The 72,089-nt window shown below is 38.1% G+C and overlaps 4 protein-coding genes and 1 long non-coding RNA gene across 6 annotated transcripts; 4 read left to right on the top strand and 1 right to left on the bottom strand.

The window, feature by feature from the left end:
- Positions 1-10,981: 10,981 nt before the first annotated feature.
- On the top strand, positions 10,982-15,645 carry LOC114312501 (bifunctional TH2 protein, mitochondrial). The gene is made up of 6 exons (XM_028258742.2): positions 10,982-11,522; positions 11,607-11,715; positions 12,999-13,289; positions 13,430-13,844; positions 13,976-14,242; positions 14,587-15,645. The coding sequence occupies exons 1-6, from the start codon at positions 11,329-11,331 to the stop codon at positions 14,994-14,996; spliced, it is 1,686 nt and encodes a 561-aa protein (XP_028114543.2). The 5' UTR covers positions 10,982-11,328; the 3' UTR covers positions 14,997-15,645.
- Positions 15,646-19,333: 3,688 nt separating this feature from the next.
- LOC114312499 (uncharacterized) lies at positions 19,334-22,941 on the top strand. The gene is made up of 2 exons (XM_028258741.2): positions 19,334-22,241; positions 22,382-22,941. Exons 1-2 carry the CDS (start codon positions 19,598-19,600, stop codon positions 22,789-22,791), a joined length of 3,054 nt encoding a protein of 1,017 aa, XP_028114542.2. The 5' UTR covers positions 19,334-19,597; the 3' UTR covers positions 22,792-22,941.
- A 16,369-nt stretch (positions 22,942-39,310) lies between these two features.
- LOC114312498 (uncharacterized) lies at positions 39,311-42,497 on the top strand. Its single transcript, XM_028258739.2, has 4 exons — positions 39,311-39,771; positions 40,456-41,392; positions 41,876-42,048; positions 42,165-42,497. Exons 2-4 carry the CDS (start codon positions 40,520-40,522, stop codon positions 42,295-42,297), a joined length of 1,179 nt encoding a protein of 392 aa, XP_028114540.2. The 5' UTR covers positions 39,311-39,771; positions 40,456-40,519; the 3' UTR covers positions 42,298-42,497.
- An 82-nt stretch (positions 42,498-42,579) lies between these two features.
- Positions 42,580-51,022, bottom strand: LOC114312497 (nuclear transport factor 2). Of its 2 annotated transcripts, none has more exons than XM_028258737.2 (9): positions 50,526-51,022; positions 50,292-50,426; positions 48,872-49,181; positions 47,413-47,726; positions 46,507-46,678; positions 45,555-45,676; positions 45,414-45,479; positions 44,403-44,487; positions 42,580-42,995 (listed from the first exon to the last, which is right to left on the bottom strand). In XM_028258737.2, exons 1-9 carry the CDS (start codon positions 50,562-50,564, stop codon positions 42,856-42,858), a joined length of 1,383 nt encoding a protein of 460 aa, XP_028114538.2. In that variant the 5' UTR covers positions 50,565-51,022; the 3' UTR covers positions 42,580-42,855. The 2 variants fall into 2 exon arrangements, with proteins under 2 accessions (XP_028114538.2, XP_028114539.2); XM_028258738.2 differs by having other exon boundaries at positions 47,413-47,723.
- On the top strand, positions 42,993-45,157 carry LOC145807768 (uncharacterized). Its single transcript, XR_014351135.1, has 2 exons — positions 42,993-43,367; positions 44,289-45,157. It is a non-coding gene; the product is annotated as an uncharacterized LOC145807768 (long non-coding RNA).
- Positions 51,023-72,089: the final 21,067 nt, after the last annotated feature.

Raw genomic sequence — 72,089 nt, 5'->3', positions numbered from 1 at the left:
CCCGTGGATCGGACGTTTCTAGTATATGACATATAGACATTGATCTAAAAGCAAACAGAGAGGATCATTGGAGGGAGGCCCACGATAGGGCCCAGAGCCGAAAGAAAATGAGATGATTGGGCCCAATATTACGAAACTTAGATATGGCTTCGATGTTCTATATAAATGTATTTTTTAATTTTTTATAAAAAAATATATAAAAAAATAAAAAGAAAATATTGATTAATATGATTTAAAAAAAATAAAAAAGATAAAAAAATAAACTAAAATAGTGTACGCCACAATAACACAGCTAGAATCCTCCTTCGGAAGTGACTGTCAAGTTATGAGCCGGCTTTGAAAAAGATATCATAAAACTTTTGACTTTACCACTACATGAGTTGGGAATTTTAAAGATTAATATTGTAACGATAAATAAATATATAAATGAGAGTCAAGATGGTGTGTATTTTTAGAAAGAGGTGTACGTATATTTTTTGGGAATAGGTCTTCGGTTCATTAATTAGATTGGACAGTGACATTTGAGTTTACGAAATTTAGGTTAAATTTGGAAAGTTTAAAATAATTTATCTTTTTATCTTTTTATTTTTTTTTCATTACACCATTTATTTATTTTTTTAAACATCTTTTCATAAAAGGAACAAAAAATACACTTATTTAAGTTATCCCAAACAATTCCTTATTATGAGTCTCGTTTCAAACTATCTAATATTTATAGTTATATAATTATTACGTTTATTTTTAAAAAAATTATACGTTAGATTTTTGAAATCATTCTTATTATTTATATTTTCAGAAAAAATATGATAAAATTATATAGTTAGGATCGATTTAATTTTTTTTTTAATTTATGACTTACACCAAGTGATTTAAAAAATTAACAAATGATTTTTATTAATAAATCCCATTTAGAAGTGTTTTAACTCAAGAAGTCTATGAAAGAATTTTTTAACCTATTTAATCTCATGTATGTATAGTTTTATTTCATAAAATCCTTTTCTTAATTTACACTATTTTCTTGGACACTTATACCTTTATATTTAATTTTGATACCCTTATAAATATTTTTTGAACGGTTAGAAATTTTATGATGTGAACATTTATATTTTAAAATTTATATTGGTAGGAATATAAAATTGGCCCGTGGGCGGCCCGAAACCCGCTTGCGGGCCCGGGCGGGCCCCGCCCATTGACAATGTGAATATTCACATTGATATGTTAACATTCACATTAATAGGAGTGTAAAATTGGCCCGTGTCCTGTGGCGGCGCGAAACCCGCCCGCGGCCCATGAACGGCCCGAGGCGGGCTCGGTCCGACCCGTTGACAATGTGAATTTTCACATTGACATGTTAACATTCACATTGATAAGAATACAAAATTGTCCCGTGGCCTATTGGCGGTCAAAAGCCCGCCCGCGGCCTAGGGCGGGCCCGGCCCGGCCTGTTGACAATATGAATATTCACATTGACATGTTAACATTCTCATTGATAGGAGTATAAAATTAGCCCGCGCCTCGTGGTTGCCCGAAACCCGCCCACGGCCCGGAGCAGGCCCGGTCCGGCCTGTTGACAATGTAAATATTCACATTGATATGTTAACATTCACATTGATAAAAGTATAAAATTGGCCAGCGGCCCAGGGCCGGCCCGACCCGGCCTGTTGACAATATGAATATTTACATTAACATGTTAACATTCATATTGATAAGAGTGTAAAATTGACCCGCAACCCATGGGCGGCCCGAAGCCCGACCGCAACCCGATGCAGGCTTGGCCCGACCCGTGACAATGTGAATATTCACATTGACATGTTAACAGTAACATTGATAGGAGTGTAAAATTTACCCGCTGCCCGAAGCTTGCCCGCGACCCGGGGTAGGCTCGGCCCGGCCCGTTGACAATGTGAATATTCACATTGACATGTTAACATGCACATTGATAGGAATGTAGAATTGGCCCACGACCCATGGGCTGCCTGAAGCCCGTCCACGGCCCGGGGTAGGCTCGTTTCGATCCGGACCCGAGCATGTCCGAAACCATAGGTTAGGACCTAGGTCATCACTTTGAAGCGCGGCCCGGCCCATCGGCCCGCTTAAGGCCCATTCAAGGCTCGGTCCGAGGCCCAGCCCGCCCGAGGCGCAATGTCTTTATTTGTGGAAAATAATAAAATTTTGGTAGAAAAAATTAAAAAGAATAAAAAAAAAAATGGCCAGGCCCGCCTAATGTAACAACCCTCATCACTGATCACTGATCGATTACTGATTACTGCTAAACTGAGACTGATTATGACTGGTAATTGACCTGATTGAAATACTAAACTGACTAACTGAAATCTGAAACTGAATCGATTGACTGTATCTGCTTAATTGAATGTTTATCTGTTTGACTGTTTAATTATTCGTTCAGTTTTTATGTTTAAACTGTTAATTGAAGGCCTTATCGGCGGCCGAACCGGAGATCGATTAGTGTTTCATGATCATCATAATTTATGTGATTTTATGGTGTATTTATCTGAAAATTGAATTGGTATGATTAAATTAGATTAAAATAGGTTAAATTGCATTGTTGACTTAATTACTATTTTGCCATTGTGAGCGGCCACTATCTAAGACCACCTTTGAGCCTCATTACACCTAGATCAAACATTTGCTCAGCTCATTTCCCTTGTTCTCGCCGACCAAGAGAGTTAGAGTGAGAGGAAGTGAGTTCCTCCTTGATAATTGCTTGTAGACTTGGAGATTTTAGAAGATAATTGTGAATTTGAGCTCCTACACCTTATAATTCAGACTTAGGTAAGGATTTCACATTTTCATTGATGTATTTAAGATTGTTCTTGCATGGTTCTTGAGCCTCTAGAGAGCTAAGTCATGTCTTAGTCTAATAATGTTGAATTGGAGCTCATTCCATGCATGCATGTTGGTATTGTTGGGTTTTAAGTTGATTTCATAGATAATTGTTGCATGCATGTACAAGTTCTAGCTAAGGTTCATGAAACCATCATGTTTTTGAAAGATTTGGCTCATTAGAGCATCTATTGAAGCTTTGAATTGATTTAAAACTCATGCATGTTCATTTGAATTATTGTCATGAAAATTGATTTGAAATTGGGTTTGTTTGAACACCTTTGGGCTTTGATTTTACAAATTGAGCTTTGAATCCTGTTAAACTATGAGTTTTGAAGTGTTTTTCAGAAAGTGAGCCCAAGAGGACCGAATTTGGTGTTTGAAACTTCATTTTGAGCTTGAGGTTCGAATCTGGGAATTCCAGATTTTGAACTCACGCTCGAGCAGGGTGACTGGCGCTCGAGCGTGGAAATTATGCTCCCGGCATTTTGTTCTGTTTTTAAGTCAGCTTGAGCGGGGTAATTTACGCTTGAGCGGGACCTTGTGTCTTATGCTCGAGCGAATGTCGAGCGCCCAATTGAGCGTGATTTCACTTATCTAGCACTTTTGACTATTTTGCAGTACGCTCGAGCGGTTGAGTCTGCGCTCGAGCGGAAACCTTTGTCTGCATGTCTGCTCGAGCAGATTAACCTACGCTCGAACGGGACCCCTATTTTCTGAAAATTTTGAAAATACTTTTAAAGTGCATATTTGCATCCTCATTTCATCTTAGGCATTCTTAGGCTGTAACAACCCTCATACTGTTTACTGATTAAGGACTGATTGATTACCGATAATCACCGATTACTGCTAAACGAAACTAATAATGACTGATAACTGACTGATAATCGAACTGAATGAAATACTGAACTGACTGACTGAAATTAAAACTGAATTGACTGAGTATATGTTAGTAATTGCATTCTATCTGTTTGATTGTCTGATTATCTGTTCATGTTTATATGTTTAAACTGCTAATTGAAGGCCTTATCGGCGGCCGAATTAGAAACCGATTGATGTTCTGTGACCCTCATAATTAATGTGATTTTATGGTATATTTATCTGAAAACTGATTAGGTATGATTAAATTAGATTAAAATAAGCCAATTAAAGAGTTTGCCATATTTACTATTTTGCCACTATCTCATATACACACACTTGAGCCTTATACTTGAATCAAAACACATTTTCTCAGCCATTTTCTTGTGCTTAACCAACCAAGAGAGGGAGAGGGAGAGAAATTGAATTCTACCTTGTGAATTGCTTGGAAATTGAAGGAATTGGAACATAGGTTGCAAATTTAACTTCCTCGCCTTGTAACTAAAGCTCTAGGTAAGGAATTCAACCCCTCTTTGTTGTGTTTGAGCTCATTCATGTTAGATTCTTGAGCCTCTAGTGATTCAAGTCTAGAATTGGTTCATTGTGTTGATTTGGAACTTATTTCATGCATGCATGTTTGTAATGTAGATATTTGAGTTGTTTTCATGGCAAAAGGTTACATGCATGTCCATCTTTTGGTCATACCCTATGAATTCATCATGTTCTTGAAGAAATGAGTCCATTTGAACAAGCTTTGGAGATTTAATTTGGTTTAAGAACTCATGCATGACATGTTTGAATGTTGTTCTTGAAAATGAGTTTGAATGTGGTTTTAATTGACTCACCTTTGGGGCTTGAATTCATAAATTGAGCTTTGAAACTTGTTATACATTGAATTTAATGATGTTTTCCAGAATTTGGGCCCAAGAGGTCGAGTTTGGAGTGGTAGAATGCTTGGTTTGAGCTTGGGAGGCAGATCTGGAAATTCCAGATTTGGCTTCCTCGCTCGAGCGAAGGATTCCCCGCTCGAGCGAGAACCTTTGTCCAGGGCTCCGCTCGAGCGACCATCGAGCGACCATCGCGCGTAAAATTTCAGCATCCAGTACTTTTACTGTTTTGCAGACCGCTCGAGCGAAGGATTCCTCGCTCGAGCGAAGCCTTTGATTTTGGACTTACGCTCGAGCGTAGAAAGTCTCGCTCGAGCGAAGCCCCTATTTTCAGCAAAGTTTGCAAAATGTTTTCTAAGTGTATTTTTGCATCCTCATCCCATCCTAGGCATTCTTAGGCCTAGTTTAAGACATTAGATGAGGATATCGTTGTAGAACACACCAAGGCAAATTAGGGATTAAGTTATGATATTCCCCAACTGTGTAGCTTAGTGTGTGTTCAATCTGTTAACTGTGTAGGGTTGGCGACTGGGGGACACGCTCTAGCATACTGTAGCCCAGAACTCTGTGAGTAACGATTGTGTAAAGATATGTTCACAAATGATTATTTCCTGAACAACTGAACTGAACTGTTTACTGAACTGGTATTACTGAATGAATGTATGTCCTTTATTTCTGAACTGTACTGTGGCATCCTTAGTACCTACGGTTTACTGTTACTGTTACTGTTACAGAGATCTCTGTCGGTTCCCTCGTAGAGCCACTACTGTTTACTGACTGATGGCCATCATTACTGTTCGGTCTTTTAAGACCTACTGTTACTGTTATACTAATGGATGTACCACATATGACTGTTTACTGTACTGAACAACTGAAATACTGATTGAATTGAACTGTTTTCATTACTGTAAGGACATTCATTCTAAACCCCTTTACGCTTTATGTTATTCACTGGGCTTTAGCTCACTGCTCATATATATATGTAGGTGTACAGGCACCAGACCGGAGCTAGGAGCGCGGGTTAGACTCCAGTTTTGTCAAGCCAGCCTATGTGCCTCACTGCGAGGTTCCGAGCCTACCTGTTAAGGCTTAGGGGTCTTTTACAATTCCCCATTCTGTACTGTTTCACTGTTTTGTATAGACCGTACTGTTTGTACAGACGGAATGTTTTCTGTACGGTTATGTAGGGTTGAGTCCCCAGTTTAAATGGATGTCAATATTGTACATACTGTTCCGTACTGTTTGTATATGTATGAATGCATGAAAAATCTTTTTGGCATACAGACTGTCACAGCTCATTGGGCATTGTTTAATTACTGTATTGGCTTCCGCCAGGCCCTGTACTCTGTTTTACTGCATTACTGTTAAGCAGGCCTTCGGTAATCTCGGATTACTGGCCGGTTACGGTGCTAAACCCATAGGGCCGGGTTTGGGTCGTGACATAGGCCTAATTTAAGGCATCTTAATAAGGATATAGATGTAGAACCACGCCGAGGCAAATTAGGGATTAAGTTTTTATCTTTCCCAACTATGTAGCTTAGTGTATGTTCAATCTGTAAACTGTGTAGGGTTGGTAAATGGAGACGCGCTCTAGCTTTACTGTAGCCCAGAATTCTGTGAGTAACAACTGTGTAAAGATATGTTCAAAAATGATTATCTTCTGAACAATTGAACTGTACTGTTTCTGAATTGATACTGTTAATAGAATGAATGCATGTCCTCTATTCTGAACTGTATTGTGGCATCCTTAGTAACTACTGTTACTGACTGTTACTGTTACAGAGATCTCTGTCGGTTCCCTTGTTAGAACTGTTAGGTTTTTTTTCTTGGCAATCCCGTTTGACAAAACTCCTTTGAGTTGTAATTTTATTCGCTCTTTTTTATTTCAGTGAGGCTATGAGTTTATTAGATGCGAATCCAATCCGCCCATGTTCGCTCGAGCCAAGGAATTCTCGCTCGAGCTAAGGAGTTCTCACTCGAGCCAAGGATTGCGTCCATACAAAAACCTGAAAGAGTGTATTCCTCGCTCGAGCCAAGGATCCGTCGCTCGAGCCAAGGCACTAGTAGAAATCATGAAAAATACACTCCTCGCTCGAGCCAGCAAATCTTCGCTCGAGCGAGCCTCAGACTCCGGATTTCTCAAGGAGTTTGTTTTCTTCCCAATCTAGGATTACTTTTGGTTCTCTATAAATACTTGGTTTTCTCCCAAAACTAAGGGACATTGATTGAAGTCCTCCAGATCTTCTTTTTGGTTCTTAAGGTTTATATCTGGGGATATTTTGTTTGTTTTTTTTTATGTTTTTTTTGAGTCTTCAACTCATGATTTAAAAAGAGTACATCAAAGATTTGTTTGTTATACACAAAAGAGAGAGTTATTCTTCAGTTGTGGATTCTGAAGAATTCGAGCCTGAAGCTTTGGTGGAATCCGGAGTGGCTCATCAGAAAGACAATTCCGTGGTGAAGATGGGGTTGGAAGAGGCACATAGAGGTTGGTTCAATTAGGCGTTGTGGATTCGCTAGGTAATTGAGAGTATACCTGTGTAATTCCTTTAAATCTTCTTAGTGGATTGTTTTGTGGCTGTTGCCCGTGGTTTTTTTATCACAGTTGGAGGTGTCCAATTGTGGTTTTTTCCACGTTAAATCGTTGTGTCTCTTTGTCTTGATTGTTTGATTGGGATTGTTATATTCTGCTTAAAATTGATACATAATCACAAATCAACATCTAGGGGATTTCTAGATTTTTTCAAGAACCACTACTGTTTACTGATTGATGGCCATCATTGACTGTTCGGTCTTTCAAGACCTACTATTTACTGTACTGTTATGCTAATGGATGTACCACATATGACTGTATTGACTGAACGACTGAAATACTGATTTAATGAACTGTTTTCATTACTGTAAGGACATTCATTCTTAACCTCTTTACACATTATGTTATTCATTGGGCTTTAGCTCACTGCTCATATATATATGTAGGTGTACAGGCACTAGACCGCGGTTAGAAGCGTCGGGGTTAACTCCAGTTTTGTCAAGCCAACCTATGTGCCTCACTGCGAGGTTCCGAGCCTGTCCAGCTAAGGCTATGTGGTGTTTTAATTTTCCCTCGTCTGTCTGTAACTGTTTTGTAGACTGTATAGACTGTTACCGTACTGTTTAGTAGGGATTAGGTCCCTGAACTGAATGATTGTATATATGTACATACTGTTTTGTCACTGACTGCATATATGTATGAAAAAGTCTTTTGCATACAGACTGTCACAGCTCATTAGATATTGTTTATTTACTGTTTTGGCTTCCGCCATATCCCTGTACTCTGTTTTACTGTATTACTGTTAAGCAGGCCTTCGGTAATCTCGAATTACTGGCCGGTTACGGTGCTAAACCCATAGGGACGGGTTTGGGTCGTGACACCCAAGCCTGACCTAAGCTCGAGACTAGGCCCACAGGCCCGACCCGAGACTCGATTTATCGACCAGTCTAAAGTCCAAATACCCTTATGCCAGGGCTAGGGCCTAGGCTTAATTTTTTGGCCCGTGGGCCGGCCCGGGAAAAACTCGTTTGGGCCCAGGCTTGAGCCTAGTCTGAGACCCTAGGCTAGGACACTTCTATCAATGTGAATGTTAACATGTCAATGTGAATATTCATATTGTCAACGGGCCCGTCCCGGGTCGCGGGCAGGTGTTTGGCCGCCCATGGGCCGCGGGCCAATTTTATACTTTTATCAATGTGAATGTTAACATGTCAATGTGAATATTCATATTGTCAACGGGCCGGGCCGGGCCTGCCTCGGCCCGTCCATGGGCCGCGGGCGGGTTTCGCGCCTCCACGGGACACGGGCCAATTTTACACTTCTATTGATGTGAATGTTAGCATGTCAATGCGAATATTCACATTGTCAATGGGCCGGGCCCGTCCCGGTCCGACTCGAATTTTTTCGGGCACCCACGAGGATCAACATGGGCCGGGCTCTTACACATTGACGATATGAACATTCACATTGATAGTGTGAACATTCACATTAGGGGTATTTTGGTAATTATGTCACCCATAGAACTTATTGAAACATAAGAAAATAATATGAACTAAATGGAACATAAATAGATGAAAATGGTATTTTGGTCTTCTTATCTCAAATAGGACTTAATAGAATAGTCAAAAAGAATATGAATTGAATATAATAAAACTCTTAAAAAATGAATTTATCAAAAAAAGCTCCCAATTAATAACTTAAATGATCAAAATTAGATAAGGGGTGTGTCTAAGGTGCTCAAACAATTTCGTACAGTTCAATTAATAAAGTAGAGACGACACATTATCATATTTTATAACTATTTCTGGACAGCGATTTTTAGAGAGAAAATTAGAAGATTTTGTAACTAAATTGTACTTTTTATTTCATTTACAATTGGTCATTTTTATTTATTTATTTATTTATTTTTTTGTTACAGGGAAATCCTCCCATCCTCCCGCAGGTCCAAGGCAGCGCCCCATGAAGAGATCACTAGGGTGTCCTGTTGTCCGTTCCGAGTAAGAGACTATAATCTGGAAGCTTGTCCCGACCTCCCAAGGTAAGCTTCGATTAAGTCAGGACTCGCACAGCGGGGGAGTATTAAACCCACACCAAGTAGCTGATTAGGCATCCTTGAGGTCCAACCTCCTAACCAACAGTGTTTCGCCCAGGAGATTGGCCCAAAGGAAAAATTGAACTTGTGACCTTGGGGCTTAAACCCCAAGGCCTTACCACAATGCCATTGATTCTTTTTCTTTTAAAATTTATAATCAAGTCTAAAATAAAACTTAAACATTAATATTCTTAATAAGGTAAAAAAAAAAAAAAAAAAAAAATTGAAAACAAAGGATTTGGCATGGGGTATAGCAACCGCTGTTGTACAGATAAATGCAGTAGCGGAGGGAGCATGTGACCAGGGGGTCACGTGCCCTGGATTTTGAAATTTTTTTTTTTTTTTGTAAACATAAAAAAATATTTTAAATAAAAAATTATAAAAATATTATTAGAGTTAAATGTTAATAATATTTTAAAAATTATAAAAATAATAATAATTATTTTGATTGAAAATGAAGAGACTATTATAAATAAATCATATTAGTTATGAAATTTTTTAAATGTAACGGTGATGTCATTATTAGTGATATGCAAGTATAAGTAATCTCACTATAAGGATATGATATTTATTAGATTGTTAGTTACATTTGACAAGTGAGGTTCACTGTTTATGCGTTTATTTATTATTATTAGGTGATATCACATACCAATGATGCTGTGGTATTATCATTATACTGAATTTTTAATCAATTTTTTTTCAAAAAATAATCCATCATTATATAATTTATTTTAAGGCTTATATCATATTTTTTTTTATTGCCCATGATATAGTAGTTACAAATAATATTCAACTTGTTTGTTTCTAGTTTTCAGAAAACAGTTTCAGAAAATTTACTTTTTTAGTTTTCGTATTTTAATGTTTTGAATGAATTTTTAAAATATTTTTAAGCAATTTTTTTTTTAATTTTTAGACACACCTAACATAAATACAATTAAAAAGTATAATATTTATGAAAAAAATATTTAAAAAATACATTAAACACCAAAAAATACCAAAAAAAAAAAATTCAGTATATTTTTTTGTATTTTTGTGTACTTATTAATTTTTTTACAAATATTTTACTATTTAGATACATCTAAGTAATGTGTATCTAAAAAAGTAAAAAAATTACTTAAAATTCAAAAAATATTCACTAAAAATAAAAAAGTATGAAAAATAAAAAACTCAATTTTCAAAAAACTGAAACCAAACACCAATTTTTTTTTTTGATGTTTCTTGAAATCAATCGTAAAAATTTGCGTGAAATATTTTTGTAAAAATTATTGTAATTAATAAGTGCCCATTCTAATTTAATTTTTTGGCTCCGCCACTGGATAAATAGATATATTTTGAAATTTATTTCAATAATCTAATCCGTTCACATTTTAGAATATATCGAATAGAATATATTTGTAAAAAATTAAATTAATTAAATATCATTAATTCTTTTATCTACTCACATTTATATTCAAATGACAACTATAATTTAAAATATTAAAATAAATACAAATATAACTAGATGAAAAGATTAATCGTATTTAATTAATTTAATTTTTTATACATATATTTTATTTAATATATTTACAAATATAAATAATTCAAATCATTAAAATTGGTTGAGAAATTTGTTCATTTGACTGTGACGTGCCACCCCAAATCGAAATGCCATTTTGTTGGTTACATTTTTGTGTTAAGAAAGGAAGGAAAGTACAAAAATATTCGATATAGTTTCCTATACGGTAGTATAATAATAATAATAATAATAAATAAATAATGGAGTAGGGTGGGGGGAATTGTTGACCAAACGCGGACTACATGTGTGCCCTCCCACCAACCAACCGTTGTCTCTTTCCTCACCAATTCAACCGGCGTCTCAAAAACTCACTTTCACGACTCTTCCATCTCAGTTTTGTTGACTGCCTCTGCCTCTGCCTCTGCCTCTGCCGTCTCGCGAAATTGGACTATCTATAATTCAAACACTAACAAACAATCCAATCCAATCACCAACTCTTCTCTCGATCGATCGATCGATCGATCGAATTTATTTATTTCTTTGGTTCTGTTTTGTGCGAATTTTGGTGAAATCGAAGTGAGATTGTTGTTGTTATCGGAGGGAGGGAGGGAGGGAGAAGATGGGACTGCCGGAGATTGGAGAGGAAGAAGGAGGGGGAATAGCGAGGAGGTTGTGGGTCAAATTTAGGGACGATTCTATTTTCGCCCTTTACACTCCTTTTGTCGTCTGTTTGGCCTCTGGTGTTTTGGATCCTCAATCTTTTCTCCATTGTATCTCTCAAGATGTTTACTTCTACAGAGCTTTTGTCCAAGCGTAACTTAACCTCTCTCTCTCTCTCTCTACAAATTTTATGTATAGGGCGTTGTTTTATTGATGTTAATAATTTGGATTTTTCAGGTATGATTTGGCAGAAGACTGCGCAGATGATGACGAACACAAGGCAATAATCCGCAAGTTGAGGAAACGTGTATTGAAAAAGCTCAATACCCATGATGATCTCGTCCGGGTAACCTCCCAATTCCTTGCTTTTTCTTCCTCAGATGTTTTTGGTATCTGGGTTTTGATTTCTCTATTTCATATTTATGCCATGACTTATTATGACTAGTTTTTTTTTTTTTTTTTTTTTTTTTTTTTTTTTTTTTTTTTTTTTCACTACTGCGACTGACAATTGCTTCAGATTGGGGAAAAAAAAAAAAATTCATCTGACCTGTCAAAAAATCAAACTCAGAACATCGCTCTTAACCTTGCGTTTATCTATGGATTGGGAAAAGACTTCCTCTTTGCTTGTCAAATTGATAAATTAGATTTGGTCACATTGATGAATTAGATTCAAAATAGTGAATAAAACAAAGAGATCGGCGGAGATTTAGTGTCACGTGGTATTTTATTTCATTTTTTTTTATAAACTATCCTACCTTTTGGGCAAGAAGTGAGGACCATAATTAATCATCATGATCATAGTTGTTAATATTCCTCATCATCATTATCATTGTTTTATTCCTTTTCTTTTTCTATAAACATAGTAAATTACAATGCTTCGTTGGGTGCTAGCTTCGGACAGAGTAAGGATGGATGATAACAGTGATTATTTAATGTGGAGATGCTGATACGAACATTCCTAGGAGGGAATTCAATAATTTATTTCATAGTCTCAACATGTTTGGATTCTGTGAAACACACAGTTGATGTAAATGGAGAAAGAATACATAATTGGAAACTTAAGTCATCCCAATTTGCAAATTTTGCAGTTAAGTTTTTAGATTTGAAATTTCCTTGTCTTTTAGTTGATCTCAGGGTGAGTGCACTAAAAATCGATGTCTAAGTATTTATGCAAGGTTGTTTGTGCCTGATATCTGATGTCTCTAACATAATTTTTTTTAGTTTTTTTTCTTCTGCCCCTCACCTGAAGTTTTTAATGTTGTTTTGAATCAAGTCCTATGTTGATGTATATCCTGTATACTGCTATAATTACTGGATGTTAACCAGTGAATCCCTTTACTGAAACTGCGGGCCTGTATCAGTGATGTAGGTTTTAGAGCATTTGTGTGTATACAAATGCATGCCTATGTTTGTGTGATGAGTAATTTTTTTTTTTGGCGCCCCTTCCTACCTTCTCTCTCTCGCTTAACCTGTTAACTGTGGTTCATGTAGTGGCTTATTTATCAGCGTGCCAACAACTATTACAATAAGATAAAAATTGAATTTCATTTGAATATAGCTATTTACAGTCCTCTCTCATTTTAAGTTCTTCGTGAATCGTGATCAATTTGAATACACATTCTAATACAGGAATGGGGCTTTGAACTTCCAAGTGAGAGCATTTCCGATAATGCAACAATCAAATATACAGATTTCTTGTTGGCGACAGCTTCGGGTAAAGTTGAAGGAGAAAAGTTTCAAAGTAAAATTGCTACTCCTTTTGAGAAGACAAAACTAGCTGCTTATACACTTGCTGCTATGGGACCTTGCATGAGACTTTATGCTTTTATAAGTAAGGAGATCCTGGATCTTCAAGAACTTGATCAAAGCAATCAAATCTACAAGAAGTGGATTGACACCCTTTCCTCCCAAAATTTTGAGGTTCGTCAGATTATTTTCCCTGGTCTCCTGTTTGAAGTCTTTGCTGATCAAACAAGGATACTTAATACAGTTGCTGAGAAAAAGAATCTTTGATTTGTATATTTCTGTTCAGTACTCACTTATTGTGGTTCTGAATTCAGGAAACGGCACTGCAGATTGAAGACTTACTTGATAAGTTAAGCGTTTCTTTGACTGGCGAAGAGCTCATAGTCATAGAAAAGCTCTATCATCAAGCTATGAAACTTGAAGTGAAGTTCTTCTCTGCTCAACCAATTCTCCAGCAAACTGTAGTTCCTTTTTCTCAGCCTCTTGACCCAGCAGAATGCAATCTTAGCATTTTTTGTGATTTTGACATGACTTGCACTACTATTGATTCCTCTGCCCTTCTGGCAGAGATTGCAATCAGAACAGCATCAAAGGCTGATCTGAATAGATGTGAGACCCAATTCGCTCAAATGTCATCAGATGATCTGAGGACCACATGGGGAGTTATTTCCAGCCAGTATGCTGAAGAGTATGAACAATGTGTAGGAAGCATCATGGCCGGTAACAAAGGTATAATGAGTAGATTTTCTTGATTGATGTATCCCTCTGTAGATGGTATGTTAAGAACTATAAATGTCATGGAGATGAGAATTCTCATATATGTATATATATCTGTGACTCCAACGGTATGTGTTTTGCAGTGGAGGAGTTCAATTATGAAGGTCTGTGTAGAGCACTTGAGCAACTATCTGATTTTGAAAAAAGGGCTAATTCAAGAGTGATCAAGTCTGGTGTACTGAAGGGTTTAAATCTACAGGACATAAAATGGGCTGGTGAACACCTCACTCTACAAGATGGTTGCGAAGGGTTCGTCCAAGAGATTGTAAAATGTGAAAATCTGAAGATAGATGTTCATGTGCTCTCGTACTCTTGGTGTGGTGATCTCATTCGGTCTGCTTTTTCATCAAGTATGGTTTCTGGAGCATATGTGTGTTATCATGCATTTTTCTAGTATGATACATGTTTGCTGTCCTTGTACTTGTGAGATATTGCTCTCATAATTTTTAGACAGTTGGAATGCTTAATTGATTTAATTTTCCATGGTGATAATTTATCTTCACCCACTAATCAAACATGACAATAGAGGTCCACTTTTTGGTAGCTAAATTCCTGATTATCCAAAAATACGAGTGGCAAAGAAGAACATATCTTTTCAGTGCCTTGTATCTTTTGTTACATTATAAACTGTCATGGTTTTGATTGTTCTTTTTGGAGGGATGATAAGAGTTTCCCTTCTTGTTCTGTTGAGCAGGGGATCTAAATGTTCGGAATGTACATTCAAATGAGTTGGCTTATGAAGAATTCATTACCACCGGTGAAATCATTAAGAAGGTCGAGTCTCCAAAAGAAAAGCTTCAAGCCTTCAATGACATCATAAAGGGCCACAAGATTGGAGAGCACTTGACGATTTACATTGGAGGTTCAGTGGGTGACTTACTTTGCCTGCTCAAAGCAGATGTTGGCATTGTGATTGGTTCAAGTTCCAATCTACGGAGGCTGGGAGATCAGTTTGGTATATCTTTTGTCCCATTGTTTTCTGGTTTGGTGAAGAAGCAAAGAGAACTGATTAAGGACTGCTCTTCAAATTGGAAGGGACCATCTGGCATTCTTTACACTGTATCTAGCTGGGCTGAGATACATGCGTTCATTTTGGGGTCATAGAAAAACCTCTCTCTCACACACACGAGTGCCTGCACAAGGCAAGTAGGCATACACAGTCTCCCCACACCCACAGCCTCAAAAGAATAAATAAATTATTAAATATACACCAAAGTTAACATATCATTAGGATAATTTAATATGGTAGGACATATATAGTTATAAGATGGTGGCTAATTTTAGTAATAACCACTGGTCAGCTCCTGTCATTGATTTTTTGTTCAAGGAGTGGCCTTCAGAGATGAACAATCCTATAATCGGGATCAGATCAGGTGTGCTATACTAGTTAGGTTAAGTAGGCAATAATGTGGTGCAATACGCTTGAAATTGTTAATATTTTGATCATAATTTGTTATTTGGAGTGAAAAAGAGGATAGATGTATTAATTCATTTTTCGAGAGAGATTTTCGACCTGAGTTGATGCATTCCTTTTTTCTTGTTTCGAAGGGCTTCTTTTATAGGGGTAGCCAGGATCTTATTAGCAAAAGCAAAGGGATATCTGGATTATGAACCTTTTATATTCCATTCAAACAGACCTCTATTTTTTTTCTTTTCATTTTTATAATAATAACAGACTGTATTGTGTAAATAATGAAAATGGGGAATTTGGCCCCATTTTGTGTGATTGAAAGTGAACAGAGGTTTTCTGTCATGATATCCAGTGTCTATTTTCTTTCTTGCTTTTATTGTTCTGTTTTGGTACATTTGGTTCTACGATCTGAATGAATATCTGCATATTGGGCTTTCCAATGAACAGGTAAAAATAGGATAACATGTTGGCTTTGCTTTTCATATTGGATACTGTTTTGTGGGTATTGTGATAAATCCACATTACTGTAATCTCTTGTTCTTAATTAAATATGGTGTCTTCTCTCTTATTTTGGAGTGAATCACAGTTATAAGAGGGGTTTTTCCTCTTCTTCTTTAAATATATATATATATATATATATATTTTGAGTTCTGAAAAGAAATGATAAAAGAGCTTATGGTACAATTTCAGGAAAAAGGCTGCATTTTGTTTTTCAGCCTGCAGGTACTAGTAGGTTCTCTCTGTGAAAATGTAGTGGTTGAAATGGGCACATGGAGATGGCTTTTATGTCCTCTTTTCTTCTCTTTTTAGTTTCCCTTTTCAGCTTATCAAAATAATAAACAAACAAAAAATGCAGGAATCATAGAAAACAGTTAATTTCCAGTAGATGGTGAGCTGCCAGACTTTGCTTTGCTTTTTTTTTTTTATTATTATTTATTAATTTATTTGTTAGATGGTATATGCCAAATGGAGGATTAATTTTTATTCCATGTGTAGGTGTGTGAGAGACTAATAGTTAGGTTGTTTTTAGATTTTAAATTTGATTATAATAAATAAACTTATTAAAAGAAAGGAAAATAAAAGAGGAAAGTGACAAATTTATTTGATTAGGGATTTATAATAGAAATTAGACATTCTTTTCATTTTCTTCCATATTCTTGCACAAATTTAAAATTCAAAAAGTCTTACCATTACTAAAGTCAACATACAAAAAAATGAATTTTGATTCCCGTCACATTTTACCTATCCGTCCAATTAAATTTAATAAATATATTTATATATAATATATAATTTTATTTTAATCAACATATTAAATTAAAATACTAAAATATTATATATATTTCTCATTTTATATCTTTTAATTCATTAATTATTAATTATTGTTTGTAATGTAGTTAGGGATGTAATCGGTTCGGTACGGTCGATATTTAAGTAAAAAATTATACCAAATTGATAATGTCGGTTTTATTATTTTGAATATCGATACAAACTGCTTCTCCCATCAAACCCCACTGAACTGAACCAATTGAAGCGGTTTGGTTTGGTGCAGTTTAATCGGTTTAGGATTTTTCAAACTCGAGCTACTTTTAAATATAATCATTAATCTATATAAAAATATTAAATTAGTTATTTGTCTACCATTTCAAACATTTCCAATCCATCCATTTAATACGTACTTTTCAATTCTTAAATTAACAAAAATAAAAACAAAAAAAAATTAAAAATACTAAGATTTCAAAAATAATGAGTTCAGAGTTGAAATTATATATAATAAGAGTTTACAAACTTAGCTTATAAAGATGATAAGGTTAATTAATTAAGGTTGATAATTTATTATACTTATTAATATCATTATATTATTAGATTGAAGCGGTTGGTTTCGGTTTAGATCGGTGCACAAGCTACCTAAACTGATACCGAACCGAAAATAGAAAAAAAATCAAATTTAAAAACCGCACAGACCGATTCTTGTTAAAAAACAGACAAAATATAACTAGTGTGATTCGGTTCAATCGATTTGATCAATTTTTTTTGTTTTTCTTACATCCCTAAATGTAGTATATGCTAGTCTTTCACCAAACCATGTACGGAGGTTAGTCGTGGGTTTGAGCCCAATAAATCGGTTATAACGATGTTAGGCGAGTTGATCCAGTCCAGTATGAATTAGCTCCAACGGGTCAATTCGAGTCCAATAATCTCGAAAGTTGGGGCCCAAATTCAGCCCACGAAGGACAAGCACATTCAGGTGGATCCCAGCAAAAATGTATTGCATGTGCCACATGTGCAATCACCACCATGGCTCTGAATTGTTATTTGATTCTCTCTCTCTCTCTCCAATCATGCAAATTGTAATGCTGGGTTGTGGGCATAAAGCCATGTGGTGACAAGCAAGCCCCCATGCCCATCCCTTAAATGGGCTTCAAAGATTACCATATGATGTGATCTTGATCCCATATTATATATATATATATATATATATTTATCTCTCCTCTCTCTAATAATAATAGGGAGGATGAAGGTCCATTCCTATGAAACTAGGGTTTCACATGGTCTCCCTCATCCACTTTTAGATTAGTGACACACAACATTTACTATTTATTTATTTTTAATATATTTTTTTCAACCAAACCCACATGGGTACATGTGAAACTAGGCAGTTTATTCTGTTAAATAATGGGTCATGTATTGTATATATTTTCTAAGGGGGAATGGCGGTTGGTAGGGTCAGAGCATGATTGATAATGTCCATCACTTTTCCCCCATTTCCTCTTCCCTGCTTTCTCTTTCTATTAATTTCTACCTCTTGTCAAGTTCTTTGTTGCTTCAATTTGGGCACAACAATTTTATCTTTATAATTGCATTAAAACTAAGGCTGCAAAGTTAAAAACTTGAGTATTGAGTTATTTAAATTTATTTTAAAATATCAATACAAGTTTTAAAAAATATTTAACTTTGGTTCGATTATTCCTTAAGTTAATCTCAACTGAATTTCAATTCAACTGATTGATAAAAGCCTATAATTTTTTTAGAATTAAGAGGTTGGGAAAACATTTAAAAAAAAAACTACCCAAATGAACTAGCAATATTCATGATCATTTGGGGGTTGGGATTGATAAGTAAATGTACATGGGTGTTCAATGGGGGCATTAGAAATTCATGAATAATCATGATTTTTTTTTTTTCTTTTCTTGATTTTTTTTAAGGTGGGTCCTTTCTTTAAACCTGAGCAAGCAATTGTAGAGTAGAAGTTTTGCTTGACTCATAATTCATGAATCTTTGTCATACTTGGAAGTCACCCTTTAATTTAAGTACTAGAGGAAAGGAAACTACCACTAGGAAGGTCTTTTTATCAAATCTACATCATTTGAGGATGCAACTTTTGGAATTCACACCCACGTACACTGCAGAAAGAAGCTTTAACTAGGCAAGTGTAATGAAAAACTTGAGGCAATTATGAGATTTAAATACAATCAACTATATGATAAAATTTTTGAGATTCAATATTAAAAAACAAAAAAATTGAATACAGAGTATCCCCGTCTTTTTATTTTATTTTTGGTTGACATTTTTTAAGTAATACTCACAACAAATAAGAAATCACAACATGCATTAACTAAAATTTTCATTACGTGATTAGTTTAAAATACTACGTAAATAATACCACATAATACTCTAAGACTGCTAAATAATTACTCCTTTTAACAAGGCTTGGTGAATTACTCAAAGAGTATCCAACCAATATAAAAACTACAATAATGCATCCAAAGTGCATATTTATGTTTATTATGAATTATGGGACACTAGATATTCACTCTTTTAATGTTTCAAATTTAAGCTTATTAGCTGTTATATCATAAATTAATAATTATATTGTTTGAAATAAAAAAAAAAAAAAAATGAAGAACAAGAATTTGATCATTATCACCCACTTGAAGTTGACTATCAAAAAAAACAGAAGAAGAAGGAAAAGAAGAAACATTGTATTGAGTGTAAGAAAGAACACATTCTCTCCCATGTTTAATGTCGGACTCACTTCCAATAAACTCCAAATTTTCCACTCATCCCTTGCATGTTACCAGCCTGTTTCAGAACCCAAGACCTCACGAGCTCTCTCTCTTTATTTTAATCAAAAGCCAATCAATCAATCTTCTCTTCATTACCTCTCATATAACTTCCACTCACTATCTCTCCTCCTACCCCACCAGAGACCCATCATTTTCTCTCACTTTTTCCAGGAAAGAAAATGATGGGAAACTGAGAAATCAACCAAAGATCAATCAAGAACAACACTAGCATGAAACTCCAAACACATTTAGTTTTGTTGTTCTTATTCTACTTTTTTTCAGCTGTCTTGGCTGATGATCATAATGAAACATCAATTTTACTATCCATAAAAGCAAGCCTGATTGATCCATTGAATCAGCTTCAAAATTGGAAAGTTCCCAGCAATGGGTTGTTGGGAAACACTTCACTCCACTGTAATTGGACTGGTGTGTGGTGCAACTCTAATGGAGCTGTTGAGAAGCTTGAACTCTCTCACATGAATCTCAGTGGCACTGTATCCAATGAAATCCAACAATTACAGAGTCTCACTTCTCTCAACCTCTGCTGCAATGGGTTCTCATCCCCATTGCCAAAATCTCTTTCCAATCTCACTTTAATTCAAACCATTGATCTCAGCCAAAACTGCTTTGTTGATTCCTTTCCAATCGGCATTGGCAGAGCTGCAAGATTGACAGCACTCAATGCTTCCAGCAACAACTTCTCTGGTGACATTCCTGAGGATCTTGGAAACGCGACGTTGCTCGAGAGCCTGGATCTCAGAGGGAATTTCTTCCAGGGTTCAATCCCAATTTCTTTCAAGAACTTGGAGAAACTAAAGTTTCTTGGGCTTTCCGGGAATAATTTAACCGGCCAATTGCCACCGGAGCTAGGCCAGCTGTCATCATTGGAGACGGTTGTTCTTGGGTACAATGAATTTGAAGGTGAAATTCCAGCAGAGTTTGGAAATCTCACCAATCTAAGGTACCTTGATTTGGCAGTTGGCAATCTTGGTGGTTCCATTCCTGCTGATCTGGGGAAGCTACAGTCTCTAAACACAGTTTTCTTGTACAAGAACAATTTCGGAGGGAAAATCCCAACTGAAATTGGCAACATTACTTCGTTACAGGTGTTGGATCTCTCTGATAACATGTTATTTGGTGAAATCCCAGTAGAGATTTCCCAGCTGAAGAATCTTCAGCTCCTGAATCTAATGTGTAATCAACTGTCAGGCTCAGTTCCATCTGGGCTTGGACAGTTGACTCAACTACATACTCTTGAGCTATGGAACAATTCACTTTCAGGCCCCTTGCCAAGTGATCTTGGCCTAAATTCACCACTTCAGTGGTTGGACATATCGTCCAACGCCTTCTCCGGTCAAATTCCAGCCAATTTGTGCTCCGGAGGTAACCTCACTAAACTCATTCTGTTCAACAATGCATTCTTGGGTCCAATTCCTACTGGTTTATCGACATGTCCTTCGCTAGTTCGCGTTAGAATGCAAAACAATCGTCTTTCTGGTATGATCCCAATTGGGTTTGGCAAACTTGGGAGGCTTCAGAGGTTTGATTTGGCAAACAACAGTCTAACTGGCCAAATTCCAATTGACATTGCTGCTTCTACTTCACTTTCTTTCATTGATTTCTCTCAAAATCGCCTTGTTTCTTCTCTTCCTTCCTCTATCCTTTCCATTCCCAATCTGCAAAACTTCATGGCCTCAGATAATAACTTAGTGGGTGAAATCCCAGATCAGTTTCAAGACTGTCCTTCACTTTCAGTCCTCGATCTCTCATCTAACCACTTCACAGGAAGCATTCCTGCGAGTATAGCTTCGTGCGAGAGATTGGTGACTTTGAATCTTCACAACAATCAATTAACCGGGTCAATCCCAAAAACAATTGCTATGATGCCCACTTTAGCGGTTCTTGATCTATCCAACAATTTTCTTATTGGTGGAATACCAGAAAATTTTGGGAACTCCCCGGCTTTGGAAATGCTCAATGTTTCTTACAACAAGCTAGAAGGTCCTGTGCCCGCCAATGGCATGCTCAGGGCAATAAACCCCGATGATCTTGCAGGCAATGCCGGTCTCTGTGGTGGTTTGTTACCACCATGTTCTCAAAATTCTGCCTATTCATTGCGACAAAAGAGCTTACACGAAAAACATGTTGTTGCCGGATGGATCATTGCAATTTCATCACTCTTGGCTGTTGTGATCGCAGCTTTTGGTGCTCGATCTCTATACAAGAGGCGGTACTCAAATGGGAGTTGCTTCGAGGAAAGGTTTGAGATGGGTAAAGGAGAGTGGCCTTGGAGATTGATGGCTTTCCAGAGGCTCAGTTTCACGAGCAATGACATTCTGTCTTGCATCAAGGAATCGAATGTGATTGGGATGGGCGCAACTGGGATTGTGTATAAGGCAGAGATGCAGCGTCTGAACATGATTGTGGCGGTTAAAAAGTTGTGGAGAACTGGGACTGACGTGGAAATGGGAAACAGTGATGACCTGGTTGGTGAGGTGAATGTTTTGGGGAGGTTAAGGCATAGGAATATAGTAAGGTTGCTGGGATTTCTTCACAATGACACAAATGCTATGATAGTTTATGAGTATATGCAAAATGGTAGTCTTGGAGAAACTTTACATGGAAAACAAGGAGGCAGTTTGCTCGTAGATTGGGTTTCACGATACAACATTGCAGTCGGAGTTGCTCAGGGGCTTGCCTATCTCCACCATGACTGCCACCCTCCTGTCATCCACCGGGATGTCAAGTCAAACAACATATTGCTTGATGCAAATCTAGAGGCGAGGATTGCTGATTTCGGGTTGGCAAGGATGATGCTTAAGAAGAATGAAACAGTTTCTATGGTTGCAGGATCATATGGATACATAGCCCCTGGTGAGTTGCTAGTTTTGATCTGTATGTATTGTCTTCATAAAAAAAATGCCACAGATTGGTTTATTTCTGAGAAATTTCACTGATACTCAAAATTAACTATTCATATCTAACAATCATGTATTGGAATGATTCCTTCGCAGAGTATGGATACACATTGAAGGTAGACGAGAAGAGCGATATATACAGCTATGGAGTTGTTCTAATGGAGCTTCTGACTGGAAAACGCCCATTAGAACCTGAATTTGGAGAATCTGTCGACATAAATGAATGGATTCGAAAGAAGATTCGCGACAACAGATCTTTAGAAGAAGCACTAGACCCCAATGTAGGGAATTGCAAACATGTTCAAGAGGAGATGATGTTAGTCCTTCGGATAGCGCTTCTTTGTACAGCCAAGATGCCCAAGGACAGGCCATCCATGAGGGATGTCATAACGATGCTTGGAGAGGCAAAGCCTCGGAGGAAAAGCAGTAGTGTTGGTGGTGGTGGAAATGTTGTGGACAGAGAAAAGCCAATCTTCAGCACATCACCAGTAAATGGCCTACCTTAAGTTCCTTCAAGGCCATCATTTGGTTTGATTCTTATTTTGTATGTAAAAGTTTCTTTGTTAAATTTGTAATACTTGCTCATCTTGGTTGTGTGTAAGTTTAATGGGTATATGGATTCTTCTTGCAAATAATATTTTTTCTCCTTTATGTGTAAAAGCAAAGATTTTAATCTAAGAAAACACACAACCTTATTGTACTTCTTGTAAAACAACAGGTTTCGAATTTTCCGGTGGCAAAGATAAATGCCAACAGTTCTCCAGTTTTTTTACTGGATTTTAGATTTGTTTTCACTTTTCAAAATACATTTTTCAGAAAATTCTATTTTCTTATTTTCCGTGTTTTTTTTTTTTATTTTTACTGAATTTTTTTAATATTTTAAGTAATTTTTTTACTTTTTATACGCACCTAACATAAATACACCTAAAAAATAAAAAAATTATAAAAAAAATCTTTTAAAAATTCACTAAATACCAAAAATATAAAAAAAATACAAGAATTCAGTACATTTTTTTTGTATTTTTATGTATTTATTAATTTTTTAAAATATTTTTTCACAATTTTTTTACTTTTTAGATACATCTAAGTAAGGTGCATCTAAAAAAGTAAAAAAAATATTTAAAATTTAAAAAATATTCACTAAAAACAAAAAAATACGAAAATCAAAAAAATCAATTTTTAAAAAACTTAATTCAGAAAACTCAAACCAAACACACTGTGATTTTGTCTTCTTGGTTCCTAAATTTTTACAAACTGATGCTACTTGGTCCAAATGATAGATGGTGTTTAAACAACAATGATTTAGAGTTCTAAATAAGGAGCTCTAAATCCACAACTAGTGAGGTGGAAATTGAAAAAAAAAAAAAACCAACAACAGAAACAAAGCACAACATATATTGTGGTAATGGATGGGATCCACTGCCACATCATTAGTGGTGGCTCTAATTAAAGCTCCCAAGTATTTTGTCGGACAATCTTCACCGTATTTAAAAGGTTTTAATTCTGTTGTGTACAAAACAGCAACAAGAATAAAAGAAATAGAGAAAAGGAGAGAATATGTTTGATTACAAAAATCAAACTCGAAATAAAAATAAATAAATAAATAACAGATTTTATTTTGTTACAAAAACAAAATTAAAATCCGAATAAATAAACAAATAAAAACAACACTGAAAGTAATTAAATAACTTACTTGATTTAATTTCTTTGAATTATTTTCCCTGATCAAGTCCAGTGTTTAACACTGTGTCCTTAAGACAGATTCGTCCTCTCCACGGTGCTTTCAGAATTCGGACGTCTATCTCCCAGGATGAAATGATCTTCCACAAACAATAGCAGCACTACTAATTGTTTGCCTTACGAACACACTTAGTGTTTACACTCTTTCTTTTGAAAATAAAATGCAGCAAGATGAAGAATAGAAAACAGAAGTGAAATACGAAATTTCTGAATGCAAAATATCAAATGAGGGTGGTCCTATTTATAGATGTGAAGGTGGCTCTTCAATTTGAATTAAACAGGTATGTAACTCTTGGTTTTGAATTGAACAGGTATCATACCTGTTGGGTTTTGAATTCAAACAGATTTGAATCAATTCAAACAGATAGTAAAACGGGAAGGGCCCTGTTTGGGTGTGCATTAATTCCAAAACAGTTTATTTCTGTTTGAAACCGGGAAGGGCCCTGTTTGGATGAACAAATAATCCAAACCAATTTAATTTGAATTATGGATTTTATTTTAATAAAAAATAAAATTAAATTCAAATGTTTTTGGCCCAAAAAGATTAGAAGCCCAACCCAACCACACACCCGCGCCCAAGCCCAGGCCCAGCCCAGCCCGCCCGACCGACCGGACGGACGGCGGCGGCGGCGCGCGCGCGCGTGTGGTGATTTTTGGGTCCAATGGGTCTAGCCCATTTTGCCCATAACCTCTCCCTCTAAAACACTTGGGTACCCCTTGGGGCACACCCCAAGTATCTCACCCTAAGCCTTATAAACCCTTTCAAAACCTCCCACCAAATCAATGTGGGACAAGCCAATTTACAACCTTAAGGGATTTCCACCAAAACTCCATTTTCATGGAGCACACTTTGGCTTCAATTTCCCATTCACTCGGTAATGGTTTTGAGCAACCAAATATACCACGTGAATCACAACGCGGCATAGAACGCGTTACCACTTTGACCCGAGTTAATCGACACTCGGGGCCCACCTAAAAAATAGACCTAACTTAGGAAAAAATTAACCATTTCCAACAATCCCCCACATGAATGGAATTTGATGACAACGGAAATGCAATCAATATGCAGACTTAACGAAAGAGTATAAGTCGAAAATATCTTGCATCAGGATAGGTAGTTTTCGGCTTTGAACCTTCCCTAGTGATAACCTATCGGACTTACTGGCTAACCAATGGACGCGATGCCTTGAATTGTTCAGCCGTTTGTGTAAGCCAAGACAATAGATTTCACACAAAATATCTTCTAACACATCGTGGTTCTCACTGTTGTGTTCATTTTGGCCTTGAACGCACCTGGTTTTCATAAGTGTTTCTAGAGAATTTAGCCTCTTCATTCTCATAGAACCGGCCCCAGTTCAACACTCATATAGGTGATTCTTATTGTGAGTATCTCTTTATACTCGTCTTGATTTTATGCCTTAATCAAGATATAAGTAATCATTAAAAGCAAAGCTTATCCTTATACCCCTGCAGACAACATATGTTGCAGATATCACTCTCACCATAGGAATGGGTAGGAATTTTAATCCCTTGGTGATTTCTGGCGAGCCATACATAACTTAGTTGTCCCTTTGAACTTAGTTCTTGGGATCTCCAGTCATATAAGTAGGGTTACCATTATGACGACTCTTATGTAATAGGCTTTAATCCCATCCCCTTTGATGAACTATACACTAGCTCTTTTGTCAAACCTTTTGTTAACGGATCCGCAATATTCTCTTTAGATTTTATATAATCTATTGAGATTATTCCGTTTGACAACAATTGCCTTACGGTATTATGTCGACGACGTATATGTCGTGACTTACCGTTATACATGTGATTCTGTGCCCTGCCTATTGCAGATTGACTATCACAATGAATGCAAATAGCTGGCACAGGTTTTGGCCACATTGGAATGTCTTCTAAGAAGTGACGAAGCCATTCTGCTTCTTCACCTGCTTTGTCTAAAGCAATGAACTCAGATTCCATTGTGGATCGTGCGATGCAAGTTTGTTTCGTGGACTTCCAAGAAACAGCAGCGCCTCCAAGAGTAAAGACATATCCACTAGTGGATTTTGAATCTTTCGTATCCGATATCCAATTGGCATCACAATAACCTTCGAGTACTGCTGGATATCGAGTAAAGTTCAAACCATGATCACGAGTAAATCTTAGATATCTAAGAACTCGAATGATCGCTTTCCAATGGTCTTCTCCAGGGTTACTAGTGTACCTACTCAATTTACTTATAGCATAAGCTATATCAGGACGAGTACAATTCATTAGGTACATTAGGCTTCCAATGATTTGGGAGTATTTTAACTGAGACACTGCATCACCTTTATTTTTCGATAAATAAAGACTGATGTCTACAGGTGTTCTAGCTAAATTCAAATCATCCTTGATAAATTTATCAAGAATTTTCTCAATATAATGAGATTGAGATAATGCATATCCGTCAGATGTTTTAGTAATTTTCATTCCTAATATAACATCTGCAACCCCCATATCTTTCATATCAAATCTTTTGTTAAGCATCTGCTTAGTTGATTTGATCATGTTTTGACTGCTTCCAATGATAAGCATGTCATCTACATAAAGACAAACTATGACATATCCTTGGTCAGTGTTTTTAACATAGACGCATTTGTCACATTCGTTTATCTTAAACCCATTAGTAAGCATTGCATGATCAAATTTTTCATGCCATTGCTTAGGTGCTTGTTTTAATCCATAAAGGGATTTTACAAGTCGACAAACTTTCTTTTCTTGCCCTGATACTACAAACCCTTCGGGTTGTTCCATATAGATCTCTACATCTAGATCACCGTTTAAGAAAGCTGTCTTAACATCCATTTGATGTATTTCTAAATTAAACAACGCTGCTATAGCAATAAGCATGCGAATGGATGTTATTCTTGTCACAGGGGAATATGTGTCAAAATAATCCAGACCTTCCTTTTGTCTGTAACCTTTAACAACAAGTCTTGCTTTATACTTGTCAATTGAACCATCTGCTTTCATTTTTCTCTTGAATATCCATTTATATCCAAGAGGTTTAGAACCTGGTGGAAGATCCACCAATTCCCAAGTATGATTTTGCATAATGGATTCAATTTCATTATTAACAGCCTCTTTCCACAAAGGTGCTTCAGGACCTGTCATTGCTGCCTTAAAGCTTTGAGGTTCATTTTCTAACAAGTATGTCAGAAAATCTGGACCAAAGGATTTTGATGTTCTTGCTCTCTTACTTCGTCTAGGTTCATCATTAGTTAAATCCTGTTGGTCAAGACTATTACTAGTCTCTTGTGTTTGATTGTCATTAGTATCTTGACTTTGTGTACAATCATAAGTTCTTTTCTGTGAACTTAATTCCTGTCCTTTCTTGTAAGGAAAGACATGTTCAAAAAACACAGCATTCCTTGACTCTATAATAGTGTTCACATTTATATCAGGTATATCTGATTTATAAGTCAGAAACCGATATGCACTACTATTCTGAGCATAACCAATAAACACACAATCTACTGTTTTTGGTCCAATTTTAGTCTTTTTAGGAACAGGTACTTCAACTTTTGCCAAACACCCCCACACTTTTAAGTATTTGTAGGAAGGTGGTCGACCTTTCCACAATTCATAAGGAATGCTTTTGGTTTTCTTGTGGGGTATTCTATTAAGAACATAATTAGCAGACAATATTGCTTCCCCCCACAAGTTCTGTGGTAAGCTTGAACTTAGTAACATGGCATTCATCATTTCTTTTAGAGTTCTATTCTTCCTTTCAGCAATTCCATTTTGCTGTGGAGAATAAGGGGCTGTAGTTTGGTGGATAATGCCATGTTGTGCACAAAATTCATTTAATGGTGCATCATATTCACCACCCCTATCACTTCTAACCATTTTAATGGTTTTACCAAGTTGATTTTCAACTTCTGTTTTGTAGAGTTTAAACATTTCTAAAGCTTCATCTTTACTTCTAAGTAAATAAACATAACAATATCTTGTGCAATCATCGATAAATGTTATGAAATACTTTTTGCCACCTCTAGTTTGAATAAACTTTAAATCACATACATCAGTGTGAATTAATTCTAGAGGTTCGGTTTTTCTTTCAACCGATTTAAATGGAGCCTTAGTTAGTTTCGCTTCTACACAAATTTCACATTTATGATTAGGATTAATTTCAAACTTTGGTATATAATCTAAACCAATTAATCTACGCAAAGCATCAAAATTCACATGTCCTAATCTACCATGCCATAAATTTGACTCAAGAATATAAACAAAAGATGTGTTATTCTTATTCATAGCAACTTTCGGTACAACTGTCATTACATTTAACTTAAAGAGACCATCACTCATGTATCCCTTACCAACATACATACCACTCTTTGTTAATACAAACTTATCAGACTCAAATACAAGCCTAAAACCATTTTTACTTAACAAAGACCCAGAAACTAAATTCTTCCGGATGTCAGGTACATGTAGTACGTTGTTGAGGGTCAGTTCTTTCCCTGATGTCATCTTCAAGATTACTTTCCCTTGTCCAGCCACAGCAGAAGTAGAAGAATTTCCCATGAAAAGTTGTTCACCATTTGCAGCCTCATTGTAGGTAGTGAACATCTTCTTGTCCGCACATATGTGACGAGTTGCTCCAGTGTCAACCCACCACTCTTTGGGATTTCCAACCAAGTTAGCCTCAGACACCACAGCAGAAAGGTTGATGTCATTCACTCCGTCAGAGATGTAATCCAATTCTGTTACATTGGCCTGATTGGTGGTCTTCTTACTTGTACTTCCATGATTCTTTTTAGGGCGGCGGCAATCAGAAGCTCGATGTCCGGTTTTGCCACAGTTATAGCATTTTCCTTTGAACTTCTTGCTACTATCGCCTTGTTTAGGACCATCTCCAGTAAACTTTCTCTTTTTGTTATGTGGTTTATGAACTTGTTCAACCACATTTGCCTTGGACTCAATGGGATTTTTCCCATTCCTCTTTTCAGCCTTTCGGTTATCTTCTTCAATTCTTAACCTTACAATCAATTCATCCATAGTCATCTCTTTGCGTTTATGTTTTAAATAATTTTTGAAATCTTTCCAAGCCGGTGGTAACTTTTCCACTAAAGCTGCGACTTGGAATGACTCGCTAAGAGACATACCTTCTGAATGAATATCATGCAAAATTATTTGAAAACTTTGAACTTGAGATATTACCGTTTGGGAGTCTACCATAACAAAGTCCAGAAATTTACCGACGACAAATTTCTTCGTGCCGGCATCTTCTGTCTTGTATTTCTTCTCCAAAGAATCCCACAATTCTTTTGCTGTTTTCAGAGGACTGTATACATTATACAGCATATTGTCAAGGCCATTTAGGATGTAGTTTCTGCACAGAAAATCTGAATGTTTCCAAGCATCTACAGCGGCAACAACTTGCCGATCACTTTCACCCTCTTTAAGTGCTGGAGCCTCTTCATGGAGAAACCGGGCCAAATTAAGAGTTGTAAGATAGAACAGCATCTTCTGCTGCCATCTCTTAAACTCGGTACCATTAAATTTTTCCGGTTTTTCTCCATGATTGATTGGTACATGAACATGGTTCTGGATAGGGACCGATGTAGGTGTAACAATAGGAGTATCACTGCCAGATGCAGTTTCAGTTGCAGTAGCCATAATCTCTGATTACAAAAATCAGAAAATATTAAAACACAAATTAATTTTCTAGTTACTAAAACCAGAAAATAATTATAACAACAAAATAATTTTATTTTCCTTGTTACTAAAACTAGAAAAATAAAATATCACAAGAATTTTCTGTAATACCAAATAATATTCTGAATTGTTAATGACACCAGTATCGTACTACTAGTAGTTGTCAAAGAAAAGAGACAGTATATTACTACTATCTGTCAAATAGCATAAATCACTATTTGTTTTTCCAACCAGAATATTAATTTGAAAACACAGAAAATTAAATACAATGAAGATACCCAAAAAGGATTCTGTCTTAAGATTGTCGGACAATCTTCACCGTATTTAAAAGGTTTTAATTCTGTTGTGTACAAAACAGCAACAAGAATAAAAGAAATAGAGAAAAGGAGAGAATATGTTTGATTACAAAAATCAAACTCGAAATAAAAATAAATAAATAAATAACAGATTTTATTTTGTTACAAAAACAAAATTAAAATCCGAATAAATAAACAAATAAAAACAACACTGAAAGTAATTAAATAACTTACTTGATTTAATTTCTTTGAATTATTTTCCCTGATCAAGTCCAGTGTTTAACACTGTGTCCTTAAGACAGATTCGTCCTCTCCACGGTGCTTTCAGAATTCGGACGTCTATCTCCCAGGATGAAATGATCTTCCACAAACAATAGCAGCACTACTAATTGTTTGCCTTACGAACACACTTAGTGTTTACACTCTTTCTTTTGAAAATAAAATGCAGCAAGATGAAGAATAGAAAACAGAAGTGAAATACGAAATTTCTGAATGCAAAATATCAAATGAGGGTGGTCCTATTTATAGATGTGAAGGTGGCTCTTCAATTTGAATTAAACAGGTATGTAACTCTTGGTTTTGAATTGAACAGGTATCATACCTGTTGGGTTTTGAATTCAAACAGATTTGAATCAATTCAAACAGATAGTAAAACGGGAAGGGCCCTGTTTGGGTGTGCATTAATTCCAAAACAGTTTATTTCTGTTTGAAACCGGGAAGGGCCCTGTTTGGATGAACAAATAATCCAAACCAATTTAATTTGAATTATGGATTTTATTTTAATAAAAAATAAAATTAAATTCAAATGTTTTTGGCCCAAAAAGATTAGAAGCCCAACCCAACCACACACCCGCGCCCAAGCCCAGGCCCAGCCCAGCCCGCCCGACCGACCGGACGGACGGCGGCGGCGGCGCGCGCGCGCGTGTGGTGATTTTTGGGTCCAAGGTGGCTCTTCAATTTGAATTAAACAGGTATGTAACTCTTGGTTTTGAATTGAACAGGTATCATACCTGTTGGGTTTTGAATTCAAACAGATTTGAATCAATTCAAACAGATAGTAAAACGGGAAGGGCCCTGTTTGGGTGTGCATTAATTCCAAAACAGTTTATTTCTGTTTGAAACCGGGAAGGGCCCTGTTTGGATGAACAAATAATCCAAACCAATTTAATTTGAATTATGGATTTTATTTTAATAAAAAATAAAATTAAATTCAAATGTTTTTGGCCCAAAAAGATTAGAAGCCCAACCCAACCACACACCCGCGCCCAAGCCCAGGCCCAGCCCAGCCCGCCCGACCGACCGGACGGACGGCGGCGGCGGCGCGCGCGCGCGTGTGGTGATTTTTGGGTCCAAGGTGGCTCTTCAATTTGAATTAAACAGGTATGTAACTCTTGGTTTTGAATTGAACAGGTATCATACCTGTTGGGTTTTGAATTCAAACAGATTTGAATCAATTCAAACAGATAGTAAAACGGGAAGGGCCCTGTTTGGGTGTGCATTAATTCCAAAACAGTTTATTTCTGTTTGAAACCGGGAAGGGCCCTGTTTGGATGAACAAATAATCCAAACCAATTTAATTTGAATTATGGATTTTATTTTAATAAAAAATAAAATTAAATTCAAATGTTTTTGGCCCAAAAAGATTAGAAGCCCAACCCAACCACACACCCGCGCCCAAGCCCAGGCTCAGCCCAGCCCGCCCGACCGACCGGACGGACGGCGGCGGCGGCGCGCGCGCGCGTGTGGTGATTTTTGGGTCCAAGGTGGCTCTTCAATTTGAATTAAACAGGTATGTAACTCTTGGTTTTGAATTGAACAGGTATCATACCTGTTGGGTTTTGAATTCAAACAGATTTGAATCAATTCAAACAGATAGTAAAACGGGAAGGGCCCTGTTTGGGTGTGCATTAATTCCAAAACAGTTTATTTCTGTTTGAAACCGGGAAGGGCCCTGTTTGGATGAACAAATAATCCAAACCAATTTAATTTGAATTATGGATTTTATTTTAATAAAAAATAAAATTAAATTCAAATGTTTTTGGCCCAAAAAGATTAGAAGCCCAACCCAACCACACACCCGCGCCCAAGCCCAGGCCCAGCCCAGCCCGCCCGACCGACCGGACGGACGGCGGCGGCGGCGCGCGCGCGCGTGTGGTGATTTTTGGGTCCAAGGTGGCTCTTCAATTTGAATTAAACAGGTATGTAACTCTTGGTTTTGAATTGAACAGGTATCATACCTGTTGGGTTTTGAATTCAAACAGATTTGAATCAATTCAAACAGATAGTAAAACGGGAAGGGCCCTGTTTGGGTGTGCATTAATTCCAAAACAGTTTATTTCTGTTTGAAACCGGGAAGGGCCCTGTTTGGATGAACAAATAATCCAAACCAATTTAATTTGAATTATGGATTTTATTTTAATAAAAAATAAAATTAAATTCAAATGTTTTTGGCCCAAAAAGATTAGAAGCCCAACCCAACCACACACCCGCGCCCAAGCCCAGGCCCAGCCCAGCCCGCCCGACCGACCGGACGGACGGGGGCGGCGGCGCGCGCGCGCGTGTGGTGATTTTTGGGTCCAAGGTGGCTCTTCAATTTGAATTAAACAGGTATGTAACTCTTGGTTTTGAATTGAACAGGTATCATACCTGTTGGGTTTTGAATTCAAACAGATTTGAATCAATTCAAACAGATAGTAAAACGGGAAGGGCCCTGTTTGGGTGTGCATTAATTCCAAAACAGTTTATTTCTGTTTGAAACCGGGAAGGGCCCTGTTTGGATGAACAAATAATCCAAACCAATTTAATTTGAATTATGGATTTTATTTTAATAAAAAATAAAATTAAATTCAAATGTTTTTGGCCCAAAAAGATTAGAAGCCCAACCCAACCACACACCCGCGCCCAAGCCCAGGCCCAGCCCAGCCCGCCCGACCGACCGGACGGACGGCGGCGGCGGCGCGCGCGCGCGTGTGGTGATTTTTGGGTCCAAGGTGGCTCTTCAATTTGAATTAAACAGGTATGTAACTCTTGGTTTTGAATTGAACAGGTATCATACCTGTTGGGTTTTGAATTCAAACAGATTTGAATCAATTCAAACAGATAGTAAAACGGGAAGGGCCCTGTTTGGGTGTGCATTAATTCCAAAACAGTTTATTTCTGTTTGAAACCGGGAAGGGCCCTGTTTGGATGAACAAATAATCCAAACCAATTTAATTTGAATTATGGATTTTATTTTAATAAAAAATAAAATTAAATTCAAATGTTTTTGGCCCAAAAAGATTAGAAGCCCAACCCAACCACACACCCGCGCCCAAGCCCAGGCCCAGCCCAGCCCGCCCGACCGACCGGACGGACGGCGGCGGCGGCGCGCGCGCGCGTGTGGTGATTTTTGGGTCCAAGGTGGCTCTTCAATTTGAATTAAACAGGTATGTAACTCTTGGTTTTGAATTGAACAGGTATCATACCTGTTGGGTTTTGAATTCAAACAGATTTGAATCAATTCAAACAGATAGTAAAACGGGAAGGGCCCTGTTTGGGTGTGCATTAATTCCAAAACAGTTTATTTCTGTTTGAAACCGGGAAGGGCCCTGTTTGGATGAACAAATAATCCAAACCAATTTAATTTGAATTATGGATTTTATTTTAATAAAAAATAAAATTAAATTCAAATGTTTTTGGCCCAAAAAGATTAGAAGCCCAACCCAACCACACACCCGCGCCCAAGCCCAGGCCCAGCCCAGCCCGCCCGACCGACCGGACGGACGGGGGCGGCGGCGCGCGCGCGCGTGTGGTGATTTTTGGGTCCAAGGTGGCTCTTCAATTTGAATTAAACAGGTATGTAACTCTTGGTTTTGAATTGAACAGGTATCATACCTGTTGGGTTTTGAATTCAAACAGATTTGAATCAATTCAAACAGATAGTAAAACGGGAAGGGCCCTGTTTGGGTGTGCATTAATTCCAAAACAGTTTATTTCTGTTTGAAACCGGGAAGGGCCCTGTTTGGATGAACAAATAATCCAAACCAATTTAATTTGAATTATGGATTTTATTTTAATAAAAAATAAAATTAAATTCAAATGTTTTTGGCCCAAAAAGATTAGAAGCCCAACCCAACCACACACCCGCGCCCAAGCCCAGGCCCAGCCCAGCCCGCCCGACCGACCGGACGGACGGGGGCGGCGGCGCGCGCGCGCGTGTGGTGATTTTTGGGTCCAAGGTGGCTCTTCAATTTGAATTAAACAGGTATGTAACTCTTGGTTTTGAATTGAACAGGTATCATACCTGTTGGGTTTTGAATTCAAACAGATTTGAATCAATTCAAACAGATAGTAAAACGGGAAGGGCCCTGTTTGGGTGTGCATTAATTCCAAAACAGTTTATTTCTGTTTGAAACCGGGAAGGGCCCTGTTTGGATGAACAAATAATCCAAACCAATTTAATTTGAATTATGGATTTTATTTTAATAAAAAATAAAATTAAATTCAAATGTTTTTGGCCCAAAAAGATTAGAAGCCCAACCCAACCACACACCCGCGCCCAAGCCCAGGCCCAGCCCAGCCCGCCCGACCGACCGGACGGACGGCGGCGGCGGCGCGCGCGCGCGTGTGGTGATTTTTGGGTCCAAGGTGGCTCTTCAATTTGAATTAAACAGGTATGTAACTCTTGGTTTTGAATTGAACAGGTATCATACCTGTTGGGTTTTGAATTCAAACAGATTTGAATCAATTCAAACAGATAGTAAAACGGGAAGGGCCCTGTTTGGGTGTGCATTAATTCCAAAACAGTTTATTTCTGTTTGAAACCGGGAAGGGCCCTGTTTGGATGAACAAATAATCCAAACCAATTTAATTTGAATTATGGATTTTATTTTAATAAAAAATAAAATTAAATTCAAATGTTTTTGGCCCAAAAAGATTAGAAGCCCAACCCAACCACACACCCGCGCCCAAGCCCAGGCCCAGCCCAGCCCGCCCGACCGACCGGACGGACGGCGGCGGCGGCGCGCGCGCGCGTGTGGTGATTTTTGGGTCCAAGGTGGCTCTTCAATTTGAATTAAACAGGTATGTAACTCTTGGTTTTGAATTGAACAGGTATCATACCTGTTGGGTTTTGAATTCAAACAGATTTGAATCAATTCAAACAGATAGTAAAACGGGAAGGGCCCTGTTTGGGTGTGCATTAATTTCAAAACAGTTTATTTCTGTTTGAAACCGGGAAGGGCCCTGTTTGGATGAACAAATAATCCAAACCAATTTAATTTGAATTATGGATTTTATTTTAATAAAAAATAAAATTAAATTCAAATGTTTTTGGCCCAAAAAGATTAGAAGCCCAACCCAACCACACACCCGCGCCCAAGCCCAGGCCCAGCCCAGCCCGCCCGACCGACCGGACGGACGGCGGCGGCGGCGCGCGCGCGCGTGTGGTGATTTTTGGGTCCAAGGTGGCTCTTCAATTTGAATTAAACAGGTATGTAACTCTTGGTTTTGAATTGAACAGGTATCATACCTGTTGGGTTTTGAATTCAAACAGATTTGAATCAATTCAAACAGATAGTAAAACGGGAAGGGCCCTGTTTGGGTGTGCATTAATTCCAAAACAGTTTATTTCTGTTTGAAACCGGGAAGGGCCCTGTTTGGATGAACAAATAATCCAAACCAATTTAATTTGAATTATGGATTTTATTTTAATAAAAAATAAAATTAAATTCAAATGTTTTTGGCCCAAAAAGATTAGAAGCCCAACCCAACCACACACCCGCGCCCAAGCCCAGGCCCAGCCCAGCCCGCCCGACCGACCGGACGGACGGGGGCGGCGGCGCGCGCGCGCGTGTGGTGATTTTTGGGTCCAAGGTGGCTCTTCAATTTGAATTAAACAGGTATGTAACTCTTGGTTTTGAATTGAACAGGTATCATACCTGTTGGGTTTTGAATTCAAACAGATTTGAATCAATTCAAACAGATAGTAAAACGGGAAGGGCCCTGTTTGGGTGTGCATTAATTCCAAAACAGTTTATTTCTGTTTGAAACCGGGAAGGGCCCTGTTTGGATGAACAAATAATCCAAACCAATTTAATTTGAATTATGGATTTTATTTTAATAAAAAATAAAATTAAATTCAAATGTTTTTGGCCCAAAAAGATTAGAAGCCCAACCCAACCACACACCCGCGCCCAAGCCCAGGCCCAGCCCAGCCCGCCCGACCGACCGGACGGACGGCGGCGGCGGCGCGCGCGCGCGTGTGGTGATTTTTGGGTCCAAGGTGGCTCTTCAATTTGAATTAAACAGGTATGTAACTCTTGGTTTTGAATTGAACAGGTATCATACCTGTTGGGTTTTGAATTCAAACAGATTTGAATCAATTCAAACAGATAGTAAAACGGGAAGGGCCCTGTTTGGGTGTGCATTAATTCCAAAACAGTTTATTTCTGTTTGAAACCGGGAAGGGCCCTGTTTGGATGAACAAATAATCCAAACCAATTTAATTTGAATTATGGATTTTATTTTAATAAAAAATAAAATTAAATTCAAATGTTTTTGGCCCAAAAAGATTAGAAGCCCAACCCAACCACACACCCGCGCCCAAGCCCAGGCCCAGCCCAGCCCGCCCGACCGACCGGACGGACGGCGGCGGCGGCGCGCGCGCGCGTGTGGTGATTTTTGGGTCCAAGGTGGCTCTTCAATTTGAATTAAACAGGTATGTAACTCTTGGTTTTGAATTGAACAGGTATCATACCTGTTGGGTTTTGAATTCAAACAGATTTGAATCAATTCAAACAGATAGTAAAACGGGAAGGGCCCTGTTTGGGTGTGCATTAATTCCAAAACAGTTTATTTCTGTTTGAAACCGGGAAGGGCCCTGTTTGGATGAACAAATAATCCAAACCAATTTAATTTGAATTATGGATTTTATTTTAATAAAAAATAAAATTAAATTCAAATGTTTTTGGCCCAAAAAGATTAGAAGCCCAACCCAACCACACACCCGCGCCCAAGCCCAGGCCCAGCCCAGCCCGCCCGACCGACCGGACGGACGGCGGCGGCGGCGCGCGCGCGCGTGTGGTGATTTTTGGGTCCAAGGTGGCTCTTCAATTTGAATTAAAAAATAGACCTAACTTAGGAAAAAATTAACCATTTCCAACATTTTTGGATGTTTAAATAGTTAACAGAAAAGGCACTCATGTGCACTGCACGTGATTTTCAAGGGTATTTGTTAGTGTGTTGTTAGGTATGTTTTGTTAGGTGTTATGTTAGTGTGTTTAGTGTGTTAGGTGTTGGTGTGTTTAGTGAGTTAGGTATATGACCTCTCCTATATATATGATTTAGCAATAAACATATAATACATACATAATTCTCGCTTTCTCTCAACCATTGCTATTGTTCTAACATCGCATCAGAATTATAAGTTTTTATCAAATCTCAAAAAACATATCAGTTATCATTCATTAAAAAACACCATAAACTTAAATTACACTAATACCCTCTGAGGTTTTTATTTAATATAGATTTCCTCTCACATTTAAAAAATTACATTTTTCTTCTTGAGATTTATAATTTTATTACAAATTACTCCCTGAAATGCTGATGTCATGTCCTAAAATTTTCTAAATAACCATTTTGTCATTTTTCCTACTATTTCTTCTTTCATCATTATGATTACATTCTATAATTTTCCATCATTAAACTCTACCTAACATATTCTTATTAAGCGATGATATACAAACATAAATTTTATATAAAATTTGCAAACACAATGATATAGCTTAATGGTGACCTTTCATTTAAAAATAAAACACTCATAAATATGATTTATATTTACAACAATATCACAATCACAACATTTTTATGATATTTTTTATATATGAATAGAATTTTTCATTTTTATTTCCACCATCTTTTTTCTTTCTTATCTATTCACCCACATTTATTACAGTATTACCAAACATCATCATTCATATTTATTACAGTATTACTGAATTTTTGTATTTTGTGAATTTAAAAAAATAAAAAATATTAAAAAAATGAAAATTTTTTAAAAAATTTAATTTTTTGTGTGAGTTAAACTAAAGAAGATGATTATTATTTTTCTTGAAATGACATGAACAAAATATCAGTATTATTTTATTATTTTATATGTATAAAAGTTAAGAGACAAATATGTTATTTTAATCTGACAGTGGGGTAAGTATTTTTCGAAAAAGGACAAGATCGTTATTCAAAAAAATTTAAGACATGATATCAGTAATCCAATGAGCAATTTGTAATGAGATTACAAACTTTAGAGAGAAAAATATAATTTTTTAAATATGAGGGAGAAAAGTTGTATTAAACAAAAATCTCAGAAAGTATCAGTGTAATTTACCCATTTTCTAAATTTGTAACATTACTATTTATTATTTTTTTTTTACCAATTATGCACATAGATGTGGTCTCACAAGACACCCAAGCGTGTAGCTAATAAAAAAAAATAACAATTTAGTTGGAGTACATGGTAAAGTTGTTATTTGTGTCGACTCACCAAAATATGATGAATTTGATTTTCGGTAATAATTGAGAGCTCTAAGTATAGAGTTTTAAAATGAGCTCTATATATGTGATAAGGTAAAAAAAACACAAAACAAAAAGCAAACAAGAAAGCAAGCTTAAACATTACATCACAGTGAAACTTACGCAATTAGAGCTCTCCTAGAGCTAAAGAATTAAAACTCCAAATCAATTTTCTTTAATTTTATGCACATTTGACAAGATGTTATATGATCCTACATCAATTAATAATGGGCTTAATCATGCAAATGTAAATCTCTTAAACACTATATCACTTTGCAAATTGATTTTTAAGTGTTAAAATCTACCTAAAGACATCCAATAATTGGTTAAAACCAATCGCATAGTGCTTTGTTCAAGATGATATTGAGCTTGTTTGATGTAATTTTTTTCAAAAGTTTAATAATTAGAAAATAAAAATGATAAGTAGCATCCTTCAACCTTCAGATAATTAATTTTTTTAATTTATTTAAATTATTTCTATCTCATTCATAAGTTATAAACAAATACTATATCAAACACCTACACATAAATTTTTTTTTTTAAAAAAAAGAAGGTTATATATAGCTCAATAAGTCGAGCCAAAAAGAACCATTCTCACATAATTGTCCAAATGCCAACCCTTTTGCCACATGTACGGTGCAAAGGCCGTCTACGTGTCTATGAAAATAAACATTGGCTGTAGGGCACAAGTACCTTCCAAGAAAAAAGGAAAGGCAAAAAAGTCTCTTTTTTCCAGAAGTTTTTTATTTTTTATTTCATTAGCATCCAACGGACCATATGCCTCACATGTGAAGAAGAAGAAAAAGAAAGAAACATGTGAGGTATGACTCTTCTTCCACACCTTCAAAAAAGACCAAAGTTGATTTTTTTTTTTCTCTTATAAACAACTGGATGGATTGGTGATCTCTTCTCCACCATACAAACACTAATATTCCCCATCCTGATGTGTATATCTACAATGTATGGTAAAAGGGAAATGAAGGTTGAGGAGAGAGAATCCAAATCAAACATGCATGGAAGTTTCTGCAACTCAATTCAATGATTAACTAGCTTACCTTCCCCAGTTATCTAGCTTACCTTCCCCAGTTATATATATATTTTCACCATCTTGCATTTTGTTTACATTGTTTGGTGAGGTTTCTTCTTCTACTGTCATAGCAATTGATTTGAGGATTATTAGGAGGACCCTTTTGCATCTCAAAACAGGTATCTCTCTCTCTCTCTCTCTCTCTCTCTCTCTCTCTCATATGCCATGTTTTTCCAAGAAGGGCATCGATACTAAGGGGTTGGCATCGATAAGGTCATGTTTGGTTTGGGTCGATGTTCTAGTACATAATCACAGATATATACATGTATCATCTTAAGCTCCGTCTAGGCCAACATCAAATCTAATACAAACATTCCAAACTCGACTCTTAACTCCCAAAACTTACTAACTTTAGTCCGATATATAAGGGGTCAAAATATTTATAGAGATAGATGGGAAGGCTACTTAATGAAATTGAATCTTCTAATAATTATTTGAGTTTGGTTCATTAATAAAATCTAATTGTAAATGATTTTGAGCCTTTTAACAAATGTTTGAATCTAAAACCCATTTTTCTTATATTTTATTTTGAAGTTTATTAAGTAATATAACATTTCTCATCCTAAACTAAACCTAAAAAATAAACTGACTCCAAATCTTAACTCAAGCTTATTTTTTGAACAAAATAATTATTTTTAATTCTAAAAATATAATGCTAAGTTTTTTTTTTTGGGGGGTGGTGATTTGATATATCATGCTAAGTGGTCCAAATTCTAAAAATATCAAATTAAAGTTAGGTAGGTTGCTAATATCACTTCTTCTTTTTTTCCTTCTAATTTTTAACCTTTTTATCTTCTTCACAGAACTCCATATCCAACCTAACAAAATAGAGCCATTAAAGCTAGGGAAAATATCAAAGAAGAGAAGATGTTGCTAAGGAGCTCTTCAACACCAGTTCTTGGATCCCTCCTCTCTTCCTTCTCAGAAAGTCCCAGCCACCACAACTCTGAACCACCACCCCACACCACCACCATCAAACACCCACCAACCACAATTCACCAAAACCACAAGAAGCTCTCATTTCACCACCAAGCTGGGCCCCTAAACCACTACACATTTTCATGCAACTCGTCTCCCATCTCTCCGGCAATCGCTGAATCCTCTGTTGGTACCCAACGCTCTGAGAATGGCTTTCAAAGGGCTCAGTCTGAAGGAAACCTGGAAGGATTAGACAATCCCTCGTGCAACCCCGATGAATTCTCTATTTCAAACCTACCCAAGAAGTTTCCGCATAAAACGCATAGCTCTATGTTGGAAACAATCCCATCTTTCTCGTTTCACCATGAAAGAAATTGGTATGAAGAAGACAGTGATGAGGAAGATGATGACAAAGAAGAAGAAGAGAGAGAACAATCGGAGGAATACGATGGGTTTTTTGAGAACTCCATAGCCGCGAGAGGCAGTGGATTGAATTTTGAGAAGCAGAACATGGGTTTGAATAATGAAATGAGATTTTTGAATGCACATGGGGCGTTAAGCTCGGAAACGAAAACAGAGCATAATTCAGGGATGTATCTTACAAGAGGGATTGGAGTTGACAGTGCTAATATTGGTTTTGGTGGTGGAGGTGACTATAATGGAGGTGGAGGTGGAGGTGGTGGAGATTTTATACCTGTAGCCTTTGGGAGGGATGATGGCGATGGCAATGGCCCCGGTGTAGAACAGCATTACAAGAAGCTGGTGGAGGATAATCCCGGCAACCCTCTGTTCTTGAGGAATTATGCTCAGTTTCTATATGAAGTGAGTCCTTTCTCCCTTGCTCTGTCTTTTCATTGTTCCTTACTTGATATTCTTGAATAATTCTCGACTAATTCTATGACATATCAATTTTAAATGTAAAAAACTAGGAGTGTAAGATACAACCCATCGAAACTAACCAACTGCCTGAGACAATTTTTTCATAAAGTACAGAGGGTTTATTAGAAAATAATTATATGATTTGCAATGATAAGTACTGGGAGGGAGGCATTTATAACCCTCACCCTCATTTGGGAATTCTACAGGTTTCTATAGAACTCTTAAAACCTCCTGTAAATCACTGATTCACACTAAATAAATAAATCAATCAATCAATCAATAAAACCAAACCATAATATACAGTCAGTTTCAGTTTCTTAACTAGCAAAACAGGGGTTTGGCTCACTAGTAAATTTTGCCTCAACCCCGACCACACCAAACCGATTACACCCCTATCTAAAACCATGCACATATTTCTTTGGGCAGTCGAAAGGAGACTTACCAAGGGCAGAGGAATACTACTCTAGAGCTATCCTATCAGATTCTAAAGATGGTGAAGTACTATCACAATATGCTAAATTGGTATGGGAGCTCCATCATGACCACGGCAGAGCTTTAAGCTACTTTGAAAGAGCAGTTCAAGCTGCCCCTGAGGATAGGTTTGTTTTCCAATCCTTCACCATCTTTAATACACACACTCATTTTTTAGCTCTGTTATCTGGATGCACTTTCAACAGAAGTCGAGCCGAGTCCTGATTTATTTTTTTCTTTTCAGCCACGTTCAAGCAGCATATGCTAACTTCCTCTGGGAAACAGAGGAAGACGAGGATGAAGATGATGCACCGAATGATCTTAGTGCTCTGCCCTCGCATTTCTATAACAGAACCGTGGCTTCTACAACTGCTTAGATACCTCAAGCCTAGCAAAGCAGGGATTGTGATTGTATGACAAATTCTTGAATTGTCGATGACACAGCATAAGTTGATTATTTCTATGTTCTTGTATTTTTTTAGAAACAGGCAAAAAAAATAGTACTTGGTTTAATTCATGAAGGGTGCCATCTGTACTACAAGAGCTCTCCTTATAATAAATGAATATTTTCACTGGATTCTACTGATCCATTATTGCAAATGCTGAAACACGCTAATGACAAACAAAACAAGATCTAATTAAAAAAATACCATCACCCATAAAACCAGAATTTCATGACTTTTCTTATAATATCTCACTCAAAAGTCTGACAAGTATTCCCTCTTGAATGAAAAGATATAAATCAATGGGGAAAAAAGCATACCTGAAACCACAGAACAAAATAGAATAAACATGTCTCTCACAAGCATCCGTGCAAAACAGGACACAAACCAAGAAAACATGTTTCCATGAAAACATGGATGAAACTGCAGGCAGTGGAACACTATCAGCCCAAAATTCTATGTTGTGATGTGACTCTACTTCCAATGACCCTTTCATTGTAAACCACCGAAACCATTGCCTCCAAATTTGTTGAAGTCACCCCCATCTTGATTGCCACCCCTGCCAAAACTCCGACCACCAAAACGACCTCTGGGAGCCTCAGATTGGTAACTTGCTCTGCCTCTTCCCCTTCCTGGTCAAGACAATTTCACAGGCAAAAGGATTGTCAACAAAACTCTTAACGATATTTTTAACCCTATTTTGTTAGACGAATATCAAAAATAGAAGCAATCTGTAATCCCATGAAACAGTGCTTGCATCTTGGTAGACTCAATTAGTCCCTAAATTAGACATCAACAGATCAATTCAATTGCAGTGCCAATCATTGATTTAAATTGACAAAGAGAAGCATAAGCCTCGAGTAGGAAATTTGCAAGCAATATGCAATGTCAAGTCAAAACAAATATTGTAAATTTGAGAGAGAATGAAAAGTCAACGGGTAAGAGAAGAAAATGAATTACAAACAGAAGATGTCATAAAGTTTTAGAGCTTCTCCAATGGGTTAGTTACAGCCTATGTTACACGGACTCGGGTACGGGTATCGGGTGCGGGTGCGTATCTAGGGGTCGAACACTTTAAAATTAAAAATTAAGGATACGTGGATATATATCCAAATTTGGATACAGGTACGGGGATACGTTAAATAATTTTAAAAAAATATATATATTTATTATATGAAGATGAGTTATATTATATAAATAACAAATAAAAATCTATGAAGATGAGTTATATTATATATATATTTTTTGTAATATTTTTATTTTAATATAAATAAATTATTTAATTTATTTATTATATTCTTTAAACAATGTGTTCTAATTAAATTTTTTTATTTTATTTTACATACATGCATTTATTTATTTTTTATTAATATATATAAGTATATATTATCTTATAAATATATTATATGTTATATAATAATTATTATATAATATATAATATATAATAATAATAGTTATTATTATAATTATTAACTGTTATTATTATTATTATATATTATTATAGTTATTATAATAATAGATAGATATACGAATAGATAGACAGATATGGTAGGTCGAGAGGAGATCGAGAGCAGTACGGGAGAGAAGAGGAGATCGAGAGCAGTACGGGAGAGAAGAGGAGATCGAGAGACGACAGACCAGGAGAGATCGAGAGACGAAAGAACATGAGACGAGATCAAGAGTGAAGGATCGATTGGGGTGAGATCGAAGCTTGCGACTAGAGAGAAGTCGGCGACCAGGTTCTTGCTCTCACCTCTTTCCTCTCTTCTGTATTTAGGGCTATTTCGTTGCTTCTGTATGTAGGGAAAAACATAGCCGTATCCATTTGTGATGAGCCGTATCCCGGCCGTATCCCGCACCCGTACCCGTGTCGTGTCGTGTCGACACGGGTACCTCCGAAATTTCAAAGAGTCCGTGTAACATAGGTTACAACTCTTGCTATTGCTAAAAAATAACAAGAAGTCCCAAAATTACCTCTTCAATAGAGACTTCAAAAGATAATATCAGACAGATTAAAAGGAAAACAGTTTGAGACTTACTGCCACCACCTCGGGAAGCACCACTGCTGTTTGCTCTCCTCTCCTCTATATAGACTTGCTTTCCAGCCAACTGTAATGGAGATGCCTACAAAAAGTAAACAAGAACACAAGATTATACCCACAAAAATGGGAGGAAGAAGAAAAAAAAAGCAAAGATAGCAAAATTGACTCTTTCAAAATTCATTAGGATTCACAGAAGACAAAATCCAGGATAAAAAGAAAGAAAAACTCATAATATTAAAAACATTGATAGCAGGTTCTTTAAGAATCCAATATAAAGAACGTGTGGCATCAAGTTAATAACTTGAGAGCAATCAAGGAGGAGGAAACAGATTTCAATAACTCCATCCCCATACAACTGCAACAAATTTCACAGGTGAACTTGAGATGCACAACAGGCAGCAAAACTAATGGCATCCAAAACAAAACAATCTAAGAAGCACAGCAAGGGCACAAGATGCAGCAATTTTCACAAATAAAATAAAATAAATTTGAATACAAACACGGCCATGATACAACAAAAAATAGCTTTTATATGAACATAAATTTAGGACAAAAAAGAGATGAGAGGCATCGTTGTGTATATTGGTGTATTTTTTTTTGTTTTTTTCCCTCCAATTTCTCCCCTCTATTTTACTCTGATCCCAAATCAACTTGCAAAAATTATAAAATTACGAAATTAAAAAATAAAAAATAAAAAGGGTGTCACGAGGCTTGTGCAGACACAATACACGTGTCCCATAAAAAAATAATAAGTAAAATTTGACATGCTGCACAGCATGTCCAACACGTGGACAGCCCGTGCGTGCCGTGTCCATGTTCAACACCCGTTGGACACAGGCACAACACCCATTTTGGAATGTCTATGCTTCCAAGATTACAGCTCAACTATGGGGTCAGCACATGCTGATCTAGAACGACTGCCATCAAACATAAAGACATCCACTTCAACATCAATTTTTTTAAAACAAGACTAATACTAATTGCAATCATGAAAAAAAAAATCCAAACCTTGATTGCATTTTGAACAGCCTGGAGATCTTCAAACTCGACAAAGGCATAGCACACACCAATGTCCTACAACATCAAAATCTATTTCAGATTCCTTTCAGGTAAGGCACATGAATCAAGGGCATAGATTAAAAAGCTGACCTTTCTGTTCCTGATGAACACGCCATCAGGCATGATTCTCCCAAAGGTCTTAAACTCTTGTTCAATATCAGCAGCAGAAATGCTAGAGGGCAAGTTCCTCACATAGACAGATTTCAATTCACCTGAAAATATAAATTCAATAATCAATGTGGCTCACTGAAATTATTATGAATTAAAATTTTAAAATGCAAAATAAGTTATCTAATGAAAAGGTAACATGATGCAAGTGATATGAATTTGAAGCCAATCCCAACACTGTCTCAAGTCACCAACATATATCAAGTCATAAAAATTTGTAGAAATCATTATCAAAATGTAGATGAGTAGTATTAGGTAGCGTTTGGAATAATTTTCAAATCATAATTTGGATGAAACATGTTAATCAAACATATTTTTAAAATACAGCTCAAAATTACTTTCAAAACTCCTCACTTCTCTTTATTTATTTATTATTATTAATCAATCAATCAATCACTTTTTCTCTCTCATCTCTCCTCTCTCCTCTCACATTCTCTCACATTCTATACATCAATCAATAAAAATAATAAAAAAAATTACAAATCATTCCAAAACTATTTTCAAAACTCATAACCAAACAAATTTTCTTTTTTCAAATCATGATTCAAAAACTCAAAATACAACTCCACACTCAAATCATTATTCTAAAACTAAACCAAACAGGCCTTAGATTTGGCTTTCCTAACAAACCTTGTTTGTAGCAAGGTTGCAGTATAATTAATCACTTTGGGGAGTCAAAAAAGGTAAATAGTTCTGACAATAGATTTTAAATTGATTCCAAGTAACGAACCAAAACATGCCATTATTGTTCTCTTATAAAAAATAATTTGATAAAACTTGGCAGAGTTGGACAACGAGATGTTACCATACAACTATGTCAGAAGTCAAACAATAAACAATATTATTTATAATTAAAAAAAAGGGGCAAAATCACCTTCTTCTAATGATGGATTTTCCTCTACTGCCTCGAAACTAGACTCAGGCACGCTCTTTGACTGCTGAGCAGCAGGCTGTACATGATGCCACTCTGAAGGAGGTGGGATGCTCTTAGTAAAAGATGGACGAGGAACCACTGGTGGAACAGATTGCCCTTTAGGAGCTCGCAGCTTTCAAGTTTCAAGTTTCAAGTTTCCAATATTAGAAACAAATAGTAGAAAAGCAAGACATATAAGACATCAAGGTAAACAATTGTTAACACTAGTAAGTGAAAAAGGTGTGTAAGGTATCTTTTTTATTATTATTTTTGTTTTCTATACTACATACAAAATAGAAAGTAACTTTTTTGGCGAACTATTCCCAAAAACTATTTTCTGAGAAGTTTTCTAAAAACACCCTCTTTTTAGGAAAGTATAAACACATTCGAATTGTTTACTGGATTTTTGAAAACTGTTCTCACACAAAAATGAAAATGAAAACGAAAACAAAAATCTTGAAAACGACACCAAACAATGCCACATGCATACACAGTTGTATAGATTGTTAATGCACCATCAATGTACATCGACTCAGCCCGGCATGTCCAGGTGCTGGTATGTACCTAGACATCAGATTTGATACCTAGACATTCTTGAATTGCTTTTCAATTTTTCTCCTCCTACACCTTGAAGAAAATGAAAATAAAAATAAAAAAATTCCGTGGGTCTAAAAGAAACCACATAATTGTTGAACATAGTGTCCAGAAACTGACACTGCATGGGCAGTTTTAAAAAAAGCTCCCACGTATTTCCAGTTATCCAACAATAAAATTTAGTTAGCAAAATAGTTGAAACTAACTTAGATTTTAGGTGTTTGAAGATATGAAGGGCAGACAAAATATATGGAAAGTGGAAAGGGTGCATACTATAGATGCATAAGTAAATTTTGGAGGCTCTCCGACAGGTTCCTCAACAGAATGTGAAGAGTCTGGCACAACTTCCACCACATTTTGAAGAAAATCAGCTGAATCCTCCGCAGGAGTTTCCTCCAACACTGTGTCAGTTTCTGGACTTTCCTGTTGCTGCTGTTGTTGCCGTTGCTGTTGCTGTTGATGTTGATGTTGATGTTGCTGTTGCAGCTGCTCTTCGTAACTGTATTCATCAACTGGATCATCCTCGTCTATATGAACTGAGTTCACAAACTCACTGGCCTCTGCCTCTAAGCCATAGTCGGAAACTGCTAAACCCATTATCTTAGTCAGCATAAAAATAAATACAAAAAAAAAAAAATCTATGAAAAAAAAAAACCATCACTTTATCTCAAAACTATTGAGAACTGATAGGCAATGTAAACAAAGAGACTATGTCCGACAGTCACAGAACTGGATTCTAATTTTAATCCATTTAATAAATTCAATAACCCAAAAATTGGGAAACACACATGCATGCAGCACAAGCACGCATAATCCTTAAATGGAAAGTTTTCACTCTCTGCAGACTGCAGAACTTATGGACTTAAATGTAGATACTCCTGCATTTAAATAGGTTAAAGTAAAAAATAATTTGTTGATTTAAAGCCGACCAAACAAATACATAGAAGCATACACAATCTTGTGAATCCCCTTTCCATAACTTTTAAAATTTCCACAGCTATGAAGCACCAACATTTCAAAGTAAGTGCCGTATCCGTGTCGGACACACGGACACTTCGGAAACACTTCAAGGACACATATGAGATACACCACATGGCGTGTTATTTAATTAATTTATTTTTAGGAATACGCCAGGGACACTTCGAAGACACTCTAGGGACATACCAAGTTGTCTTTTTCCCCATTTTATTTAGTTCTTTTGATGAATGTTTAATGTTTATTTTTTTTTTTTTTAGATTTAAATACTTAACAGATCACCCATAAAAAAATATATAAACTGTAAGTGTTAATTTAAAAATATTTTAAAAAAAATATATATAGAATTAGAGCTTAATTTTTGTTACTATTGATTATTTGTGGATGTAATATTAATCTAGATAGCAAATAAAAATATATGAAAACATATTTTATTGTCGTGTCCCCGCTGTGTCCGTGTTTCTATTTTTTTGAAATCGCCATGTCCAGTGTTTGCATCTGTGTCCGTGTCCGTGTCCGAATCTGAATCCGTATCCATGTCTGTGTCCGTGTCCGTTCTTAGTTCCACAGCCTATTATCGAAACCATATAGGACTGGATAAGACTTCTTGGGTAGGTCAAAAGCACGTCAGAAGTCACCTTGACATAGCAGTTTTTGACAATTACACAAGTCCAATTTCAAAAATTACATTACGAGACACAGATTATATTTAACAAATGTTCAACTTTTACAATCCATCAATATCAAGTGATAATACCTGGCGGCTCTGGAATAGGAATTGAGGTCGGTAGCTGCGGGTCAATTTTGCTTTCTGAAAATATGGGCACTGTATGTTGGTGTACTACATCCTCGTTAATTAAGTGAAAGATGTCGTTCAGAACAAAGTAACCCTTCTCCTGAGGTGCAAGCAAAAAAGTCTGCACAAACTTCCTCCTGCCACCAAAATCCTTGGCTTTAACAGAACCCGAAACCACCACAAGAACACCTCCAGTCCAAGATTCAAGAGAATTTATTGTTTTGATCTCAATTCCGGTAAAATTTAAAGACATGATAAGCGAATGAATTTGCTGCAGAAAATGAGAGAATAATTATATTTTATGGATCACATACAAGGAGCCACACGATGTGATCAAATTTAAGCAGAATTCAGCAAGCCCACAAATAACACATAAAAGCACAGATATCCTATAAAAATAATGAACAAAATTTAAGATAAGATGGAAGTGTATTTCCTAATTATCCACTGAGAAGTACACTTGTAACTCACAACTTCAAATGCATATAATCCATATCAATTAACAGCAGATAAGTAGCATCAATAGATAGGGGACAACATTATTAGTTGCAGGCTCACCTGAGATTTTGCTAGTTAATAATTTAACTACTACAAAATTAAGGTGCAAAGACCACAAATCCAACCGTCAATGTATTTTTATTTTGAATAATGCTATATGAACCAATTAATGTACTAATTAGTATATTAACTGATGATGTAGCATAATTTTAGAGGTTTTCGGTATTTGTAATTTGTATAATAAGTGGAGTCAGTTGGTACACTAGTGTGTACATTAATTGGTGAATGTAGCACCACTGTTTTATTTTTATGTTCCCATAAATACCAGGCGCAAAAAACACAAATAGCCTCCGTGGAAAGCAAAAATTCAAAGTAGGTTGCGATGCATATTTTTCACTGCACACTCGAACAATAAATTTATGTCAATAGAAACTAATAGACCTTCTAGAAAATAAGGATCTTTACATTCCTCTATATGCGACCAATAACATGAAGAAGCTGTCAGAATCAGAAACCAAAGAAAACTTCCTCAAAATTTCTCATTGATCACATCCCTGATTCTTCCAACTTAAATTTTTTTTATATGAATCATTCTCTGATTTCAAAAAAATAAAATAAAATAGAAATTCTATCATTCATGCCCACACAACAGTGAAAAAATCTAAGATTTTAACAATCTTAGAATAAGAATAGAAACCAAATCCCCACCCCCTAAAACTGCAGAGTGGAAAACAACATTGGGTTTCAGACAACAATGCAAACCCAATTAGGTTTTAAAGTTCTGTCCCCGATAAAACATCAATCAAATTAAAATATTTAATATATATATATATATATATATAGAAGTAGGATTGAAAGAATAAATAAAAATTCAAAGCATTACCAACATAGCCGAAGCAGACTCACTCGAATCCCCATCAACCCGAATCATCGTGCTTGCATCTGTGTAGAACTGGTGAGCAAAATCAGGTTTCTGTTGAAGAACCTGATAGTACTGTCCAACGAAGTATGAACCAACCTACACAATTAAATTAAATAATTAAAAAGAAAAAAGATTAAAACATAAACATCAAACCCATCGAAACGAGATGTTCTGTGGGTTCTTTGATTGAATCACCTGAGCAGCACTGACAGCAGCTGGGTACCCACTCGCCATTGGCGCAAGAAAAAACAAAAACAGATATCGCTTTGCCCTCTCTCAGAACACCGATTCGATCTCAGATCATCAACAAAGTAATAAAATCTTCAATCTTCAAAACTCCAAATATCAAATCCTAGAGTTTACAACCAGAATAAATATTTTCTTATCTCCGTCTATATTTTCAATTCCCCAAAAGTATATATCTTTAATTTTTCTTTACAGAAAGCGAGAAATATATATATATATATATATAAAGTTTCAGAGAAAGAGATTAATAGATGAGATTACAATGTCGTAGAGATAGATATAGAGATAGAAAGATATAGAGATTTGATAGAGATATATATATAGAGAGAGAGAGAGAGAGAGAGAGAGAGAAGACGAAGAAATAGATATAGATCTGTGGAGAGGAGACTGAATAGAACTAGTCGCTTTATTTTAAAGCTGCGGTTTCATTAATCAATGCCCTAATTGAATTAGGACCGTTGATTTAGTGGGTCTACTAAAACAATATGCCATGAGGACAGTAATAGGTAATCAGAACTGTCCATCGTGGTTAAACTTTTAAAAATAATCATAGGTAATCAGAACTGTCCATCGTGGTTAAACTTCAAATTTTTAAGTTTGTTTAGAATACGGATTATTTTTTGTGATTTAAAAATAATAAATATTTTTTTGTTTAATAGAATTAATTATAAAAAGTAAAATTTTTAATTATTTATTTATATAATAATAAAATTATTTGAATTATTAATTAAAATAAAATTTTAATATTATTAAAAATTATTAATTAATTTGATAATTTATTAATAAAAATATCTATTTATTATGAACTTAGGAATTTAAAAAATATAATATAATTTTTAAAATTATAAAAAATAATTTATAATTTAAATAAATTTTATAAAATGAGTTTGTAAATACCTTTTTAAAATGATCAATAAATGTCAGACAAGACCGACATTTGATTTGATTACGAGCGTTCGTGCATACTGTACATCGATGGGGTTCATGCATTTCTGAGTTAGAAAATCTAAGAGAGTGAAGGGGTAGTTATATGATGCTAGGGCAAGGTTTATATGGTGATATTTATTGGTTTGAAATGTACTTGGAACAAAAGTTAGAGGTTGTTTGGAATGACCTAAATAAGTGTATTTTTTATCTTTTTATGAAAAGATATGTAAAGCAATAGGAAGATGATGTGATGAAAAGAAGATAAAAAGATAAATTATTTGAAACATGTCAAACTTAGCCTTAATTTTTAAAATGCTCTATTCTTTTTCTCTGATTTTTTTTTTTATATTTATTTATTATAGATTAGACTCATATGAGATATTACAATAAAATTCAATACATTACAATCATAAAAATTAAATACAATAAAAGAAACTTTCAATGTGAGATAGAAAATCTTAATTAATACATAAAGAATAAGATCTACCCACGCAAATGGAAATATTCGAACCCCTGACCTCTTAGTGATGTTTAGGAATTTTGGTCAATCGAACTATCCTGCTAGTTAAATGTTGTATCCTTTTGGCCTAAAATAACAATTATAATTTAAAAGATAAATTACAAATACATCTCTTGAGATTTGCTTAAAACATAGATTGCCCCCTATAGCTTAAAAAATTACAAATACTCCTTTATTAGAATTTTTTATTTAACAGAATTAATTAAAAAAATGAAATTCATAATTATTTTTCTATACAATAATAAAATTACCTAAATTATTAATTGAAACATATTTTTAACATCATTAAAAACTATTAATTGACTTGATGATTTATTAATAAAATGGACGATTTATTATGAAATTAAAAACTTCAAGGGGTGTGATGTAATTTTCAAAATCACAAGGACTATTTATATTTTAATCAAACTTCAAGAATATATTTGTAATTTATCCTAATTTAAAAGACCATTTTACCTTTACCTATATGTTCATGTCACTTGTTTATTCACGTATTATCTCACTATTTGTTCACGTGTCATTTATATATCCACTTAATCTACTTATCTATTCATAACATCCACCACCACTGGTCCACAAGCTGATCACTGACAACGACAATTTTTTCGACGTCTGTGGTTGGACAACCGTGGAAGTACAATTAGGAAAAAAAAAAATCTTTATAAAATAATTTATTATTTTCATCAAACAATTTCATTTAACATGTTACCATCAAAACAAATCAAGTATTAGATCAAATATCATATGGCCCATAAATTTGGACTTTTCACTTTTATGTGTTTAAAATTTGCTAATTTAATGAGTGAGTATTACCAAAATGTTAAAAAAATATGTTAGGAAAAAATGTATTGTTTATGTGTGACTCAACCACACATATTGAGCATATTTAAAAATATTATACATTTTATATTATATTTTTTATGCAGAATCTATCATTATGTTAAATTTCTTATATATTTATTAAATACACACATTAATAAATATATATATATATATATAGCCAACTTGAATATATTTTGTTCCAAAAATAAAATAAAATAAGGAATCATCCCTTTGTCAATCCTTCTCCTTTCTTTCAAGAAAAATGCTTGAGAGCTCTAGGAAATGAGCTCTAAACCATGCACTAATGACATGGAAGTGTGTGGGGTCCAGTTTGATGTGATGCTTTACCTTGAAATTTATTTTATTTTATTTTTTTTTTTGGGACTGTCAGCTCAATAGAGCTCTACTTTTAGAGCTCTACTTTTAGAGCTCTATAGGATTGTTGTTCTTTCAAACCCCTCGGCCTCTCTCTTTCACTCTTCTTTTTGTTAAATCACACTACAATTAGTAATGATTATACAATATGATATAGTCAACAATGATTTAATAGCCTCGTTTTTACTATGGTTAAATGACACTCACTAAAATTAATAATGTGATTATAAAATATGACAGTCAACATTGATAGTGATTTAATAGTTTATTTTTATTCTTTGCATGTAATCACGGACGGTGACATTTGTAAATTTATTCATAAAGTGCAAACAAACGAGATATTATAGTACATATTTGCACTTTATAATTAAAAAAAAATAATATAATTTTATATTTTTTTGAATCATAATAAAAAAAAATTCATAATCAAATACAATATGAACCATAACTAAAAAATTCATGAATCACAACTAAATTAATGTCATAATTAAAGAAAAGAATAACATAACTAATAGGCCATGTTTGTTTGGGCGGACTGATTTAGGTTGGATTAGCATTTCCATGACTAATAGTCCTAGGACTACGAATTATTTGAATTATGTATCCTATCTTATGTTTGGATTGATTTAGGATTATAAGGAGGACTAATAGTCCAGATTTTGGTTTAGCCATTCAATTTATATCCCACCCCTTTCTGTGGGATTGAATAGTCTATCATATGGGAGATACCATATCTAGATGGATTATTAGTCCGTACTTCAATTATTTAACCAAACATTGAATTAATAATTTTATTGGACTATTAGTCCAATCTCAAGTTCATGTCTACCCAAACAAACATGGCCAGAGTGTATATGATGCCCTCCTTTTAATGGTGTGTATGTTAGAATTTCCTACCAAAAAAAAAATACATTTCTTCATTGGTCAATTTTACATTTTTAATAAGACTACTCCATTAATTCAGCATGAAAGAGTACGTTTTTTATAAGACTACTCCATTAATTTAGAATGAAAGAGTACACGTTTTGTTCCTGTGAATAAATTTAGGCTCTGTTTGGTTATGTTTTCAAAATGTGATTCTACACATTGTTTTGAATATGATGTTTGGAACGTGTTTTGGAAACACGTTTCCAAAACTCTGCAGAGAAGTCTGTACTAGCCGCACTTTTCAGAATTTTTTTTTTTTTTTTTGCAAATTTGGTCTAACCGGTCGTCCGGCCGGTTGACCAGAATAGTGGATTCTTTTTTTTTTTGCAATTGATATGTTAATTTTTATATAATCAAAAAAAACATTTTCTGAAATTTTTAAAATTTTTTATGTGCTTTAAAATAATTTTGAGTTGTATGTTTAGTTATGAGTTGTAAATTTTTGTATCAAATATCAAATGTCACATCAACAATTCCCCACTCAAATCAAAACTCTTTTCAAAACTATTTTCAAAACTCTTTACCAATCAAATTTTCTACACTCAAATCATAATTTCAAACCCCACAAACTCAAAATACAACTCATACTCTCAAATCATAATTACAAAACTCTACCAAACGCAACCTAAGCTTTGTTTGGTTTACATTTTCAGAAATTATTTTTAAATAAATTTTAATTTGTCTTTATTGAACTTTTTTTACATTTTAATTTTTTTTTATACTTTTTAGATATAGCAAGATTAAATACATCTAAAACGTGAAAGAGTTTAACTAAAATATGAAAAAAAAAATACTAAATATAAATGAAATCTGAACAAAAATACACACAGATTTTACTTTAAATTTTTTTTTTTAGTAATTTTTTTAATAGTTTAACCAATTTATTTTACTTTTTAAATAGATTTTGATTATGTACATCTAAAAATTACAAAAATTAATTAAAATATAAAAAATTATAAAAATTAAATAAAAAATCATCAATAATAATTTTTAAAAAATTAAACCAAACAAATGCATCTCTGCCTGTAAGTTAACTTTTAAGATAGATACGGACAGTCTAAAAGTGAGTGCAGTTATGCATGCAGAGGAATCAGTGCATCTTGCAACTCTCCACCAAACATTGATACTCCTGCATAATAAGGTTGTGTTTGGTAACGTTACGTTTTCAGTTTATGTTTATAAAAATTTTATAAATTGATTTTTATTTATTTTTAAAAAAACATAAACTACAAACTTGTTTGGTAATTGATAAAATATTTAAAAAAATTTAAAAATATAAAAAAGAGTGAGAAATGGCAAGTGGTGGCAAGTGCCGGCGGAAGACGGTGGTGGAAAGTGGTGACGGTGGATGGGTGGGTGACGGTGGCGGGTGATGGGTGGTAGCGAGTGGGTGGTAGTGGTGGTAGTGGCAGGTGGTGGTAGGTGGGTGGCGGATGGTGGGTGGTAACGGGTGGGTAATGGTAGCGGGTGGTGGGCAGTAGCGAGTGGGTGATGGTGGTAGTGGTGGTGGTGGTGGTGGTGGGTGGTAGATGGTGGCAAGTGGGTGGCGGATGGCGGGTGATGGTGGGTGGGTGGGTGACGGTGGCGGGTGGTGGTGGTGGTGGGTGGGTGGGTGACGGTGGCGGGTGGTAGGTGGTAGCGAGTGGTGGTGGTGGTGGGTGGTGGGTAGTTGTGGCAGGTGGGTGGCGGGTGGGTGGTGGTGGGGGGTGGTAATGGGTGGTGGTGGCGGCGGGTGGGTGGGTGGCAGGTGGCTGGTAGTGGTGGGTAGTTGGTGGTGTCAGGTGGTGGATGGTGGTGGCAAGTAAGTGATGAGTGGTGGTGGCAAGTAGGTGGTGGTGGTGGTGGTGGTGGTGGTGGTGGTGGGTGGGTGGTGGTGGTGGTGAGTGGGTGACAGGTCGGTGGTGGCTGGTGGGTGATGGTGGCGGGTGGTGAGTGGTGGTGGCAGGTGGTGGTAGGGGGTGGGTGGTGGTGGCGGAAGACGGTAGTAGAAAATGGTGGCGGGTGGTGATTAGTGTTGGATGGTTAAAAAAAAAAAAAAACCTCAAAACGGAAACATATTTTTTGTATTTTCATTTTTTGGCCAAATTTATAAACTAAGACCACTGATTTATAAATCAAAAATTTTACCAAATAAGTTTTTATTTGAGTTTTTAAAATTTTTGTAAATATAAACAGAAATCTGAAAACGTAAGTGTTACCAAACGATACCTTATAAACCAAAAAAAATTATCAAACAAGTTTTTATGACAGCTTTTAAAATTTTTATAAATATAAACTGAAAACTAAAAACGGAATAGTTACCAAACAGACCATAAGTGACTTTCTTTCTTCTGTTTTTTTTTTTATATAACCATTTTTAATGCCTCTCTTATATATGATTGGAATTAATTCAATTTCAGTAATGGTTCAGACCATCACAAAATATTACTCTCATAATTTCATTCACTTGTGATTAGTTCAAGTAAGAAAGAGAAAAAAAAAATAATATAAACACATCATTGGTCCACATCACTGTAAGGGTGGTGGGGTCTTTCCATAAGGGGTCCCAAATATTTTCTCTTCAATTTTCTGTTTTAATTTTTTTTAATGTTTTAAATTAGAGCATATTACTGGTAAATCCAATCTAAAAAAAGTATATAAGACGTTAGATTCAGTAAATATTTTTTATTAGTGAAAGATCCACCCTTCGTGAAATAATTTGGTGAAAAGTCCTTCATTGATTTTGGAAGACATTTTGTTCAAATTTTATCCCTTAATTTATCTGGTGACTTTTTGTTGATTATTTGTTCAAATTTATATCTATCTGTTCAAATATTTTGATTATCTGTTCAATTTTCTCACCCTTATCTGTTCAAAATCTATGTAAATTTTATTATTTGTTCAATTTTTTTTCTATCTGTTAAAATAACAATTCATTTTTTTTCTCTGTTGAACCTTATTTATTCATTTTTTTATCTGTTTAAATTTTTATTTTTCTACTATCTGTTCACTTTTTTTGTCTGTTAAAATAAAAGTTCATTTTTAAATTTGTTAAAAAGGAAAATTTCTTGGGTGCTAGGAGGGTACCACGTGGCATGCCACCTGATGCCTTCAACCAATCATAAATACCATGACCTCCCATGTTATCTTGCCATCACCAAACACATAAATGTAACCCCTACTCTCTTAACCAATGAGAGAATGGAAATACCACAACGCACCTACCATCTTTGCACACAAAAATTACACGTTAAAAAGAGGTGTGATCTGTTCAAAAAAAAAAAAAAAACCACTCATTGTGTTTGGTTTGAGTTTTTTGAATTAAATTTTTTGAAAACTGAGTTTTTTAATTTTCGTATTTTTTTGCTTTTAGTGAATATTTTTAAAATTTTAAACATTTTTTTTATGTTTTTAGATGTACCTTACTTAGATGCATCTAAAAAGTAAAAAATTTGTGAAAAAATATTTTTTAAAATTAATAAATATATAAAAATACAAAAAATGTACTAAATTTTCATATTTTTTTATATGTTTGGTATTTAGTGAATTTTTAAAAGATTTTTTTCAATTTTTTTTTACTTTTTAGGTATATTTATGTTAGGTATGTTTAAAAAATTAAAAAAAATTGCTCAAAATATTAAAAAATTCAATAAAAACAAAAAAAATACGAAAAATAAAAAAGTAAAATTTTCTGAAAAGTATGTTTGAAAAATGATAACCAGACATAAGACATAGTGACTATTTTTGTTTTATCTGTTGAAATGAAACAACTCTTTGTGGTATTTTCCTTCTGATACTCCTACTCCTACTCCTACTCCCACCACCACCACCACCACCACCACCACCACCACCGAGAACACACCAACGCCCACGCCCACGCCCACGCCCACCCCCACCCCATCATCGCCAGCTGCATCTATCAAACCACAAATAAATTTATTTCTCGATTTCTGTACGGGGAGCAAATGTTCAGGCAAGCCCGTACTCCTTTCTTCCGAGCTTCGTCACTGTCCGATCTCTTGCGAGCCAATAAGGGTGAGCTACCCGGCGGTGTGTGTCCGAAAAAACCCTCCGACGATCAAGTTAGTACACACCTTAGGATATAGAGAGAGAGAGAGGAGTTTGGGTGTAAGAAATTCCTTACAAAGTGTTCATCTGTCGCGTATGGGGGGCGCAGACATGCTTATATACCCTCTGTGCCCCATATCTACTCCCAGTCATCTCCTGACACGTGGCTCCGCTATCCCATCTGTCAGCATAAACCTTGCTGAGCATCACCTAATCTCAACTGTCTGCCATCACAGCTAGAGCTTGGCAGCCGAGCTGCTCTATCCGTTGCTGTGCCGTGCCGTGCTTCATACCCAAGCACTTCACTGGCTAAGACCAAGGAGGACCGGGCTAGGCGGCATCTCGGCAAAGCCTAGCTCGAGGCACCTCCTGTGGTCGGCCTTTTTGCCGGTCAAACAGTTACCTCGGCTGACCACGCCTTTCCGGGCGCTGGTCACTCAGCTTGTCTGGCTTCGGTCATCCCTTGATCGAGCAGCTCGGTCCGACCGAGCACTGCCTTGCCGAGCAACTTCTTTACGGTCTGGGTGGCACACACTCGGCCCAAGTTCTGCACGGCCCAAGTTCTGGCAGCCCATCTCTAGGCGGATAGTCGATCATCTCGGCCCCATACACCGTTAGGCTCTCAAGCTGCTCGGCCATTACCTCGGCCCAACTCTAGATCATAAATCACCCTCTCAATTGCCCCTTAATTCCGTCCGCGAAAGCGTGACTGGGATTACTCACTTCGACCGAGATAACATTTCTTCGATCTTCAAGATGCCAAACCTCGACCGGGCTAGTTAACATAACTGTCTGCAAACTTGCCCGGTTATACCCCTCGGCTGACATCCTTTACTTCAAAAGTAGCTCGGTTGGCTCTTCGACTCTTCAACCCGTCGCTTTAGTCCTAACGTCGCCATAAATGGGGACACGTGGCGGGCTGTCATTGGTCATCGAGCAGCCAACCCGCCGTTTTTGCCAGAATTTGAATTTGGGCGGCCTCTCGTTCCTTTATATACAAGACCGCCTTTACACAATTTCTTCCTACTGCTTCTTTTCCATCTGACGCTTCAGAGCTCAAGCCATTTCCTCTCAGCCTTGACTGTCATTCTTCATGATTGGAAGAACAGCTCCTGCCGTTCACAGGTAAGACCTTCGATCCCTCTTGAGTTGTTATTTTCTTTCATATTACACACATTAGGGTACAAAAACGTAGCTCTCAGGGCATAGGCCATAGAAACCGTCCCAAACCTCCCACTGTTCTTGGTGGTCTTCATCTTCCTGAAGAACACTGAAGAACTGGCGCGAACCGGGCTCCTGGTCTTCTTTTGATCCAAAAAAACCAATCTGACCGAGCAAATAACATGTTTGTCTCAACCCCAGCAAAAATCGAGATAACAAAAGGACTTGGTCGCTCAACCGGGCTAACATCTGGTCTGCTTGGGTGACCGGGCTCCTTAATTAGAATAGATAACCGAGGTGGTTTGGCACTCTTAATGACCGAGCTAAAGTCCAGCTCCTTTTGCGCGACTGCGCTCACACTTACACTTGCCATCCTTTTCCTGTAGAGTCCAAGGGGACCACTGTCATTCCTGAGGCTCTCAGGACCGAGCAGCAACCAATTACACAGTGCCAAACCCCTCAGCCGGGATACTAAGCCGGCCACAAATGGGGAAATTCCGCTTCCTAGTGGATACTCCGGCCGCGCTAGCTGCTTTCAGGGAGGAGTACGGCGTCCCGGCCGATGTCCATCTGGAGCTCGCAGAAGAAGAGACCATGCCTTGGGGTAGAACAGAACAATGCCCCTTCACCGTGCTGTCGGTCGTCGAAGGAGGACTCCGCTTCCCTCTGAACCCACTCATCACCGAGTTCCTACGCCGAACCGGGCTTGCACCCACCCAAGTGTCTACCAACACTTACCGGATAATAAACGGCGTGCACGAGCTGAACAACCGGTTAGGCATTAGCCTAGGTTTAGCCGAGATCCTACGCCAATACACCCTAGGCCACACCGGCGACGGTCTCGCCTATTATCTCAAGATTAGACCGGGCAGAGAGAAAATCGTGACCGGCACACCAGATAAGGATCTTCACGACGATGATTTCTTCTGGGTGTCTGGTAATTAGAGACAGCCGAGGTACCGGGCTGGATGATTAGCAAAAATTTTGGAAGCACATGTAAGCCGCGCAAATTATCTCGGTTAATACACTTTCTTGATGTTTCTGTACCTTAATCATTCTCTTCCTTGTTTCTTTTGCAGCCATCCAAGCCTTGCAAGCCAACTATAATTTCCCCAACGTAGAGGCAATCAGGACCGCGCTTCGCTACCGCGACCGAGATTGCAACCAATTCCTCGGCTACAGTCCCACATACAGATACTCCGCTCCCCGCCAGAGTAAAGTTACTGACTTCCTCTGAGCTCCAACACCTCCACCGGATCCTACTCTGCCAGACGTTCCCCTCATTCGCCTGACCGAGGAACAAGAAATGGCCAAGCGCAACAGAATCAAGAACCTGCTCACCGCCACATCCGCCGAGCTGCCAAGCGTTGTGACTCGCTCGCCAGCCGCCGGTCAATCTAGTGACGCTGTGGTCGCCCTTGCCTCTCAAGCAATCGGGCAATCCAGCCGGGAACCCTCTGCACGACGTACCGGTAAAAGAGCTCGGGCAGACCCATCCGCCGAGCTAGTCGCCGAGCTCACTACCGAGCATCCATCTGACGCCCCCGTCCCAGTGCCGGCCTGGCGTCCACAGTTGAAGCACCGGGGTTAAGACATCCCGAAAACGGCTTCGATCAAGGCTGACAAAGAGCATCTGCTCGCCTTCGATCTGTCCAAAGCTCTTCTACTACTAAGCGACGTGGTCGGCAGCGACCACGCCCCTGACACTCGGTTGGTCAAATCATCAGTGAAGTCTATGGCTAGGGTAAGTCAATGTTCCTCTGAAAATTTCACAAGTGTTTGCCCGGTCCTTTTCTAATCAACTTTGCTTTTTGCAGGCCATTCAAAAACAACACCTGGTTTTGGAGAGCATCCATAGACTTCGGCAAAAGGCTAATGACACAGCCAGCCAGGTCGAGAGCCTCCAAGCCGAGCTCGGCCGGGCTAAGTCTTCGCTTGAGATGGCCAATTCCGACAACAACAGACTGCTCGGTCAGCTGGATGCGGCCGAGAAAAAACGGGCTGAGCTCCAGACCGAGGTAGACGAGCTCAAAAAGTCGAAGAAGAAAGCTTGCCGGGCTGCTAATAACGCCGGCTTTAACGAAGCCGAGCAGAGCTACAAGAAGCAAGTCTTTGCAACACAAGACATATACTTCAAGGCTGGCTGGAAGTTCGCCTGCGAACACCTCGGCCAGGCTCTGACACCGACGTATTTGCCAACCCTCCTCCAGCTTCGCTACCGGTCTACCTCGTGCCTTATGCAAACGACGTCTTCAGTGCTTTGCAAGCTGAGGCCGAGGAAGGACTTGAAGAGGGAGACGGTGAGACAGATTCTGAGGCAGAGGAGGCCGAGGTGCAAGAGCAGCCCGGCAATGATGAGCCCGGTGCCCAAGACGCAAATCCAACCATCAACCTTGATGCTGGCGAGGACGAGTTTACCCATCTCTCCCCCTAGTTTAGTTTTCTTTTCGTTTTTGTATTTTTGCTTTCAACGCTTTTGATGTAACCGGGCTATGTCCCCACCTTTTGTATTGATTTTCTTATCAATGAAAAAGCCAAATTTTGCCAAGTGTTTGCGCGGTTGCCATCAATTCCATTTTCAGCAAAGCATCTCGGTATAAATCATTGTTTGAACAAAACACCTCGTCGACTGGAATTCATAACTCGGTTGAAGTACTTAAGCAGAACAAAACAACAAATTCATAAACTGAAATGACCATCTCGGTTGGTAATAACAAAGTTTGAACAAATCATCAACACTTCCAACCGGATTAGATCATCTCAGTTGGGAATCCGAAGTTGGACAATACACCAACTCTTCCAACCGGAGTAAATCATCTCGGTTGGGAATCCGAAGTTGGACAATACGCCAACTCTTCCAACCGGAGTAAATCATCTCGGTTGGGAATCCGAAGTTGGACAATACACCAACTCTTCCAACCAGAGTAAATCATCTCGGTTGGGAATCCGAAGTTGGACAAAACACCAACTCTTTCAACCGGAGTAAATCATCTCGATTTTTCATATTAAAACAACAGTCCAAGTGCTAAATCAAAATGACTTCTATAGATTGACAAAAAGATTTACATGGTGAAGTGCAAGCCAAAAAATTCCTTTGCATAAGAAAAGAAGGCAAAAACTTAGAAGTAATACAGTTTCAAGTTGGCCGCATTCCATGACCGGGGTATTGCTCTTCCCTCTAAGTCCTCCAAGTGGTAAGCCCCCTTGCCCGCCAGACCGGTGATCTTGTAGGGTCCTTCCCAATTTGCCCCTAGTTTGCCTTCTCCTGGCACTAGGGTGTTGCCCATGACCTTCCTCAAAACCCAATCACCGACCTTGAATAGTCTGGGGTGCACCGTCTTGTTGTATTTCTTGGAGAGCTCTTGCTGGTAGGCGGCTACATGGATGAGGGCCTTCTCCTGACGCTCTTCCACTAGGTCCAACTCCAAGGCAATAGCCTCGGCATTCAGTTCAGGCTCGAAACTCTCGCTTCTTAGGGTAGGCATGCCAACTTCCAGGGGTATGACCGCCTCCATGCCATAAGCCAAAGCATATGGAGTTTCCCCGGTAGATCGCCGCGGGGTTGTTCGGTATGCCCATAGGACGCTGGGTAATTCCTCAGCCCACTTTCCCTTTGCCTTCTCCAGCCGTTTCTTCAACCCATCCAGTATAGTCTTGTTTGATGCCTCGGCTTGACCATTGGACTGCGGGTAAGCCGGGGTGGAGTTGTAGAATTCTATCTTCAAATCTTCACAAAATCCTCTGAATAGGCGACCGTCAAACTGGGTGCCGTTGTCAGAGATCAAAATCTTGGGGATGCCAAACCGTGTGACCACGTTCTGCCAGACAAACCGCTTCACGTCTTTTTCTTTGATGGTTGCCAAAGGCTCAGCTTCAACCCATTTTGTGAAGTAATCTGTGGCCGCAATGAAGAATTTCCGGTTGCCCGGTGCTGTTGGCAGTGGCCCCACTATATCTAGCCCCCACATGGCGAAGGGCCAAGGACTGGTGAGGGGAAGAAGTTCCCTAGCAGGCTGATGGATCTGATGGGCGAATTTCTGGCATTTTTCGTACTTGCGGACGTATTTTTGTGCGTCGGCCTGCATGCACGGCCACCAGTATCCCTGCGAAATAGCTCGGTAGGCCAAGGACCTGCCCCCTATGTGGTTGCCACAAATGCCTTCGTGAATTTCGTTCAAGAAGGCCTCCACACTATTCGGGTGCATGCACTTTAGATAAGGACCAGTAAAGGACTTTTTATACAGCGCACCAGATGGAGAGAGCCAAAACCGCTCTGACTTCACCCGGGTTTTGTGGGCTTCTTTCTTGTCAGTTGGTAGAGTCCGGTCTCTGAGGAATAAGATCAAGGGGTCCATCTAGGAAGGACCTAGCGCGGCGCAGAGTACATCCGTCTGCCCGGCGTCTTCAATGTTTGGCCGCGGAAGAAAGTCAATTAACAAGGGATTTGGAGACGTACTGTCTACCATGGAAGCGAGGCCGGCCAGCTCATCAGCTCGACTGTTTTCTTCACGACCAATTTGTTGGACTCTGATTGCCTCAAACTGCTTGATATGCTCCCTGACCAGAGCTTGGTACTTCGCCATTCTGTCGTCCTTTGCCTCGTAAATCCCAGAGACTTGGTTAACCACAAGCTGGGAATCATTGTACACCAGGAGCTCGGCAGCCTTCATTTGAATTGCGCTCTTGAGCCCGGCGAGAAGGGCCTCGTACTCAGCCTCGTTGTTAGATGCTGGGAAGCCAAGCGTGATAGAATGTTCAATGGTTAGGCCATCCGGGGAGATAAGAACGATACCTAGGTCGGCGCCATGACGGTTGGATGCTCCATCAACAAATAGCTTCCACATTTCCCCCACACAAAGCTTCCAACAGGCTGATAGGTCCTGAGAGTTACGAAGGACAAAGGGATCACAACTGCTCGGCTGTGCGGTTTCAAGTTCTGTGTTGACTGGTTCCAATTTAGTCCCCATTGGTGATTCGGCACCGGACTCAGCAAGTTGATCTGTAATGCTAAAGTCCGTAAGCGAATCATCAGGTTGCGGTGTTAAGCCGGCCGCAGGGTTTGAGCTGTGTGGGTCCATTCCTTCCCCCCTTGATGATTCGGCACCGGACTCAGCAAGTGGATCGGTGATGCTCAAGTCCGTAGGCGAATCATCAGGCTGCGGTGTTAAGCCGGCCGCAGGTTCTGAGCTATGTGGTTCGATTTCTTCCCCCCTTGGTGATGCGGGACCGGTCAAGGCGAGTGGGTCGGTGATACTCAACTCCGTCATCGCAACACCGGGTGGTAAAACCGTGCAAACTGAGGGTGCTTCAATGGTGCGCGCAAACTCCACGTCGCTACCTCCTCTATCTAGTTGTTCCTCGGTTGGTCTTGCGTGCATCTCATCATCTGCCACGGTAATATCAACCGGGCATACCGGATGAGTGCCAAGTGAGAACTCGGCGACGAAATCTGCCAAGGCCTGGGCTTTGATAGCGGTGCGCGGCTGGAACTTCACATCAAACTGTCCCAACTCGACTGCTGTAGACACCCCATTTTTGACCGTCCTCAAGACTTGGACGTCACCGTTTGAACACTCGGTGATTATCCATGTTTGTGTTCGTTTGGAGTTCCCGGAGGTCTCGGCTACGCGCCTTGCCTCAGGATCTCCGAACTTGACTGTTTAGTGTCTGGTTTCACACCAAACACTTGTGTTTTGCCTTGGAAGGGGAGGGAATGCCTTGTGAGACATCCCCACACACCACCGGCAGTGGCTAGGGGCCACCGGCTGGTTTTTTCTTCCATCGGCAATCTTTTCTGCCGGTCGGCACATTTTGTTGCCGGTTGGCACTCTTTTTTGTCAAAATGACATTTTTGGGCAGCCGACCACTGTTCATTTGGGGTGTTCGCGGATCGGTTTTGTGCGGTTTGCGGTTCGGTTTTGACCCGCCCGCATCTATGCAGTTTGGGAAAAAGTCAACCCGCAACCGCCCGCAGTGCGGTTTGCGGTTTGTGCGGATAGGGTTTGCAAATGTGCGGGCGGTTGCGGGCGGTTTGCGGTTTACACTTTTTTCTTTAAAAATTAATTTTCGAGTTTTTTTTTCCCAGCGAATTTAAACATCAGATTCATTTATATATTTGTGATAACAATTTTTTGATGAGTTTACAAATAAAAATTGAATATCAATGCATTAAATGAAAGTACCCAAAACAAAGAGACTCTACACTAACATTTTTGCCATGAAAAAAATGTATATCAATGCATTAAAGGTTGTACTCAATTAGAATTGCCAGTTCAGTAATCGATAATCAAACTATAAGTTCTATCAACCATTAGAAGGAAAATTTTATTAGGAAAAAGTGGATGAATCACCAATGAAAATCATATAAGAAACCAAGTTTAGGACTTGATAATGCTACAGCATTAAGAAAGTTGAGAAATACTTAAAAATAAGGATCCTAGTGTCATAGAGAATATAATAGTGCTCCTGTAAAAGTTACAAAGTTGGTATATAAAAAAAAAATAATAATAATAATGAAAGTGCGGGCGGTTTTTGCGGGTTGCGGGTTTAAACCGCGACCCGCCCGCAACCCGCAAATTTGTCATATTTCAAACCGCATCCGTCCGCATTATGTTTGCGAAACCGCCCATTTATATGCGGGTTGGGAGGATTGGGCGGTTTGAGCGGTTCGGATAAACCATTGCCCACCCCTACTGTTCATCTACTTTATGTAGATATTTTGTGCCAGCTGTGATAGCTGGCACCAACTCTGCCTCCCTCCATACACGTGTATGGAGGGATCTCCCTCTAAGCAAGCTTGTTGTATAAGCTTTGCAAGAGGGAGTTCTATAAGAGGACAAGCCTCCTCTTGGCTCTAGGTTAGAAACTTTGAAGGCAAAAACCAGAGCTTCCATAGATAGATACACCCTATCTCTATATCTCTCTCTCTCTCCTCCTTTGTGCGTGTTTCTTGGCCTAAAAGTGTGCTTTTACCTTACTTTTGCACTAATACACACACTATTACACCTAGCTCCGAGATTGAGGGACTTGGGGGGTTGATTCTTGGGTTTTTGGACTGATTTTGATCAAAAGAAGAGGGTTGGACCATTTGTTCTTCAAAGGATCTTCAAGGGTGAGCACTTTACTTTAGATTCCCCAAACTTGCAATAGTTTTTTACCTATCTTGCTTGCTGATTTAGCTCTTGTGCATAACATAAAAAAAGCTTACATTTTTATGCTTTAGAACTTTCATTGAGGTTGTTTTGTGGTTTGAGTGCAAACTCACCTTATTAGGCCTTATTTGGCCCCTTTTGTGCTTCCCTTGTGAGGCCTTGTTTGCTTGAGTGTGTTGGTCTTTTCACCACTAAAAACCAGTTGATTTTCAGTGATAAGGAAGGTGGTTTGAAGTCTTGCATAGGGGAGGGACACCCCTCTCCCTTCATTGTCTTATTTCCTTGCATTTTGGCTTAAAAGGTAACATGCATGCTTGCTTGATTTTTTCCTTATTTCAGAACTTTTTAGGTGTTTTTAGGTCATATGTAATCTCTGTTTTTGGTCGGATTTATACCTCTTTGCATGCTTAAAGTACTTGCTTTGCATTGCTCCTTTTGGCCTAGAAAGGCACCTTGTGTTTAGGCCATGATTCTTGCATGTGTAGGCTTAGTTTCATGAAGGTTTTGGCATTGTCTTACCATGTTTAAGGTCTGTTGGCCCTTCATTTCAGCCATGTTTGCATAGTTTGATGTCGTCTCTTTATGTTTTGGCTTGTAAGCTTTGAGCATTTTGACCTCTAGCATGCATAACTATGATCATCCTCATGATTTGGCATCATTTAGGACCCCATTTTAGTCCATAAATCATGCTTGTATGCTTGCATTTGTGACCTCTTCCATGCCTTGAGGGTGTGCCCTTTTATGCTTAGATATGAGCCTTGGTGCACACACCTCTTTGGAGCCACTTTAGCTGCCATATTAGGAGGGTTTGGAGTCCTATTTTGCCTGTAAAAATTCTGTTTTTACTTGTCTAAATCATGCCATGATTGGTCTTGTTGTTGGAAGTGAAGTGGCCCTTTTCGTGCCTTAGCCTTGGGACCATTGGATTGCTTGTTGGCATAGGTTTTTGTCCACCCTTTTAGGCACTTTTGGCCGCTGTTTTGGGGTGGATTAAGGTCTGCCTCTTTATGGTTTGAGGCCCCCTTGCATGCTTGTCTTATGACCATTGCATGATTGCTTCATTAAGTGTTGTAATATTTTGGTCCCATTGCTTAAATTGTTCGTATTCGCATTGCATTTCGCATGCCTAGCATTGCATACTGGCCATACTAGTTGCATAACATTTGGCATGCTTCGCATTTCCATCTCATTGTTGCATTTTGAGCCATGTTTGCATAACATGCATTGCACTACTTGGTTTGGGGTGTCAAACTAAGTGTTGAAGGTTAAGGGGCGTTCATACCATAAGTGATGTAACGCGCCTTAACTTTCGGTCACTGGGGCCTTTGACTTCGACATGATAAGGCTTTGGTCCTCATTTGTATGTTGCATGCATCTTTACATCAAGTGGCAAACTTGATCCCTTGGGCTATCATGCACCATTGATGGCTCGAGGATCGAGGGTCATGCTTCCCTGAATTCAAAGCATGATAGGAAGCATGACCATGCTTACATGTGCCTGAAATCCCATGCCATACTGTCTGTCCTCTGTTTGCTGTCAAAACTGTCTTCTGCAGGAGGTTTTTGCCGACCGGCATAATTTTGCGTCGGCCGGCAATCTGTTTACAGTCGATAGATCCAAAAACGGCCGGTGGAAATTGTGCACTGCCGATGGGAATTCCCCCTAGCCGGTGGTACTCTGCAGCATGCAAGGAACCTGTCCTAGGGCTTTTGGAAATTTTCAGAGAAGCAGGGCAGTATAAACAGAGGTGGCAGTGATGTGGTACGGGTTTTCCAGGCGAGCCGGGTTTCGAGCATGCATCATTCGCGCATCCCGAGGCAGAGGCTGCGACCATCCCTTTCCTTTCTTTTTGCATTCTTCCTATTACGCAAATTAGAAATTCTGTAATAATTTTATTTGCTTATTATTTGGACTGTAATATTTATTTGTATCCTCCGAGCGAGGACAAATCTGTAATAAGTGTGGGTGAGTGTGTGTATGTCTTCCAATCCCCACTTCTTTCTTCCCTTTTATTTACCTGCTTATGATGGTAGATTAGGGCATTTTTGAAATTAGCATACCTTATGCTATGCATGCGTGCATTCATGCATTTGTATTGCATGCATTAGGCTCGGTACATCATGCTAACTGCATTTGTATTTCAAATTCCAAATTGAATACGTGAATCAATTGGTTGCATTTCATATGCCATATTTAGGTTATTCGAGCCTACTCTAATTGCATCTTGCATGTGTTGCATTAGTCAACTTGACATGGACTAGGACACGCATGTTTGCTAACTAGTTTGTTGTTTTGGCATGGAGTACAATGTAAGTATTTATGCTTTAGCATATCGCATGCGTGTGAATGTTGCCATGATAGTATGCTTACCATGTGGCTAAGTGCTTACATGAGATAAACTGTTTGAATGCCTGTGGGTGAAGGTTGGATTGTTTGAGTTTGAGAAACTCATTGAAATCCGTATTTTAGCCTATTGCGAGTAGCAAATTCCAAAGTGTTTTCTAAAACAAACGGATATGCAATGCTTATTTCCAAATTAGGCAATCTAGTCTATACTTATTTGCTGCGCCCATAACATAGTAATTCTAGGCTAATAAATGGAATAAGAACACATAACGTTTTCAAAATCGGATATCATGGTTAGTAGAGGCCGGTCTTCGGACCGGGCGAAAGGGGGTGCTCATAGCTGACCTTCCCCGATCGTACCCAAGCTCCTGAGCCGAGATAACTCCGATGATGACGGACATGTGGCCTTCGGCACCGAGTCAGGGTTTCCTAAATTTCCCCATTAAAAAAAATATTTAGGTGGCGACTCTGTATCTGGCAAAGCAGTCCATGTTTGGCACTTCTTTCCTAAAAACTGTTTTCTCAAAACGATTTGCCAAATTTGGACTCTTTGGTTCAAGATTAAGAACCGTGACAACAAAATCGAGTCCGAACTGTAGCGGGGTCCCACGCGGGCGCGTCTACAACTGCCCACTTAAGAATTCGGCCTGAAAAGTCTGCCCGTTCAAACAAGGCCTTGAGGGGAAACTCAGTCAGTACGACGATGGTATGGGCGTGAAAATAATGCGCCAACTTACTCGAAGCCATCATCAATGCCAACGCAAACTTTTCCAGCGGCAAATATCTCTCTCAGCCGGCAGCAAGGTCTTGCTGACATAAAAAATTGGGAAGTGCTTGATTCCTTCAGCGCGGACAAGCACCGCACTGACCGCGTGCTGGGAGACGGCCAGGTAAAGGTAAAGTTCCTCTCCCGGCTTTGGTGTAACCAACAGTGGCGGAGTAGACAGATAATCCTTGAGCTCGGCCAAAGCTTGGTCACACTCTGCGTCCCACGAGAACTTTAACTTCAATGCTTAAAAGAAAGGGCGGCAGCGATTTGATGACCGGCTTATAAACCGATTAAGCGCGGCGGCCATCCCAGCCAGATGCTGCACGTCCTTAGCTGAGCTGGGCTGCTTCAATTCTTGCACGGCTCTGATCTGAGTAGGGTCTGCTTCGATGCCTCGGTTCGTGACTAAGAATCCCAAAAATTTTCCGGATCCCACGCCGAAGGCACACTTGGACGCATTCAAGCGCAGCTTGTGCTTCTTTAGAATGGCAAACATCTCGGCTAAGTCGGACAAATGGTTTGCTTCATGTCGGCTCTTCACCACCATATCATCGATGTAAGCCTCCATTGTCCGGCCAAGCAAAGGAGCAAACATTTTGGTCACCATCCTCTGAAAGGTTGCCCCGGCGTTCTTCAAACCAAAAGGCATGACTCGGTAGCAAAAGAGTCCCCTTGGAGTCATGAAAGAGGTGATCTCTCGGTCAGGCCCATGCATGGCGATCTGGTGGTAGCCGCGGTAGGCATCCAAGAAACTGAGCCTATTATGCCCAGCCGTGAAGTCCACAAGCTGGTCAATTCGTGGCAAAGGGAAGCTATCTTTGGGACAAGCTCGGTTGACTGTCTTATAGTCGACGCAAACTCGCCACTTTCCATTCTTCTTGGGCACCACTACCGTGTTGGAAATCCACCGAGGGTAGTGCACTTCCTGAATTGCTCGTGCCTCAAGCAGATTCTTCACCTCCTCCGCAACTACCTCGGCGTGATGTAGTGCCGATCTCCTTGTTCGCTAGATGACTGGCTTTGCCCCAGGGAAGACATTGAGGTGATGACAGATAAAACTTGGATCGAGGCGAGGCATGTCGTAAGGCGACCACGCAAAGACTTTGATGTTGGCCATCAAAAACTCAACCATCTCGGTCCTCTCTATGGCCGTGAGACTTGAGCCGAGCAAGAAGAACTTGTCCGGTCGGTCTGTATCGATTCGAACCTCAACCAATTCCTCAACAGCCTTGTCTTCAGCCTTGGTACCCACATCATCCAAAACACCCTGGTCCTCCGGTCCCTCGATCATTTAAATGAATCCTTTGGCAGCCCGACTTCCGTTGACCGCCACGAAGCACTGCTTGGACATGACCTGATCGCCCCAAATCTCCTCGATTGCCCCCATAGCCGAGGGGAATCTCATCACCTGGTGGTAGGTTGACGCTACAGCTTGCATAGCGTGAAGCCATCCCCTTCCAAGGATTAGGTTGTACGTCGAAGGCACCCGTAGCACCCAAAACTCCACTTGCTTGACCACGGATCCCGCTTTGACCGGCAGGATTATCTTCCCCAAGGGCCACTCCGGTTGTGAGTTGAATCCAACCAGCGGCGAAGTTGCCGAAGCCAAGTCTGTCTCCCGGAGTTTAAGCTGCTTGAACGCATCATAATACATGATCTCGACCGAGCTTCCCTGATCGATCAAGATCCGTTTAACATCAAATTCTTTGACGCGTAGCGTTACCACTAGGGCATCGTTGTGCGGCGTCTGGATACGCTCTAGATCCCTTGAGGTGAAACTAATCACTTCTTTTTCTTCAGTCTTCCCCCTTTTGATGGCTGGCTGTACCGACAAAACTTCCCTCATATGTTCTGCCTTTTTTATCATGCCCCGGAGTTCGCAAACACGTTCCGGTTCCACGATGCCGTGAATGACATTGATAACTCCCTGTGGTGGTGCGTCTCGGTCATCCTGGCCCCTGGGATCGACCGCGGCCTGATTCGGCTTCACGCCGCCATCAATGTAGAGGTCTAGGTGCCCGGCCGCAACGAGCTCTTCTAAGTGCTGCCTCAAAGGCAAACAATCCTCAGTCCGGTGGCCTCTCTCCCGGTGGAATGTGCAACGATACCGCGGATTGTAGCCCTTCTGTCCATCGCCCAACTTAGCAGGAAACCGGACATACTCCTCGTCTCGGATTTCACTAAGTATGCGATAAATTGGAATCTTGAAGACCGTGGTGATGCCAGTTCTTGCCTTCAATCTTCTGTTGGCATCCGCAACATCATCCCGGGCGTAGTCATCCCGGTCGTGCAGACGTCCCCTACCCCGGTTCTTACGATTTGTACCACGGTCTGATTCCTCTGCTCTGTCACTTGAGCGGATGGACTCTTGCCCAACTGTGTGCACTTTGCCTGCTGTCTTCTTGTCTGTCGTGACCGGAGTTGCCTTCACGGTGGATGCTGACGCGTCATCCTCTACTCGGATGTG

This window comes from Camellia sinensis, chromosome 14 (genome assembly GCF_055761805.1).
Source record: "Camellia sinensis isolate YWXY chromosome 14, ASM5576180v1, whole genome shotgun sequence".
In the NCBI taxonomy this organism is placed as follows: Eukaryota; Viridiplantae; Streptophyta; class Magnoliopsida; order Ericales; family Theaceae; genus Camellia; species Camellia sinensis.
The sequence above is the reverse complement of the archived record's forward strand: the minus strand, read 5'-3'. Positions and strand labels throughout refer to the sequence as shown.

Coding starts and splice junctions, on each gene's coding strand:
- LOC114312501 (XM_028258742.2), top strand. CDS start 11,329: ATGGGACTGCCGGAGATTGGAGAGGAAGAAGGAGGGGGAATAGCGAGG. Junction 11,716..12,998: donor CCCATGATGATCTCGTCCGG/GTAACCTCCCAA, acceptor ATTCTAATACAG/GAATGGGGCTTTGAACTTCC. Junction 14,243..14,586: donor TCGGTCTGCTTTTTCATCAA/GTATGGTTTCTG, acceptor TCTGTTGAGCAG/GGGATCTAAATGTTCGGAAT.
- LOC114312499 (XM_028258741.2), top strand. CDS start 19,598: ATGAAACTCCAAACACATTTAGTTTTGTTGTTCTTATTCTACTTTTTT. Junction 22,242..22,381: donor ATATGGATACATAGCCCCTG/GTGAGTTGCTAG, acceptor ATTCCTTCGCAG/AGTATGGATACACATTGAAG.
- LOC114312498 (XM_028258739.2), top strand. CDS start 40,520: ATGTTGCTAAGGAGCTCTTCAACACCAGTTCTTGGATCCCTCCTCTCT. Junction 41,393..41,875: donor ATGCTCAGTTTCTATATGAA/GTGAGTCCTTTC, acceptor TTCTTTGGGCAG/TCGAAAGGAGACTTACCAAG. Junction 42,049..42,164: donor CAAGCTGCCCCTGAGGATAG/GTTTGTTTTCCA, acceptor TTTTCTTTTCAG/CCACGTTCAAGCAGCATATG.
- LOC114312497 (XM_028258737.2), bottom strand. CDS start 50,564: ATGGCGAGTGGGTACCCAGCTGCTGTCAGTGCTGCTCAG. Junction 47,727..48,871: donor TCCTATTCCAGAGCCGCCAG/GTATTATCACTT, acceptor TAATGGGTTTAG/CAGTTTCCGACTATGGCTTA. Junction 45,677..46,506: donor AAATCCATCATTAGAAGAAG/GTGATTTTGCCC, acceptor TTATATTTTCAG/GTGAATTGAAATCTGTCTAT.